Raw genomic sequence first — 72,089 nt, forward strand, 5'->3', positions numbered from 1 at the left:
CAATTCCACCTTAGCAGCTGCAACAAGCTTATCTACGTTGACATAGTACAAAGTTAATTTTGCTCTGCTGGAGCCAAAACACAATTTCTAGCATGGGGCAGAACGCAGGAGTTAATCAAAATGGCAGATAACTTTAAGATGGTGGCGTAGACAACTTATTGCAAGTTCATTTAAATGCGATTTACAGTACGATGCAAATGTGCTTCGGCCAATGTTCATTATCAGGCGGAATTATGCAAAACATGCTTTTACAAACCCTCCTTTTGGCCTAAGCCAAGAGCATTAAACATTAGCATCATCTGAAAACCATATCTCATCGTCTGAACATCATTCATACAACCATCAAATGTACCCATTTGTTGGGAACCTTCTCTTTGTATGCAGAATGGAATGGAGTTTGGACTATGGTTGAATGTATAGGAGGCAGGCATGGCATCCCTATTACCTAAAGGAGCCATTGTAAAAGTAATCAGTGATTGGAAAGGTCTAGAGAGTTGCCTGATAGAAGCAACATTCAGCGTGCTCCTATTCGCAAACAGAGAACATCCTAAAGGTGTTAAAACTCGTTTTTCAAATTCGTTAAGATTAGTTTCATCAAAATTCCCAGTGACACTATAGTTTCATCGGCCAAAGAATAATACCCTAAGCGAAGCATTACAAGCAGTAGCTAAAGGGAGACGATGTATATACCAGCTCAGTCCCTTTACCCCATGTTGCGGCAGATGTGAACATACCTAGCAATTGGTCTTATTTAAAATGGGTTGCATTCATAATCATTGAGAGGGTATTGTTATGATAACCCCCTCTATGTTGGAGGTCCTGAGGACGGACAGTGTGCAAATGCACATAAGCTGGAGACACAGTAGAGATACTTGCAGTTGGCAATAATACATCAAGCGGATGTGGATTTTCCAGATACCAAAACCCAAATGTAAATGCAATTGTAATACAAGCTGCTATTGTGACTAGTGTCCATTTGATCCTAGGGGATCATGACTCTCGATGAACGGATTCATTATCAACAAAACGATCAAGATCCTTTTTAGTACAAGTGGCCTCTAAAACAAGCATAGTTTCTCAGTGTCTGTTAAGAAGCATCCCTGTTAGGCTCTTTTAGTTCATCCATGGTGACACTTGATCACGTGGCCTATGTTGATTGAAGTTAACTTTGCCGGTCCCTGGACCGGATCGATCAACAGTGAAGAAGAAATTGAAGAAGAAGCAAGAATCTCCCCAGGTCCCACAGGCTCAGAAAGGACTTTCGAAAGAAGCAACAAGAATCTCCCCAGGCCCCACAGGCTCAGGAAGAACTTTCATGACACCCTCAGTGTCGATCAAAGCAGGCTTGTTGTGAGTGTCAGGATCATCAATTCCCTTCTCCTCCCCTTTGTCATAGGGCAGAGGAAAAGGAATCCTCTTCACGTGTGTCGTGTAGATCCAGTGCTTCTTTCCAGCCACTCGTTCGGCGGTTTGCATAGCCAAAAGGATCTGATGCAGTCCTCTCCAATAAGGTGCAAGGCAGGTGCCCCTCTCAAAATTCCTCAGAAGGACCCACTGGCCAGGTTGAAGTTGACCTGGATCCTCATATTTTACAGCGAGGGCTGTTCGTACCTGTTGATGAATCAAATGCATGTTTTGAGTCAACTGGTCTCAAGAATCAGACAAAAGCTGATACTCAACATCTTTCAACTGCTTGGGTTTTGGAACACTCCATATATTTACTGGTCTTCCCATTATAATTTCATAGGGGGACCAAAACTTCCCTTTGGTGTCGGTGTTCCTTTCCCAAGGTTATGTTGCAAGCATATCATGTAACTTTAGGCAAAGCGTTCAGCAGTTTCCTGAATATTAGTATTATACTAGAAAGGATCTAACTGTCTGCAAATCTTTTTGGCACATATGTGTGTTGGGCCATGGGCCATGGTAACCATATACGTGACATAGGCATTGGGTAGCATCAATCTTTGCTTTTCACTATCCACCCAACAACCCTCATAATCTAGATCCGCTGGACCCTCAGACCACTGTTTGATTTCTTCTGGAATAGCTTCAGCCTGAATTTTTTTTATACAGCTAATCCCTTCATCCATCAAACAAGTGTCAGTGAAACCTTTTGTTGGATCCAATACGTCAATTTTTGAGTGCAAATCAGTAGCAGTCTGGCTATTCTGTCAGCAAAGGTTTTTCCTTTTCCCACATCGTCCGTCAGTTTCTGGTGTGCAGCGCACTTCATTATTGCTAACTGTGTAGGAAGTGCAAGTGCTGAAAGCAACAGGACTATTAAAGTACCATGCTGAATTTTTGCTCCATGTGAGGTCAAGAATCCTCTCTCAGCCCATAGTCGGCCAAAGTTATGAACTACCCCGAAGACATATTGGCTGTCTGTATATATTTACACTAAGCCCATCAGAAATTTCACAAGCTCTGGTAATCAGGGTGTGTGCTCTATAAAAAATACTTATGTGACCTAATGGCACACTCCTTTATCTACTTTGGGGGGTCGGGGATATATATATGTTCAAGCCACATGATTTTGATGTGAGGAGAAAATAGCTGTGACATCAGTCACTTCCAAAGGTAATTTCTCCTAGCCCATATGAGGAGACGCTCACTGGGTTTGGGAGCCTCACAATTTTAAAAGCAGAGGGTCTGGGTTTCAAGATGGATTGGCACCTGCCTGTTTGAAGGAACAGATCACCCTCTATACCCCGGGTCGCTCTCTGAGGTCACAGCAGGGGCGTAGGAGACCCATAAAATCTGAGGGGGACAGGGGACACCTTGGGACTTTTCTTTTTTTATTTATTGTTTTTTAGTTAAAGAACTCGACTTTTCGCAAAATTCAAATAGCAGTATGTATTAAGTCACATATATCATCACTGCATAAAACAAGAGAGAAGAAAAAAGAAAACAGAAGAAAATTAAGGAAAAGAAAAGCAGTTCAGTGAGAGTACAAAATCCTTTTATTTGGCGTCTCACTTCAGAAGGCTCAGTTCACGTAAAAATGTTGCCACTTACTTCCCAGGTCAAAAGGCCTTCATGGCCTGCGAATACCTCGTCCCAAAAAGATTGGGTGTCCACCCACCATTCCTAGCTTGTCCACAAATCTCACAAACTGTACAACCCTCTTAACGGGGGCTTTCCTGCAGACACAAATCACAGAGTAAAATGATCTGTCAATTATTTTGTAGTGAGTGATGATCATGAGCATTTGTCCAAAAAAAAAACAAAGCTTTTTTTCCGACGTTCGATATGCATGATACATTGTTTTGCTATTGTTTGTATGTCAACCAGATCCATCATATCTTTGTATATATTGCACACACAAACATGATTGAGTCTTTTCTGAGCCATAGTTGTGCACAGACAGGTTTTCAGTCATTGTACACAGGTACATGGGCTGACTATTGCTTTGCCCAGTTAGAAACTGCTATTCTCCCACTCTGACTTTCTACGCTTCTGGTGTTCCTTGTGTTTTGGGATTGTGACATTTCACGTGCAGCACCTCGGACTAGAGACACTCTCCAGTGTACTGCTGCAACCCTAGGCGTTCTTGTGCCATCGGGGTAGGCGGTCCTTCCTGGAAATTCACAGCCTTGTTGTCTGGATTCTTTTGACTGTTCTAAACCTGCTCTTGAGTGGACATTCTTCCGGTAAGACTGGTGTTGGGTTATGAACCATGCTATTATTGTTTGACCACAATATCATGGAATATAAAGTGGGGTTGTCTCTCATCCCGATCCAGGTACCATCTTGGGCAAATTCCAGGAATGTCATGCATTCATCCATGCACCTATTCACTCCTTGCAGCCCCTCTGATTCATGAACCCCTACCCCGATTCCTCATTTCCCCATCCAGCAGCGGCATCTCGGTGTACGGTGTCACAGTCTCCCTTTGAAAGGAGGGTTGCTTACACGTTATTACCGGCATACATGGCGCCTATGGCTGCATTGGAGGTTGCGGTTTCCATGGGGAAGGAATGTAGTCATCGGTATGCATCACAGTAGTCAGGTGACGTGGCTTCATTCACATGACCGGGTCTTGTTTCAGTCATGTGACCACGCTACTTTAAAAGGAACCTTGCCCTGCAGTTCAGTGGTTATCAGCTGTTTTTCACAGTCTGCTACGCGCTACCTCGTTTGTGCTTTTTGAAACTTTGAAACCATGCTCACATCCCTGGATTGCTCTTGTTTTTGTCCTCTGGCTACGGCGACCTGGCTGAAGCTCGTGACTACGGTTCTGGAAACTGGGCTCACGCAATACGGATTGTTCTACGGATTGCTACTGTTCTTTCCTGGATTTTTATTTACCATTGCCGACCACGGACTGCTATACGGATTACTATTGCTCTTCCCTGGATTATGATTTAAGGCTGGGACACCCTCCACGTTCTGCCTTTTGTTTCTCTCTGGATATTGGCAGTTCATAGCCCCTTTACTGCTGGACTACTAGGCCTGCTCCTCTTCACATCTGCTCGCCGTCGCTGACCTGCAGCTGCTGGGTACGGCTCCCCTGTCACCTGGCATTTGACATCCCTTGGGGTTGAGCAGTCCTACACCTGGGTTTGAGGTCCCTCTTCTTCCAAGCTTTTCTTCAGCTGTCCCTTAGGTAGGTGCTCATTGTGTCTTGTTCTGAAACACTTGTTGCATGGTAATAGTACCCGACCCTGGTTTATTGTTGTTACTCCTTTGCAGCTACCCGGGGTCCAGCGTTCCTGTTCCAGCCACCTGTGGCCCCAATAACCGGTCAGCAAGTGTCTTTTCCTCTCTCTCTGACTGGTGCTTGGGGACGGAGGTTTCCATAGTCTACATGGATACAGATCCTTGACAGGGGCATCTAAAAAACATCACCCTCATAGTAACCACCTTCCTTCAAGTGCAAGCTCTTCCTATGAGAGGTGGGTCGGATCCAAGGCTTCTGTTTGGTTGGTTTCCGATTTGTGTTAACGGTTCTGACCTTGCTCTTGTCTCCCAGAGCAGGCGTGTCGTGAGCGGTGTCCTGTCTTCCAACTACTGGATCCCACTGCTCATCTGTTTGCACGACAGAGGGTGATACAGTTATGGGAAGAAGTCGTCAGCGACCAGATTCCAGTTCCATAACGAATCTGAGTACCTTGTGGGGTATTGGTCTTGATTCATGACACACACGGGGCTGTTGAAAGCGGGTGCTCCACTTATGGAAAACTCAGGCACATGGGATTCCTGGAATGCTGTGTTGACCCAGGGGGGCTGAGCCCCCAAGGTTCTAGAATCTCTGCTATCTAGTGGAGGCCCCAGGAGGAAGCTACTGCTTTACAAACATGCGATACATATATCACCATGTTACAGTGGCATGTTTTTAATTTGGCTTAAGGAACAAATGCATAAGGATTAACATCTTTGACATATTCACATGTTTTAATTCAGTTTAAGGAACGAATGCATAAGGATTAACATCTTTGACGTATTGACATGGGTGTAACACGGATGGGATAAATATATTTGCATGTTAACATCTTTAAAGTATTGGCCCGGGTGTAGCACTGATGAGGAAACAATTGTTACTGACCTTATGAAGGTCAATACATGAGATTGAGTAACACTCAGGTTATCTAGAATAGGCCGAAACACACTGTCTCAACGTTTTACCTTAAAAAACAATATCATTCTGTACATGTGTAATAGATTATTAATGTAAACGCAGATGCTGAAATCTGTACTACAAAATGAAATGTGTTCTTAATCAAGTCATAATAATGTGGCTTTTCTATTTGTATGTTTTCACCCCCGTGTACGGACTGTTTGTTAGAGTTTTTTAGTATTTGACACATATACATTTTGTAATAAGACCTTTATTGTGTTTGCCCTCGGTATAGTTTTGATTGGTTCAATTGTGGAAATACAAGCCAAATGTAAGCATTCAGTGGATTGAAATTAATTAATTATTTTCTCGCAGACTCTGACACTGTTTGGATATTGTAGCCTATGATTCCTGGGAAGTCAGGTGTAAAAGCCAAGCTCCTCATGTATGTATACATATTCAAGCATCAGGCAACACATCAGTTTGCGGTGTGCACTAAGTTAATAGTAATTTCAATATTGATGTGTTCTCTCCCAAATAGGCAAGATGGCTCCTTGGAGGGATAACGAGCCTGTGCTGGAAGGGAAACAGCCAAACTTAGTTGTGCAGCGTCAGCATTTCAGGGTGCACTATCCTTTATGAGCGCCATCCTTTATGCACCACTCAAAATGGCCAGGACAAGTCATGGAAAGCCTATGCAGAGCCACGAAGCCTTGTGCTCATGGAAACCTCGCAAATACCTGTTAGCACAACATTTGGCTATCAGTAGTGCATTTAAACGGAAGCTCATTATTGATTTATTAATGGCAATAGACCGTAATGTGTGGATCAAGGATTATTGTAATGCCCATTGTCTGTGACAGTTCATCATGGTAAGTGTGACTATTGAGGGATAAACACTGTCACACGGGCATTTGCACCTCAAAGCCCATACAGTTAGCTACCCGAATATGTACCATATCTCAAGTAAAGTGTAGTTCCAATCCCCCACACCCTTTAATCCGTCTAGCTTATTTCTTTGATGCTTTTTTGTGGAACTGCACATGTTCGTGAATTCATGCATAACAAACTGCAGTACTGAAATAATGACAAAAAAATCTAGTACAATTTTCACATTTTTGTTGTTGTTTGTTGTCCTAAAAGTGCATTTTCAAAACCTAGAGGAAATAGTTTAGGCTCGCATTTTATTGCATTCTGCTACTTATGATCTCCCATTCAGGATGAAGAAAATAAATCTGCACTCATACTGCTTTTGCTTTACGTCATTCTGTACAGATGTATATATTTGTCACTTTGCTGTATCATGTGATTTGTGTACTTTCCAAGCCATATCTATAAGGTGTAATGTTTTAGCTTTTGAAAGCCAAACATGAGCACATAATTGTGCATACAGGATCTGAGAAGATATGTTGGCAAGGGCCTAAACTGCAGACTGGGCTCAAGTCTTCTAAAGTGTAGAATCCCTCTAGACAAGTCATGTGTCTCACTCTCGTCTCTCTGAAATTTGGGAGTTCCTCGCAATCAGTCAGTTCATGGCACATGCTATTCAAAAAAGACCCAAACATTGTTTAGCAGACTATAGTGTTGCTGCATATACAATCATTATATTGACCACTCATGTATCACAGATCACAAAGTTCTGTCTCTTGGCATACTCATGACAACTTCTTGTAATATCACTTCCCTTGCTGCCCGCGAGCGTCCGACACAAATTCACTCCTTGTGATATTGTAGGATATCCCTTTTGGGGGTCTCAATGCATATGCAAATAAGGTGCCCTCAGACTTGTTTTGCCCCACAGGGCCTTGCAAATCCGATAATCTTCCCTGCCACTCACTCATACCCATTGGCCCATTTGAGGCAGCGTTTTAGCTGTTGTGATACAAGCACTTCGCAGCCGCCCAGCGACACGGCCCATCGGCCTTTCAGGCACTCTTGTTTAGAAACCCCTGCCATCAATTATGCAGGATGCCCATGTGCCCCTTAGTACTGCCCCTTTTAACTGGCAGTGGTGTGACCAGGCTACCGAGACATCTCACTCCCAGATCCCGGCAGACCGGAAATATAGCTCAGTGGGATAATGCATCTGTTGCAGGGATCTGTGTGCAAACTGAGGGTTCTCAGACTCGCACCACATCTGGGCCAATCTCCCTTTCAGTCTTTTTTGATCGATAGCACAGTTAGCAAAGTTTCATGTAGTATCACAGTGTTATTTATATCACTACGAAGCCGCAGGTCTTTGGTAGCATGCACTATATATGAAATAGAAGCTGCTAATTAAGGTGAAGCTCTGGTTGTGAGGTCCAATCGTCTTCCCTGGAAATGTTCGTCCGCTATCGGGGCTAAAAATACCCAGGCCGACATGCCAAGCAGAGGAGAGGTTCCCTTGTGAAGTGCCAGGGGAGATGAATGCCAGGGCGGGGGGCAATTTGCATCATTCTCGGGTGAACAGAATCATGAGGAGTCAATGCTTCATGTCAGATCATCTCTCTGCCTCCGCACCCGCGTCTCATTGTCATTAAAATCCACTCAGCGCAAATATGAGAGGCTGGAACAACTAAGAAAAAGCTCTGCCAAGTACCTCCACCCGAGGTCAGCTTCCAGTGGACTTTCCAAACTTGCTACCAAAGTAAAACATACATAAGATCAAGTCAAAAGAAACCCATTACATGTTTGCAGATTCCAGTACCACATTTTGCATTCACAATAATGCATTGATGCGGATTGACGAACACAGGGGTGAATAAGACTCTTACCTGGACCTTAGAGTTGGCGTAGCCCGTCCTCGTGTCTCTACACCACGTCCCACTCCGCAGTAGTCTCAGGACTCGCAGCAGGAGGCCCGGCCGAGGCAGAAGGGCGCAGCAGCAGTCACACACCGTCACCGCACTGGCGTAACAGGGGCCCCCGGAGCCCCCGCGGTGCGGGGGGCCCCGCAAGCACATGTCCTGGAGGGGCCTCCACTTTTCGAAAAAAAAAAGAACCATATTTTTAAAAAAAATACATTTTTCTTTTTGAATTTACTCTGCATTTATAAAGAAATTATTTCTGTAACAGAAATAATATCTTTATGAAGTCAGAGTGACTTCAAAAAGAAACGATGGGCCTCATTACGGGTTTGGTGGCAACTGTGCCATTGCTACCAGCAGGTTGCCACCAGACCCGTAATGATTTACCGGTGCCCGACTTCCCGGTAACACCAGGGGATTACAACCCCGGCGGTCTGGGAAGTCGGGCGCCGGCAAATGTTAAGTTCCTATTTCCATAAAGTCCTATCGGACTCTATGGGAATGGGGACCATAGAATAACGGTGCCGGTGCTTCTGTGAAAACTATGTGGGTGGGTGCCGTTCTGCCCGGCAGGTCTGACCTGCTGGGCAGGACGGCAACTGCCCGCAGAGCTGTAATACGCCGGCCCGGAAACAACGGTGCCGGTGAGCTTACCAGCACCGTTGTTTACAGTCCAGCATAGTTGTAATGAGGCCCAATTTCTTTTTTAAGTGTTAGGGCTCCCCACAATCCCATGATGTGTGCGTGTGTGAGTGTATTTTTGAAAGGGTTCACACTTAAATGTATAGGTGGCTGCTTCGGTGTGCCTGTATGGTGAAAGGGTGCACACTTAAATGTATAGGTGGCTGCCTGTGTGAGTGTATGGTGAAAGGGTGCACACTTAAATGTATGGGTGGGTGCCTGGGTGTGTGTGCCTGTATGTTGAAAGGGTGCACACGTAATTTTATGGGTGGCTGCCTGGGTGTGCCTGTTGGTGAAAGGGTGCACACTTAAATGTATGGATGGCTGCCTGGGTGTGCCAGTATGATGAAAGAATGCACACTTAAATGTATGGATGGCTGGGTGTGTGTATATGGTGAATGGTGTGTGTGCTTGCATCAGGAGCGCAACAAAACCTACATTTCAGGGGCTAACCCTTCAAATGTTGGGAGGCGTGCCAACTTCATGGGCGGTGGGGGAGGGGCAAACTTATTTGTCTGGGTCATCTAATTTCTTTATGCATTTTTAGGAGACTATTCTAGTGCAGCTTCAATGTTATAAGCAGTTAACTCTCTCCTTTAAGGTTTAAAGCACCCACTTATGGACTGCTGTGAGAATGAGTGGTCTCCTGTTCCCTCTCTACCCTTCCAATCACTCCCCTGGCATGCAAGTATTAAACCCACATCACGATTTCAATTGCCTAAAAAATTTGGCATTTGAATGCAGGTACTAACAGTGAATTGTTTTATGTTAGTAATTGGTGGGTTCTTGTTAACAGAGAAACCCAGGTGCTGTTTAACATCTGTGTCCTTTTCTGTCTGGCAACTGCTCTGAAGGTCAGCCAGGTCTAGTCAACATAGCCCAACATTTCAGGGGGGGGTAGTGCTGAATCCCAGTCAACTCAATGATGTTGCACCAATACTTGTGTTTAATGCCTGGATTACTTATTGGTAATCTTCATTACGCCTAGCCCTATTCTTTCTCGTCTCAGTGTGTATGAGACAGTACTTGTGTATAAAGCACTGTGCCTCATTCACAAGTACTGGGATGAGGTAGAGGTACATGGAGGTAATGCTTGATTTAGCTACCTGTAATTACTCCTAGTCCCACTCTTCCTCCTCCCAGTACTTACCTATGAGGCAAGGAGCCTCAACTGTAAACTCTGGGGCAGGGAAGAGGGACGTGGAGGTAATTCTGGGCCAAGGAGCTGATTTTGGAGGTTGGAGTGGGAGGGAGAGGGGATGTGTGGGGGGGGCAGGATTATACGACAAATTATAATGGCTATCCATGTCCAGGCTAAGCAGGCATGATATGTGGTATTAGTGGCTAGAGAGGCATTTTGGTGCAGCCAGTCTAGTCAATCTTCAGTTTGGTATGACTTTTTTTTAATGGGGCATTTATGATAAAGCAGTCCTGCTAAGTGAATTACCTGGCTAGACTGCCATTTGGGTGCGGCCAGTCAGCCGTTTCTTACTGTGGTATTGTATATTTTTCTGGGCATCTGTGATCAAATGATATGATATAAGTCATTTATAACGCACCTGCACACAATTGTTTCTAGGCGTGACAAGACAAGGGATGGAAGAAAGAGGGAGGACAAGACAAACGATCTTACTAGGCTTTGTGTCATTCAGATCGTGCAAATGCGATAACGAGAAGCGCTAGGGGAAAGGGACGGGGAAGTGCAAGGGAGAGGGGAGGGGAAAAACAGGGCAGCAATGCTCTGAGTAAGTGTTGTCAGGGCAGCACAGCTCTGGGTAGTGCAAGGAGAACACGGGACTGTAGGGTTACAGTTACAGCCCCTAAGTGCATGGCAGGACCAGAGGCAGTGCAAGGGTGACTGATCAAGAAAGAGTCTCGACTCAGTGAGACTCTGAAGGTAGCCATGCAACCAGTCGGTGCAGCAGACAGGTAGGTCAGGTAGGTCAGCAGGGGAAGGAGAGAGAGAAAGCAGAGGAGAAGAGGAAAGTTTTGAGCTGCTTCCAGAACTTCAGGTGGTCCGTAAAGCTTGAGAGGGGCAGGGAGGGTATTACACAGGGAGGCAGCTGTAGAGGAGAGAGATCTACCCCCCACTCTCTTCCTGGAGAAGCGTCTAACCCTTAGAGAGTTGTAGGTAGCTGAGCGAAGGGCTTGAGAAGGAAGATATTTTGGAAGAGAGCGTTGGATGTAGTGTGGGCGCCGGGCCCAGAAAGCCTTGTGGACAATGCAAAGGGTCTTGAACTTGATACTTGCAGCAACTGGGAGCCAGTGGAGAGATTTCAGGGCTGGAGAGATACGATCCCTGTGCTTGAGGCCAAGGATAAGTCTCGCAGTCCTGTTCTGGATTAGTTGCAGAAGCTGGATAGTAGAGGAAGGCAGATTGAGAAAGAGGCTGTTGCAGTAGTCCAGCCTAGAGAGAACCAGGGCTTTGGAGACAGTGAGCTTCTAGGAAAAAGTGAGAAAGGGAAGATTCCCATTGAGGAGGAGCAGCTGGTATTGGGACTTCTTGGCAACGTCTGAGATGTGAGGAGAGAAAGAGAGTGGAGTCAAAGATGACACCAGTGTTATTTGCCTCACAGGAAGGCAAAGGAAGAGGGCCCAAGCCGGGCGGCCAGAGTGAGAGAGGGAAACCAGGGGCAGGAGTCCAAATGAGAAGGATCTCCATCTCATTGACATTAAGGCAGAGATCGTTGGAGGCACACCAATCCTGAATCGCGGATAGACAGTCGGGAATGAGCGAGAGATGAGAGGATTCTCAGGGGCGCCTGAAGGAAAGCGGAGTGTCATCCGCATAACACTGAAAGTTAGAGGAGAATGTAGAGATCAGGTGGGTCAAAGGGGCCACATAGAGGTTGAAAAACCAGAGTGAGAGGATGGAGCAGGGAGAAAGGGACCAAGTTGGACCTGGGAGGGGCAGTCCAAGAGGAAGGAGGTCAGCCACTCAAAAGCCTGATCCGTGATGTCCAGGTTCTCATGGAGTCGATTGATCAGGATGGCATGGTTGACCGTGTCGAAAGCACAGGAAAGATCAAGGAGGATGAGGACAGAAGGAATGCTGGAATCAAGGTTAGAGAGCAGAACTTCACAGGTGTTCAGGACAGCAGTCTCCATGTCTCTGGCAGCTCTGAAGCCAGACTGATGGTCATGGAGACAACCAACAGATTCCGTGTGGAGAGTAAACTGGGAGATGGCCAGCTTTTCCAACAGTTTGCCCAGGAAAGGGGTGATGGAGATTGGGCGATAGTCTGCCGGGCAGGCAGGATCGGCAGAAAGCTTCTTGAGGAGTGGGTGCATAAGGGAGTGCTTAACGGGAGAGGGGAAAGAGTGATTACAGAAATCAGTCAAGGCTGGAGCGAGGGTGTCAATATGGTTCTTGATGGTTCTGGTGGAGCAGGAGAGCACCTGTTTGGATGACACTTTCATAGATCGGACTTGTCTAGAAACCTCGAGCAGGTGTTGTCAGAGAGAAAGAGGAGAAAGGAGGAAGAGAGGTAGAGATGGCCAAAAGGCGGCCGAGAGAGGAAGAGGGAGAGGAAGAAGAGAAGGAGGACAGGATGTCCTGAGTTTTAGCGTAGAAGTGAGATGACAGAGCCATACAGAGGGCCTGGGAGGGAACAGGAGACGTAAAGACCTCAACAGGAGTGACCAGATCTTTTCAGATTTTAAAGAGTTTGGCCGTGTTGTTAGAGACCACAGAGACACAGGCTTGAATGTGTGTTCTATTCTTGATGAGTGTTATTGCTTCGACTGCCATTTTGGTGCAACCAGTCTAGATATGTCTAAATGTGGCCTGGCAAGCTTTACTATATTGTTATTACATGTCTACACTGGTCTACCTTGTCCAGTCAGTTGGACATGTTGTCACTGTGGCATGGCATTTTTAATAGCAAAGCTTTAATGTTCCTGTACACTGTTGGTGACTTGCATCTATTGGATTGGTGTTACCCTACAAAACAATTGCAAACACTCTGGCTTTTTAGCCACTTTTTCTCAGACAGTGTGCTGTATGTTATATTAAAACACATATTTATATCTTTCTCCTAGTGCAGTGTGCGGCATACCCGTTCAGCAGCACGTTTGTGCATATTGCGCAAGTGTGATAATCTAGGCCAGCCCAGAGTGTGGCGCGACCCTTGATTTGTTGCTGAGTTAGGGGGCCCCCTCAGCATGGCTCACAGGGGGGCCCCCACATCTTGTGTTACGCCACTGCACCGACGAGTCAGGGCTGACAGGCTCACACATTCACTCTCTCGTCTCGGAACAAAGCAGCACACGCCTGCTTCTAGTGTGAAGGTGAGGACTGGAGGAGGAGGCTGGCAACTGCGCAGGTGCACTGCGCACTCCAGGCAGGGCTGGCAGCACGTGCAGTATTCCCCAGGATGGGGGAGGAGGGGAATGCTGCGCACGAGCAAGAGTTGTTGTTAACAACTCTTGCTTGTGGTCCTGCGTTGTTCTCCTCCACCTCCCCAACCCCTCGTTAAATCATGATGGAAAACAATTGCTGCGGCCCGCGGATTCGGATAGAATGAATCCACACGGCCATGCCTGCTGATGGCACATGCTGCTGCACCTCACAGCAGTGCAGACAGGGCAGCTCAGGAAACACAAACTGGGAGGGAACTGGGGGGATAAATGCCATTGCATCCCCCCCACTTAAGATTGTGGGGGGGTTGTCCCCCCCATTCCCCCATGTCCTACGTCCATGGATCAGAGGCACAGAGACAGATTGCATTTATCATTGCCAAAAGAGCTAATGGGTTAGGGCGATCTTTTCCCATAAATGCGGCTCAGACTTGGAATGGATTACCCATTAAACTAAGACAACAGGAAAACTACGTGATATTCGGGAAAAAACTGAAAACAAGTATTTTCAAATAAGCAAACAGTTAGGACCTGATTTAGCAATCTGATGTCCATTCAAACTGTTCATGTCCGTGTCGAAATGTGCACGCCCTGATGCCAGCGGGCTTTCAGCGCAATATGAATAAAAAATAAACTAAATAAATAAAAGATAAGGATGACTGTGATTGGATAGTGCTCATGCACAGATATCATGGAAATCATTGACCCTAAAACTTTAACCATGTCACCAGAGCTCAGATAAAATTTTTAGGTGGAAATACTCGCTACTTTTATGAAGTTGGGAGAAATATGATTTTTCAGGGCATAAAAAGTACTGCTCACTGTCAACTGAAAACTTCCTCTACATCCAACTCTCTCTCCCTAAGTACCTCCCCATTAGAGCCCTTCGGCCTTCTAGCTCCAACTCCCCGCAGATGAGACGCTTTTACAAGCAGAGAGTGGGGGTAGATCTCTCTCTTCCGCAGGAGCCTCCCTCTTGAATGGCCCCCCTGCCCCTCTCAGGCTTGATCCGGATCTCCTTAAGTTCCAGAAACTTCTCAAGACCCTCTTTTTCTCCCCCCTGCGAATGTTCCCCACTGCCACATTTGAGTGGCAGCCTGATTTCTTCTGAGTCATACAGGGACCAGGCCCCCCTCGCCCAGTCTACCCCAGCACCTGGGTTTCCCCTGAGCCCCACACATTCCTGCACTTGCCCTACCGGGCTCCCTCCCCCTGTACTAGCCTGACAGGGCCTGCACCCCTACTGAGCCTGGTTCAGCCCTGTTCCTCACACTTAGCATGTGGACCTTCATTCCCTGCACTCTCTGCATTCCCCTGGCATTGTCCACATGGCCTCCCCATAGCACTCGCCTTGCCCAGCACTTGTGTGCTCTACATTCCAACCTGTACTTCCTTCCCCTCCTTAGCATTAACACATCCCGCTCTGACCGGCACTTCCTCCACTCCCCTGCACTCCTTGTTGCTGCACTTGCACGCTCCGAATGACACAAGGCCTAGTGGGACTATTTTTTGTTATTCCCCCCCATCTTTTGTTTTGTTGCACCTTGAAACCCCATTTGCTGTAAAGAAGCATTATAAATACCCAATAAATAAATAAATAAATAAATGTTAAACTGGGTTATTTGTAAGCAAGTAAAAAACATTTTACATTTTGAACTTAAGTCATTTTGTTGTGAGATTTACCTTCCTTGTGCAGTTATTACCACAAATGAAAACATGTTTAATCTTACAGACCCTCTTTATTGATATATATAAAACAATAGGGGCCCCATTACGACTTTGGAGGTAGCCATGGCTGCCTCCAAAATCGTGTCTGGGTTCCCTGAATGGGGAAATACCGGGCCATTCCGAGTATGGAGGGCCCTGTATTTCCTCCTTCATGGAACCCAGGCCCAGTCCTTCCCCATTCCCATTTGAGCCCCCATAGGGTTCAATGGGAATGGGGAGGGAGCTAACAACGGGCCCATTACGAACGGGCCCGTTGTTAGCTCCCTGGTTCCAGAGTGGGTCCCGCGAGGGGACCTCGTAATAGTGCGGAGTAGGTTTAACATTTAAATAGTTAAGGTTACTGCCCCCTATAAAGGGTTAAACATTGGGTATGCCGAAGTTAACCTATTATTAAACATTAAACAAAATAAAAGCAACATTGTTGGGCCATAAAATAAATGAACGCTCTTCCATGTACTTTCAAAATGTGTGCAGGCTTTATATCAAAGAAGAAATAACAAAGTATAGAGTGCAATGGTCATCTAACGAGATGCTATTAGGACTAGAATGGGCCAACTAAAAACCGACCTTTTTTTAAAATGTTCAGGTCATCTGATCCGCAAAGGTGACTGGCACATTTCCCAGGGGCTCTGCTGCAGGGCATATCATGCACTGGCCCCCCTCTTTTTTTTTTTTCCAAAATTATTTTTATTGTTTTCAACATAACAAGTCATGTAGAGGTTAAGATCATTGCATGTATGTCAACTTGTTAGAACATATAGCTAGGAGAACATTACTTTGCATGCTTTAGTCTTAGCTAGTCTTGCGTTCTCTTCAATAATAAGGACAAAAGAAATAATAACAGTAGCAACTACAACAGGATGGGGGGGAAGAAAGGGGGGGCAAGAGACAAGGAGCAGTTTTCTCAGGGAGCTGTTTTCAAACAAGAACAGGTTACTGTCTATTTCGCCAAGGAGACTATTTCAAGGGTTCGAGGTGGGGCTTCGCTAGATTACGCCAGGGTGCTTTAGTGTCGGGTCTTCCAAGTCAGGGGAACTCGATTGGTCGTTCGTGGCACTTCGGAGAACTGGAGGAGCTCAGTTGCCTGTCTGGCTTGGAGCTGTGCTTTCTTTTTCAGTCTTGGGTTTCCATCCAGCGTAAGTTAGGTGGCTGCCTTGCCACCCCAGGGAATTGCCGCCCATAGTCCAGAAAGGGCGCCCATGTGCGTTCGAATTTGGGTTTATTGCCTGACCTGATGGCTGTGACTTTCTCCGCTGCGGCGATTTCCCAGCACTTAGACCACCACATCTGTGTGGATGGACCCTCCGGGTTTTTCCAGAGTCTGGTGATAGAGATCTTGGCGGCTATTAGGAGATGGGAACGTAGGTCCGCCAGATTGCCGGTTAGAGGGAATTGGCCATCTCCTGTCGACCCCAGTAGCGCAATCCCTGGGTCCCAGGGGATGTTGAGTCCGGTGATTGTCTTAATTTGTTCCAGGATGTTTTCCCAAAATAGGGTGGCTTTGGGGCATGACCACAAGAGGTGAAATAGAGTTCCGCGGTCCGGGCACCCCCTCCAGCATTGCGCTGGGATAGCCGGGTTGCATTTGTTGAGGAATGACGGGGTTCTGTACCATCTGTAGCAAACTTTAAACGCACTTTCTTTGTTCGTCACACATTTCGAGCTTTTCAGAGCACGGGACCAGATGTGCTGCCATTCCTCCAGCTCAATTGGTCTCCCTATGTCCTCTTCCCATTTCACCATATATGGTTCTTTTTTTTCCGGATCTGTTCTGTCTAGAATTTTGTACAGGGCTGATATTTTCCCCTTAGGGGGGGTTGTCAAGAGGGAGTGTTCCAATACTGTTAGCTCCCTGCTGCCTAGTTTCCTAACCTGAGGGTGCGACAGCCAGTGCCTCAGCTGGGAGTAGCGGAACCTTTCTGTTTCCTGGATCTTGAACTTTGCTTTACACTCTTCGAAGTTCAGGGGGAGGCCGTTTTCGAAGAAATCAGAGATAGTTTCTAAGCCGCCGGCTCGCCACTCCGTGAACTGGTTTGGTGTGATTCCGGGGGAGAAGTCGGGGTTGTTCCAAATTGGCGTGAGTGGACCCATTGTGCTCCTGCATTTCCACCGGCGTGCAGCCGCCCTCCAGCTGGCGACTGTGTTTCTTGTTGCTGATAGGGGGCCCAGGTCCCTGGCCCCCTTGGGCTCCCTGGAGTGGGGCAAGGATTCCAGTGGGGTCTGACACCAATCCTCCTCCAGAGTTAACCACCGGGGTCGGTTGGTTGGAAGCTTCCAGGCAAATGCCGGGGCTAGTTGGGCTGCAAGGCAGTACCTTGACACGTCTGGGACCCCTAGGCCGCCCAGGGCGGTGCTTCGGAGCATTATGCGCTTTGGGATGCGGGATTTCTTTCCTTCCCAGACTAGATTCAGCACCTCTCTTTGCAGTTTCTGCAGGGCCTTTTCCCGGATCGACACCGGCAGGGCTTGGGCGTGATATAGCAGCCGTGGCGTGAGATTCATTTTTATCGCAGTCGTTCGGCCAAACCAGGAGATTTCCTGTTTTTTCCAGCGGTTGATGTCCTTTCTCAGGTCTCTGAAGAGTGTCGGGAAGTTGGACTTGTACAGCTTCTCAGTTTTATTGGGTATCTGTACCCCCAGATAGTTGAAGCTGCTTCCGGCCCAAGGAATTTGGAACCCCTCTTCGAGATGAGCCTTGGTCTTTCTTGGGATGTTTATGCCCAGTGCGGTGGATTTGGAGATGTTTATTGTGAATCCCGATGCTGCTCGGAATTCTTCGAGCGTTTGCCATAGGGCTCTTATTGACTCTTCCGGGCTGGTGAGTGTGAGGAGCACATCGTCCGCGTAAAGCGCAATTTTGTAGGATTCTTTCTTGTGCGTTAGGCCTGATATTGATGCGTTTCGGCGGACCCTTTCAGCGAATGGTTCCATAGATAGGGCAAATATAAGTGGGGAAAGAGGACATCCCTGTCTCGTGCCTCTAGTTATGTTTATTCTGCTGGATTTAGTCCCGTTGAGGCGAAGGTTTGTAGAGGGTTTTTGGTAGATGGCCAGAACCCATTTTGCGAAGTTCGGGCCAAAGCCGAAGTGCTCTAGTATGTTCCTAATATAGCCCCAGTCAAGCATGTCGAAAGCTTTATGCGCATCTAAGGAGAGGACTGCCAGTTTTGTGCCCAGTCTGTTCGCCGATTCGATGATGTTGATGGTTCTGCGAATGTTGTCTTGGGTACCCCGGCCCAGGATGAATCCGGTCTGGTCCGGGTGAATGAGCTCCGGGAGGAAAGGGGATAGCCTATTTGCTAAGATTTTTGCAAATATTTTCGCGTCGTTGTTTAGGAGCGAAATGGGCCTGTACGGTGAACATTGTGTTTGGTCTTTTCCTGGTTTAGGGATCAGCACTGTTATAGACTCGTTCATGGAGGGGGACGTGAGGCCGGTGGACAGGAATGAGTTGAATAGATTTTCCAGCTGTGGGACTAGCAGGTGAGCGAATTTTTTGTAGAATTTTGCTGAAAACCCATCCGGGCCAGGTGTTGTGTTCTTCAGGTGGCGGATCGTCTCGCTAACTTCCTCCTCTGAGATAGGGCCCTCTAAGTTCACTAGGGATGGAGGTGGCTGTTTCTTTGGTACTGGGGTCAAGAATTGGGTGATGGCTGTGGTGGCTGTCGGGGGCCCTGCCATGATTTCCTCGTGGTGTTGCACCATTAACCCGAGTTTTTCGGGGTCCCGGTGGAGTAAGGTGCCGTTCCTGTCTTGCAGAGATTGGATATGGTTCCTGGTCTGAAGCTTTTTCAGTTTGTATGCTAAGAGTCTGTTCGCTTTGTTACTGTTCAGGTAATAGTATTGTTTGGTATAAGTTAATGCTTTGGCGGCTCGGTCCGCCAGGTGGATCTCGAGCTCTCTTTTCGTTTTTTTAAGTTCTTGGTGCGTTGTTTTCTTGTAACAGGCCTTGAGTTTGTCTTCCAGGGCTGTGAGTTTTTGCTCGAGCTTTTGTTGCTTGAGTAGGTTTTGGCGCTTGAGTCTGGCTGTTAGGTCCATGGCGACCCCTCGAATCACCGGTTTCATGGCATCCCACACCATGGCTGTTGAGGAGTCGGGGGTTGTGTTCTCAGAGAAGTAATTCCGAATTGCCTCAGCGAGGTCCGAGCTAGCCGATCTATCTGTCAGGATATAATCTTGCAGGTTCCATTGCCTCTGGGCAGGTTCCGGGGCCCCGTGGATAGACACCACCATCGTGACTGGAGCATGGTCCGATATTGCGATCGGTCCGATTTGAATCCTCTCCACGCAGGGGGCCAGGTTATTCGTGGCGAGCAAGAGGTCGATGCGTGAATAGCCTTTGTGCACGTGCGACTGGCCCCCCTCTTACATACGGTAGTGTCAGGAGAGTGCTGCTGACATTGAGACTGTTGCAACCGCATGTTACAGTGTCAGGCCCTGAAAGGGTCCATCATTGTGAAATGCAAAGAAAATGAACAATAAACATTGCTATCTCTGTTTGAGGGATAGAAATGAAAGTGGGAGATCAGAGTTTCATACCACCTGTGTTCTAGATAAAAGCATGCATCAAAGGATTGGCAATGACCCTGCCATGCATTGTAAATCTCTTAGTACTTTAAAATGCAAAGGAGTGCACCCTGATTTCTGCAGTTGTGCAAAGAGTGTGCGAAGGGCGTCTGAATGAGCGCAGCTATGACATTCAGATTCAGATACAGTTTGTGAATGCGGGGTCCAAATGTAGGTGTCCAAGTCAACTCATTTTTACAAACAGTAATCGTAACTTCGGTAACGGATAATGTAAAGGGTACTGAGTGAAGGCACACACTCACACACACTCACACACACACATGCGCACGAGCACACACACACATAGGATTTTATTATGATTCATGTTTTGTATAAAATGAATGTGTTCATTCATATGAATACAACCCTCCATATTATACGGGTATTCCAGCCATGATATTAAGCTGCTCGAAGCCAATGGCAGGAATTAACCAATAACATTGGGTGACCAATCCTTACATGTGCTTGCTGAAGAAGCTTATTGTCCTTGGTGGGTGTGTGGGGTTATGCTTATCAGCATTTATACAGCGCCCATCATCACCATAGTGGTATTATGGCACCTGACCTTGTCTGAGAGGTGGTGTATTGTGACCCCAACAGGGCTTTGCGAATAGGACAGAAGAAGTTTGTGGGAGCCGGGCAGGGTCAGACTGGGCAATAAACTGTCTCGGACACCAATGAAAAAGTGGCCCACAGTTGCAAATTGCAATACATTCATTTTGTGACACTGTTTGAATAGTACCCAAGAGAGAGTTCTTTGATAAAATGTGATGCAAATGTATTCAGCAACACTGGTCAAAACTATTAGCCACATAGTAAAGTAACTCATAAAACTGGCCCACATTGGCCAAGAAAGTGGCCCACATTATCCCAAAAAACTGCCACAAACCAACGTTTTGCATTTTTGCTTCGGCCATGGGTCTATTGTCCAATTGGTCTGTCCGAGCCTGGGGTCAGGTGATAAGAAAGGGAGACTAGATCATAGACGCGGCAATGGAGGGGGGAACATCCCTTTGCATAAGGGAAGGGAAAGTGGTTGTGTTAGTATGGGGTCAGATGAAATTGTGATTTTGTACAGCATAATCTGCCAAAGAAAACAGCAGGTTCAGCACGCGCGTAAGAGTTCAAAGTAGGGATTTTTGAGTTAGCATTGGGGATATTTGGATCCACTTGAGATATATGCCTCCCCCAAGCTAGGCATTAGGTTGGGCAGGCGATACCTGGCAAGCAAAAAGTGAAGGAGGAAGCCTCGAAAACAGACACTTAAGTGGCAAAGGATGGTCGGTCCTCCTTAAAGAAGAGAGCTTTGCACGTTTGGCTAGGATACATGGCACGGCTCATAGACAGTGGGGGTGCTGGTGACATGTTGTTATGGTAATACATGCACAGGTCTCCTTAGAACCTTGTGCATGTAGATTCCATTTGATAGTGCCTCGCCAGTTGATGCTTCCACTGCAGCTACCTGGGGGCCTCAAATAAAGCTCTTCTCTTCTCCCATATTTTTTGCCTCTTTATTTCATATGGCGACGAGGCACTGTACCCCGAGGCCCCCGGGAGCGTATTAGGTCACCTGATTGGGCGCAGCCCCTCCCCTTTTTTCGCTGGCGCCGACTTCTGCTGCCAGCGCCTGCAGCGGCCTGCCTGTCAGCTGTGGACAGCCAAGAGAGGCCTCGACATCACCTTTCAGTTCTCCACTGTAAAGGGTGCCGCTCCTCCCCGCTGGGAGTTTAGAGCGGCGCACATTGCACTCCTGCCCTACTCCAAAAGTGTTTCAGACAGCAGGAGCTGTCCATCTATCAGGTCAGAGGAGGGGGGAGGACGAAGTGAAACTTACACTTTCCTTTCATTTGGCATTTTATGTGTAAAACGGACAAAATGAAACGTCCGCTTTCCTTTTATTGGCATTTTTTTTGTGTAAAACCCTCACTGCTGCCCTGAGCAGAACCCTCATCATTTTCAAAAGCTGCTAGCTGTTGCCCAGCAACACACACACAGCATTAGCAGTCTTCATTCTCTCAATGGCTACTCTGACTTTCCGGGACTAATCACTCACTATCTTGGTCCATTGTGACATCACAACTGAACATTCCATCAGGTCTTCCCTGAACCAGCCAACCTGTGCTCCCAGCCCATTGTGAGGTCACAATCTGTACTAAGGACCATCCATACACTGAAGCCTAAAGACTCTGCAGTACAGATACACCTGGGCATTCTCTGAATCGGGTCCCACCCTGCCATGCAAGCAATTCTATAAAGACTGCATCTCAGCGCCTCCTTGCTAACTGCCAACAGTACTGAAAACCTCTGCCTACACTACAGCAACTGGTGCCACTCAACGCCATTCCTCACCACTTACAACCTAGAATCAGGCACACCACCATGCAGGGCGTTCCGCCTCCCACCAAGTTTCTTCCATGCCCTGGGTGCCCAACCTGCCCATGGGAACAATGGATCGATGGATTCCACGTCTACCTCAGAGCCATTGGGGGCAGCAAATTCAATGATGACCTCAAGGAGGCGACCCTCTTGAACTGTATAGGGGCAGAAGCACTGAGACTTTTCAGGACCTTTCCCGAACCCGGCAACATAGGAGGAGATGGCAACCGCAAGTTTGACATAGCATTGGCCAAACTCACCAGTCATTTTGGCAACAAGACCAACGTAGTACTGGAAAGATACAGGTTCTTTTCCAGAAAGCAGCTCAAAGGCGAGTCTATTGATTCATACATAGCGTCCCTCAGGGCGCTTATGTCAACCTGCAGTTTCACAGGTGTCTGTGATGAGTATTTGAGAGACCAATTGGTGCTGAATGTGGCTGATCCACGCATCCAACAAAAATTGTGGCAAACCAAAAATCCCACCCTGGACCAAGCCACGGAGATAGCAAGGAGCATGGAATTGGGAGATGGATGCATGAGGGAAAGACGTGACCACACGACCAGTGTGGAAATCAAATGTGTCAGCCCTGAGTCCGAGCCTTACGAGCCTCTAGTAGCAGCAGTAAGAAATCCAGAATCCAGCACGCTGTCAGAGGTGCGGATGGTACAAGCATGCAAATCCTGACAAAGAATGCCCTGCCATCGCTGTGGAGTGTTATAAGTGCAGCCAGATTGGACACTTTGCCAAAGTCTGCAAGAACACACGGGGAAAGATAACCAGATATGGCAATCTCACCAGGCGACCTTTCATCAGACCATCCTCTATGAGAGTAATCGAAAGCAACCAAGAGCACAATGACATGTTATCTATCAGTCCAATGCAACAAAAGGTACAAATACTCACTGTAACATCCCAACAACAGAGCAACGGTCCCTGGGTCAAAATGCAAATCAACGGCATATCATTACCTGTAATGGTAGACACTGGCTCCCCCTACACCATCGTGGATCTCAAGACCTTTTTGAGTGTACTCTCTGGCAAGATACATGACCTGCGAAGCACTTGTGTAAGAGCTACTGGTTATGGAAAAACGCCCATCGAGATAATGGGATATGTGTGGGTGAACCTCAAGTTCCATGACAGAGAAACATATTGCAAACTCTTTGTAGCCAAAGATGGCTCCTCCGTTGTGGGATGGGAAGAACAAGCCGCTCTTCGAGTAAGAATACACCCTGGAGAAGAAATCCCCGTGCTGAGTGTGCTCAATAATGATATGGACATCAAATCTAATTTAGCAAAACAATTCCCCAAGGTGTTCTGCGACAAGATTGGACTCCTAAAAGGTTTCCAACACAGAATAATCCTCAAAAGAGGTGCTGTCCCAGTGGCCCACCGAGTCCGCAGTATTCCCTTTGGAACAAAAGAGGCGTTGAAGAAAGAACTTAAGCGCCTCTGCGGTGAAAATATCATACAGCCCATCGAAAGTTCAGAATGGCTTGCCCCAATTGTCTTAGTAAAAAGAACGGACGATTCCATAAGAATGTGCGTCGACTTGAGAGACCTAAACAAAAACATATGGGTTGACAGACACCCACTTCCCAATATATCTGAACTCCTATCGACCATGAAACCTGCAAAATACTTTACAACTCTGGACCTCTCCTCAGCCTATCATCAGATTGCTTTGGAAGAGAGCTCAAAGAACCTAACATCTTTTGTCACACCTCTCGGTGCATTCATGTTTAACAGAATGCCATTCGGACTCGCTTCAGCCGCAGCAGTCTTTCAGAGACTCATGTCACATCTATTTGGAGGACTTGATGGCATACACTGCTTCCAAGATGATATCCTCATATCAGCCAGTGCAGAAGAAGAGCACAGCGCAAAACTTGTGGGTGTCCTACAGGTCATACAAAAAAGTGGGCTCACACTCAAATTAGAGAAATGCAACATAAAGTGCGACCGAGTTTCATACCTGGGCCATTCCATTGACGCCAACGGCATCAGCCCCAAGAGGAAACTCATGGACACCATAATGAATATCGCCGAGCCTCAAAATAAAGACCAATTAAGGAGTTTCCTCGGGATGACAGAATACTACTCCAAGTTTATAAGCAACTATGCTGATAAGACCAAAAACATGAGAAACATCTTAAAGAAGGCAACCAAATTCATATGGTCCACTGAATGCAAGAACGAATTCGAAGAAATCAAATTTCAAATTAACCAAGCCCCAGCCTTAGGAATGTTCGATTGTAAAGCTAAAACCATCATATCCGTAGATGCACGTAAAACCGGACTGGGTGGTGTCCTGGAACAGCAACAAGATAAGGACATCGTGACGATCGCATTCGCATCAAGAGTACTGAGGGGAGCCGAACTAAACTATTCCACCATTGAGAGAGAAGCTCTGGGTCTGAGGTGGATTCTTCAGCATTTCAGGAACCTAATTTGGGGCTTACCCGTCATACTGAAAACAGACCATAAACCTCTAGTAAATGTCCTTCAGTCCAAAACTCCTCACCTTATATCACCGAGAATAAGACGTTGGTTCCTCGACATCATGCAATACAACCTCCAACTATGCTATATTCCTGGTCCACAAAACCAAGTAGCAGATTGTCTTTCCAGATTATCGACCAACATCGACACTGAGATTGCGTCTCCAGATGAGGACATCATAGCTGTCGTAAACCCTGCCATCTCGAGAGATGAATGGAAAATTAATGCCAATACTGATCCGGAACAGCGAGAAATCAGGGAAGCGATAGCTAATGACTGGGTGGAAACGGGAGAGGCTTTAACAACCTTCATTCCCTTCAAGGAAGAATTATCGATGGACGATGAGCATATCTTCAGAGGCGATCGAGTAATCCCACCCACCCAACTCAGAAAAAAAGTACTCCAACTGGCACACGAAGGTCACCTAGGAAGAAGCTTGACGAAAAACAAGTTGAGAAACAACTATTGGTGGCCAGGAATGTGGAAAGAAGCAGAAGAACTGGTCAAAAATTGCTCCACGTGTGCCATGAGTGACAAGTCCAAGATCTTAAGAAAGACCCCCTTACAGCCTATTGAACCTCCCAAACATGCGTGGTCTAAACTGGCAATCAACATCATGGGTCCATTCGAGAACCTCAAAACAGTCAAAGTATATATCATAGTACTTGTCGATTACACCTCTAAATGGACAGAATGGGGAATAGCTGAGGACAATGTGACCTCAAAGAAAGTCATAGATTTCCTGACAGAGATCTTCAGCAGGGAGGGAGACCCCAAGGAATTGGTTTCGGACAACGGGTCTCAGTTCATATCTATGGAATTTGCTGATTTCCTCAAGAAAAGGTCCATCAGCCACATAACAACATCTTTGTCCCATCCAATTTCCAACGGACTTGTGGAACGCATGAACAGGCTCATGAAGAGCGTAGTCCAACTGGCCACGGCCAACAACCTCCCGTGGAGAGAAACCCTCAAAGAAGCTTTGCATGCGTATAGAACTACCCCACACACCACCACGAACATAGAGCCCTTCACCCTCATGCGAGGTAGGGTTGCAACTAACCGATTTAGACCGGCGTGGATGTTCTTATACACGGGAGAAGCAAGGGTGAACATGGATCTACTTCAAAAGACAGTAAGAGAAAAACAAGCAAAATACAAAAGACAATACGACTCCAGACATGGAGTAAAAGAGATGATGGTTCGTGAAGGTGACTGGGTACGTGTCGAAGAACCGAAGAAAACTCTCAAGGGTGAATCCATCTTCAGACCTCCACAGAGAGTTGTGAGTTGTCATGGGAAGTCTGTCATCCTCGATGATGGAAAGAGATGGTCTGGAGATTATCTCATAAAAGTAACAAAAGACATCCAAGAGGCCAGCATATCCAAGGACAACAGTCCTGACAAACCTTCACAACACACCTCACATTCCCCAAGAGAATCCCTCTGTGAACATGTGGACAATGACAGACCTCACTCCATGCATCAAGGAGTCCCCACTGGAAGAATGTCCAGAAGGAACCGCAAAATCATCCAAAACTTCTACAATGACTATGTTTATTACTAATGTACCCCAGTTTACCCATCTTCCCTCTGCCTCTCCCACTTGACACCCTTTTTTTTCCCTTTCACTTTCCCGCTCTTCCCCCACCTGTTTTTCCTTTTTCTTTTGCCTCACGTGGGGGAGATGTTATGGTAATACATGCACAGGTCTCCTTAGAACCTTGTGCATGTAGATTCCATTTGAGAGTGCCTCGCCAGTTGATGCTTCCACTGCAGCTACCTGGGGGCCTCAAAACAAAATCTTCTCTTCTCCCATATTTTGTGCCTCTTTATTTCACATGTCTGGCACCTGATAGTGACATACTCATGGCTCTAGAGCAAAGCACTATTTGAGAGACTGTTCCCCGTTTTTTCTCTGTGGAAATTCCAACCAATCGGTCACAAATTGATTTTATTGGATCCGTTTGGTAACGTGGGGTTTTCAGATCTTCTGCACTACCATGGAGACACCGACTTGATTCCAATACCACCTAAAAACTAGGTATTGGTGTTAAACGGTGTGTTCACTGATTAACATGTGCGCGTAACTAATAGCCTGCTCGTTGATTAATGGATTGAACATGACTTTCTTTTCTCGTATTTGCAGTTATCAAAGGAAACAAAATCAGGTTCCTCCCTCCATAAAGTCTGCGGTTGGTGGCGCTGCAGCACCGTTGGACCAGAGCAGGACATTTAAAGGGATCTCAACACATTTTTGCCCTCGGTCGTCGCCAAACCCGTGACCGAAATGGAGGCAAACCTCCAGAAGTTGTAATCCCGGCAGAGACATCTCACCCCTTTCACCCTTCAGTGGAAGATGAACTGAGTACTATTAAGCTGGGCCTCTCGGGTTTGTTCATGAGCGTGAAGGTTACGTGGACTTGTCTCCTTTCCGTGCACATTCCCTCCTCGGATATTTATTTCGGCCGCAAGGTGGCGCTCGGGGTCAAGCCGACATTGCTCTTTTTCGTGAACATCCTTTGGCCGCAACAGTCCCTTTCGTGAGGCGGAATTGCTATGCCAACGGTCTGGTGAATTGTATGATTTGCTGCATGTTATGCTATGGCGTGTGGTATTGTATATATGGCTTCTTAGTGAATGGGTTTATATAGTATGGTGCATGATGTGACATGTTGTTTGATATTAATGATGTATAGTATGGTGGCTTGTATATTGCATGGAATGAAACTTCTCGGATGCAGCGCTCGCGGCTTTCTTCGTGAACCCCGAGAGGAGCATCTGAGTAGTTTCATTCCATCTGGAGATATTCACTGTAACGTGGTCAGGTTACTGCTACAGAGTAGAGAAGTGAATATATTACCTACCACTTTTCGATAGGAGGGAGAGTCACACCTGCACGCCTATTGCAGAGCCTAGTGGGCCTTATAATGATGCCGCTTCTATAATGATGTCCTTGGCGTTCGGTATTAAGACACCCCCGCACGTCCTGTATTGACGATCCAGAACTCTAAATTGGGGTTTCCACTGCAGAATTAAGTCCACGTCCTGATGAGGCCCGATTAACAACCCACGCGAGCGCTAAATGGCAAAGCGCGGCGCGCGCTCAGGGCCTAAACACGCGTCCACTATAACGAGACTGTAGTGAACGTCTTCGTTTTTTCCCACCTTCAAGTATTGAGGATGGACCTTCAGCATAACGGCTACCGAAATGTGTTTATTGTATTAACGAACCTAAACACCAGGGTTGTGATGACATTGAATGTCAGAGATGTGATGAAAAGGTCACCGACTACTAACCCTCAGTCACAATGTTGAACAAATGTGTAGAGTGTGTAGCTTGTCTTATTTGATCCGATATTCTTTTTTTGTGTAATTGTTTGTCTATATGTGAAAATGGAATAAATAGTTTTTCACATACAATTATTGTGTCACTCTTCGTGTTTTTGATGTTGACCAAGTAGTTAGGCCAACTAGAGGTCATCGGTAGAGCGCTCGCTTTGACATCCGTGCAGAGCCTGCTAACGCAGGTTCGAATCCCGGCGGGGCCAATCTCAGCCTTTCATCCTTCCGAGGTCGATAAATGAGCACCACACACCGTGGGTAATAATAAGCAGCGCTCAGATACCTGAGGGTTTGTAGCGCTATATAAAAGCCTAATTATTATTATTATTATCGGTGTACAGACACGTAGGTGTTTTGTGCAAAGAGAGGGGTAACCAGTTTCCTATATTTTTTTGATGTTCAGTCCTCTTCCCATTGTGAAACAGGTCCCCCTTAACAAGTTCTTTGGGAAGTACCCGTTATTAGATACACCATAAACACACAGCCATTTGAAAGAAAACGGAACCTTCAGATTACTGAGATAATGCCCTGGTGTTGCTAACTAGAGGCCGGTATTCGCGCACGGTTGGCCGCACTGCACACAAAGTTGAATACCTGTGTCAAGGTAAAGTAAAGGGTGGATCTACACAACAGAAAGCACGCTAACATCCTGTATACATTTCAAGCAGCCACGACGGACCCAAAGTTGTGCAACCTTTTAACGACCAGTGAACAGAGGAATTGGGGCACAAGTGCAGGTAGCGGCTGTGTAGCGCACTCTGCAGAAGAGTCAGAATAGACGACAAATTTAAAGTTTCGTGCAGCGAGCAGTTATAAGCAGGAGGCCGGTCTGTTTTTGCAAGGCCGATCAAGAGTGCCTAGAAAAAAATCAAGACAGGCATTAAACTAAATGAGGCTGCCTTGTAACGAGCAGAAATGCTGAGGGTGAATAAGCAGCCCTAGCGTGTATAAGGAAAAGGGGATTACCCGCTCTAACTGCTGTGAGAGGGTTGAGGTGTAAGGATTGCATGACTCCTAGCAGCATAGTGGAGAGCGTATTTTTCACCAGAGTACTTAGAAATGGATGTAAATGTTCAGAAGGAGTATTGGCCCCTGAAGAAGTTCTAGGGATTGACTCCAATCATTAAAGAACGAAACATGTTGGGCAGATGAAGTCTAAATAGATCTATAATGGGGTCTAGGAAATATTTGCCATTTTACACAGTTGGTAATTGATATTCAACACAGGGACATGCGAGCGCATTGCACTTTAAGACTGGTTTTATCATATGTGTTTTAATGTTGTGATGGATTTTATGGTGGTGGTTGCATGTAATGTTTCCTTTATGCTGAACCAAATGGTGAAAAAGTTTTGTATGAATTGATGATTTAATTGTTTCTTTAAATACATCCTTACGAGTGAAACACGTGGTTACCTCGCCCTATATTAGCAGTCCAGGCAGGTTTCAAGTGTTTAGGACTCTTAGGGCCTCATTACACGGATGGCGGAGAACCATGGCGCTATTAGCGCCATGGTTCAAGCCGGTAAAATACCGGCACGCCTTGGTGGAAAGGGGAATTACCGCCCCATTCCAAGGTTGGCTGGGCGGTAATCCCCCCTTCCGCCATTGCCCTTCCCCATTCCCATTTTTGCCCCATAGGGCTTAATGGGAATAGGGAAGGCGCTAATTACGGTACCGCAAATTGCGGTACCGTAATTAGCTCCCTGGGTCCCTTTGCGGGTTGGTTTTTAACGCCTGCAAAAAGCAGGCGTTAAATCCCGCAACCCGCAAAGGGACCTCGTAGTAAGGCGGTAAGGATTTACCGGTACCGGTATTTTACCGGTACCGGTAAATCCTTACCGCCATCCGTGTAATGAGGCCCTTAGTTACCAGTGATAACCTGTTTGCTCCGTGAACAAATGACCCTGGAATCTCCAAGAGTGTGTTGAAATGCCCTGATGAAGGACTATGTGAAATTCCGAAATGCATTGGCTCATCGCGAATCTGCACAACTAGTTAACTGAATAAATTGAGTTCTTTCACAAAAGGAGGTATTGAGAATTTAATTGGACAATCCATTACTACTGTCAAACATGAGCAGAGATCTCTAAAAAGTGTTCAGCAAAACCACGGAGTGGTCTTCAGGGAGTGCAGCCCTCAGCGACGGCTAGATAGCCTTGGTTCATTTCTTTCACAGCTTTATCTTTGCGCCCAGTACAGAAGCACTAGTCAGAGGGTGTGCACCCCACTCACAAATGTTTTAATCCAAATGAAGACATTTTCGAACACTGCTCTTGTAGCGTAAATAGAAGAACTCAGCTATCGTACTATCACACACATATATCTGAACAAGATATCAAATTGTTTGATTCCTTTTTAACCGAACGGCAGCAACAGGTTCATTTCAGACCCTCTTTCGCAGAACTGCAGAGCCTCCCAGGGATCCTCACTGCCCCCCCTTCTTTTCAATTCATACCTGAGCCCTCTGATGGGAAATCGGAGGAGACACGAGGTGGACTTCCACTCCTAGGCAGATGGCACTGAGGTGTTCATCAAAAAAGGTCATGTGGATGAGTCATTTCTGAGGGTCAAACAGTGTGTGGATGAAGTTAGTGGCCGAAAATCTTCCAACTGGCTTCCACTTACTGCTAGTAAGACCCCAGTAGCACTGTTTAGGCCCAAACATCTGCTTAACTCTAAGAGGCGCCCTCATCCAACTTGTTTTTTATGATCCCGAAGTACTGTTTACCATTAAATAAAAACCCTAGGCTGCACTTGGCTGGGGAATCTGAGCAGTGTAGCTCATGTGGGCGCCAACGTACAGTCTGCGTTTCACACTCTGCATCTCACGGGGCATGCACTTCCATTTGTTCCAGTGGATTACCATGCAGTGGCGGTGGGGGTTTTGGTGAACTCCCACCTCAACTACTGCAATGGCCTACTTTCAGGTATTCCATCTAAACAATGTCAACGGCTGCAAAGAGCACACCATGCCATGGTTAGACTGATCTTTGGAGTGAGGAAGTACACCCCTATCTCAGGTGTTTGGCGATCCGTACATTGGCTTGCCATAAAGGACAGAATTGATTTAAAGGCTCTTTGCCTAATCTTTAAATGTTTAAATCACCTTGCTCCATTATACCTGTCCAATAAAATCTGTAGATATCAACCTACTAGTCAGTTGGTCAGGGGATAAATTGCTGTTGGCAGTTCCTCCTTCTAACTGTGCTTTTAGGGGTGAACAGAGATTTGGAGTCTATGGCCCAAATTGTGGAACAGCCTTCCGATGGCGATCTGTGCTCTGGAAACCCTCTTTCAATTCTGCAAAGCCCTACAAACGTACCTGTACAAGTGACCCACAGGCGGTTCCATTAGGGCCTGATTTTCTGGTTTTATCAACGGCCTCCCAGTCCCATTTCCCCTCCTTTCTATTATTTAGTGCTTTCCATCTGTGCCTAGATACGGTTTAGTTCGTTTTGAGCGCTGTACACATATCTCAAAATCAAATCAAAACTAAGCTCTATCCAGGGTATGTTTTGGCTGCCTGCCTGGGTAACCTCAAGAAAGTAATCCGGTCACAGGGAAAAGTGAACCTCATTATAAATGACTCCTTGTTAGTTACTGTAATGCATTTCACCCACGCCCTCTTCAAGCCTTACATTTTTCTCAGTGGGTGCCTCAAGCCCCAGGTAGTTCGTCAGACATCCTACAAAATGTGGGTGCCTGGGGTGGGCACGCACTGGGGTGCAGTGGCGCGACTGGGACAAATCACGTGAACTGCCTCAAGATGAAGCTTGCTGAAATGTGTCTCACGAGCACGTAGATGCAAAGTGGTATAGCTCAGGGGGTTCTGCGCCTGCTCTGTGTGTAATTTAACGTTCATAAGGATGAATCCGGGCAGAACAGAGTCAACCTTTCCTTCTTTTGAGTTAAATGAGGACCATTCATTGGATACCAGTGGAGTCAACTATTTATTTCCAATATTTAAACAATCCAGCTTGTTGTTTGCGCCAAACAAATTGTCGGTATTATAATAAGGGTAGAAAATACCTGCAGTCGCTGGTAAGCAGGGCATCTCGGGACCAAATCCCCAGTCAACAAAAAGGAGCATTGACCAATGGCACTGTCCGCCTAAGAGGGGAGGAAAGTGGAGGCAGAGGCATGAATGGAGATTGGTATATTACAGTTGGAAAAGCATTGGGTCAGCAGGTGTAGCAAAACAGGTATGTTTTCCAATTTCACCGGAGATGGGCATGGAGAGGTTCGTTCCAGAGGACTAGAGCCTGCGCTGCAAATCCACGACCTCTGAGGTGTTCCGGCTGTTGAAACCTTGCTGCGGCTCACTGTAGGAACCTGGAGTACTGCAGAGTTCTTGCAGGCTGGCATCTCTTCAATCATGCTCGAATGACAGAGGGGTCTCGAATGACAAGGGTCTCCCCCAGATACTAGAAAGCATGCACCTCCACTCATTATAGAGGCCCTTGGGACCACGTTTCCCAGAGTGCAGTTTGATGCATTTATTATAGGCATCATCATGAGAATAGATGTCCACACTACATTCTGCGTAACCTGGTGCAATAACCTCCAAAACACAACCAAATTCCGTAATGCACTGTGCTTCAATCAGAAACAAACATCCGTAAGACTACATTTCCCTGAATGCATTCTGCCCACTATTACATCTGGTCACACCCCTCTTTCTAACTATGTTTTCTCCCCATGGTTTCCTTTTCACATCATTCATTTGGTGTCAATATGTCTCCTCTTTACAGATATGTACAATGCACAGTCTAGCAGAGGTGGTGCAGTGAGGTGTCCCGGCAATATTTATTTGGATTAGGGGTAAATTAACCTTCTGTTTTCCCACATGGGGTGGTCCGGATAAGTGTGCATTCTGCGGTTCTGCCAGTGAACTCTCCTTCAAGCACTTCATTAATTGGCTATTTTGAGCTTAGTTTGCATGATTGAAGAGCAGGGACGTCATTTCACCAAAATGCCAGGGGTAGCGGAAGTGACATCACCCGACCCTTGACCCCCTGATGACATCACAGGAAGTGATGTCATTAGACCCCGCCCCAAAGTGATATAGCGGGTAGCGATGGAACACGACATTTCACCCGTTGACAAAACAGGAAGTGGCATCACATAGCATTGTACACTATGAAAAATATAGTTATGATATCACTATATGGTGTACATTCATACAAGAATGGATCGCCATATGTATCATTAAGTTCAGTGTTTATTGGCCCGTATTACCAAATGACTGTGTATGCAAGCAGACGTCCAGGACCAAATGATAAGCGTAAGTGCTATATAATAACACATCATTAAGCGCTTTATATAGAAAAAATATACACCCAATATCACCCAACCTGTGTTGGTACTCATTTATCGACCTCAGAAGGATGAACGGCTTAGTGAGGCGTTTAAGAACAGACTAAATCAGTGACTCACCCCATGAAGTGTGCCTGAAATAAACATTTAATGAGGCCAGCAATTAGTGTATAGAATTCCAGAAAGACACATTATTTGGTATTCCTATTCTTTCTTATTTAGGGTCAGTGCTGAAAGTGTTATAAGAAAAATAAGAACAGGAGTGCCTCAAGCCTTTTTTTTAAGGGGCCTCAACAAGAAAGCCAGCCACCCCAGAAGTAAAGAGCCACAGCCCAGGAGCTTGCATAACTTAAAAAAAAAAATAAAAAAATAAATTAAAAAAAAAATGTTTTTTTTTTTTAGTAGAGGTCGCAAGGGACACCACAGAGGTCGCAAGGGACACTACAGAGGTCGCAGTTGCGACCCCTGGCGACCCCCAAATGACGTCCCTGTTGAAGAGCCTGATTCGAGCTTCAATACAAAGACTCAGACAGGTAATTTTGGGGAGGCAACAATTGTTTTGTCGTTCCCCATTTGTGAAGCTTACCAGACTTTTTCCAATGTTTTCAATTCATTTGCACATTAACAGGCCGATTCATGGAATAAATGTGCGCCGAAAATCCCGGCGCAGAGGGGCCAATACGTGCGCTGCGCCGAAAATTAGCGAAAAGCGCAGGGAAACCAGCGCACGTCGATTCATGGAAGTCCGTGCGCAAGAAAAGCAGAGGACGTGCGCTGAAAAAGCGCGCGGCGCAGGCCGGCGCACAGGTCAACCAACGTCGTGCGCCACGGCCACTGCGCTATCACTCCGAGCGCAGCGCACAGCTCTAAAGTAGGCGGAACACAGGGCGGGACACTCGGAATGGGGAATAAAATGGGGCACAACACTCGGAATGGGGAAGAATGTGGGCGGCACGGGGAAAGTTTAGGAGGCAAGTGCGCGGAACGCCCACACGCTCGCATACAACACGTATTCATGGAATAGAATAGGGCAAAAAAGCGCACGCTCAAAGCAGCGCACAGGCACAAACAGGCACAAACACGACCGCCACAAGAAAGCAGGCGGTAGCGTCTCTGCGCCTGCAAGAAATGTGCGCTAAAAGGTGCGCCAACAAATAGCACCTATATACAGACATGATCAATGTCCAATACTGTGGCCCTCCAGGACAAATGACCTACAAAGGGGTACCCACAAACACAGACACGCGCTGAGAGAAAAAATAAACGTGTGCGTGTATACCGGGGTGCGCGGGAAGTTGCACACGCGATATGGCCGGGTACGTGGATTTCAGGGGTGCGCAGGAAGTTCCACACGCGATTAGTCAGGGTACGTGGATTGCAGGGGTGCGCGGGAAGTTGCACACGCGATATGTCCGGGTACGTGGATTTCAGGGGTGCGCGGGAAGTTCCACACGCGATTAGTCAGGGTACGTGGATTGCAGGGGTGCGCGGGAAGTCCCACACGCGATATGTCCGGGTACGTGGATTTCAGGGGTGCGCGGGAAGTTCCACACGCGATTAGTCAGGGTACGTGGATTGCAGGGGTGCGCGGGAAGTTCCACACGCGATATGGCCGGGTACGTGGATTACAGGGGTGCGCGGGAAGTTCCACACGCGATTAGTCAGGGTACGTGGATTGCAGGGGTGCGCGGGAAGTTCCACACGCGATATGTCCGGGTACGTGGATTTCAGGGGTGCGCGGGAAGTTCCACACGCGATTAGTCAGGGTACGTGGATTGCAGGGGTGCGCGGGAAGTTCCACACGCGATATGGCCGGGTACGTGGATTTCAGGGGTGCGCGGGAAGTTCCACACGCGATATGGCCGGCTACGTGGATTTCAGGGGTGCGCGGGAAGTTCCACACGCGATATGGCCGGCTACGTGGATTTCAGGGGTGCGCGGGAAGTTCCACACGCGATATGGCCGGCTACATGGATTTCAGGGGTGCGCGGGAAGTTCCACACGCGATATGGCCGGCTACGTGGATTTCAGGGGTGCGCGGGAAGTTCCACACGCGATTAGTCAGGGTACGTGGATTGCAGGGGTGCGCGGGAAGTTGCACACGCGATATGGCCGGGTACGTGGATTTCAGGGGTGCGCGGGAAGTTCCACACGCGATATGGCCGGGTACGTGGATTTCAGGGGTGCACGGGAAGTTCCACACGCGATATGGCCGGCTACGTGGATTTCAGGGGTGCGCGGGAAGTTCCACACGCGATATGGCCGGCTACGTGGATTTCAGGGGTGCGCGGGAAGTTCCACACGCGATATGGCCGGCGACGTGGATTTCAGGGGTGCGCGGGAAGTTCCACACGCGATATGGCCGGCTACGTGGATTTCAGGGGTGCGCGGGAAGTTCCACACGCGATTAGTCAGGGTACGTGGATTGCAGGGGTGCGCGGGAAGTTGCACACGCGATATGGCCGGGTACGTGGATTTCAGGGGTGCGCGGGAAGTTCCACACGCGATATGGCCGGGTACGTGGATTTCAGGGGTGCGCGGGAAGTTCCACACGCGATATGGCCGGCTACGTGGATTTCAGGGGTGCGCGGGAAGTTCCACACGCGATATGGCCGGCGACGTGGATTTCAGGGGTGCGCGGGAAGTTCCACACGCGATATGGCAGGGTACGTGGATTTCAGGGGTGCGCGGGAAGTTCCACACGCGATATGGCCGGGTACGTGGATTTCAGGGGTGCGCGGGAAGTTCCACACGCGAATTGGCTGTGTGCTCCCAGGCATTACCTGTACACCCTCCACGGCCCCTGCAGGCAGCACACACCACAGGGAACTACCCTGCACACCTGCTCATGTCTCCCACCACCCCCACCCCCCATCCACCAGGGACACCCTCCACCAGGCCCCCACCCATGTCTCCCACCACCCCCACCCCCCATCCACCAGGGACACCCTCCACCAGGCCCCCACCCATGTCTCCCACCACCCCCACCCCCAGCACTGTGGGGAACCTGCCAGCAGGCCCCCACCCATGTCCAACCCATGTCTCCCACCACCCCCACCCCCCATCCACCAGGGACACCCTCCACCAGGCCCCCACCCATGTCTCCCACCACCCGCACCCCCAGCACTGTGGGGAACCTGCCAGCAGGCCCCCACCCATGTCCAACCCATGTCTCCCACCACCCCCACCCCCCATCCACCAGGGACACCCTCCACCAGGCCCCCACCCATGTCTCCTACCACCCCCACCCCCCACCCCCCAGGGACACCCTCCACCAGGCCCCCACCCATGTCTCCCACCACCCCCACCCCCCATCCACCAGGGACACCCTCCACCAGGCCCCCACCCATGTCTCCCACCACCCCCACCCCCAGCACTGTGGGGAACCTGCCAGCAGGCCCCCACCCATGTCCAACCCATGTCTCCCACCACCCCCACCCCCCATCCACCAGGGACACCCTCCACCAGGCCCCCACCCATGTCTCCCACCACCCCCACCCCCCACCCCCCAGGGACACCCTCCACCAGGCCCCCACCCATGTCTCCCACCACCCCCACCCCCCATCCACCAGGGACACCCTCCACCAGGCCCCACCCATGTCTCCCACCACCCCCACCCCCAGCACTGTGGGGAACCTGCCAGCAGGCCCCCACCCATGTCCAACCCATGTCTCCCACCACCCCCACCCCCCATCCACCAGGGACACCCTCCACCAGGCCCCCACCCATGTCTCCCACCACCCCCACCCCCCACCCCCCAGGGACACCCTCCACCAGGCCCCCACCCATGTCTCCCACCACCCCCACCCCCCATCCACCAGGGACACCCTCCACCAGGCCCCCACCCATGTCTCCCACCACCCCCACCCCCATCCACCAGGGACACCCTCCACCAGGCCCCCACCCATGTCTCCCACCACCCCCAGCACTGTGGGGAACCTGCCAGCAGGCCCCCACCCATGTCCCCCTGGCCCCAGGTCCTGACGATACACAATCATGGCAGTAATGGCCAGCATACCCAGCACAAACACCCAGGCAAGGATTGCATGCACCCACATAGTGAATGCAATCACATGACACAACCCCAAAGGCAAGTATGCAAAAGAACACATGTCCGTCACACACACATACACAATGGGTGCAAGTGAATGTCAAAACCCATATCATGACATGTAAGAAACCAAAGAGAAAATAACACAAGTGTAAGATAATATAAAAATGTATTAAAAACAAAAATTAAGTAAACCAATAAAACATACAACTATGTGGCAAAGTAAATAAAAGGTCCATGTCCGAGAACAAAAATGATAAACCAAAAAACAAAGGATTAAAAAATCAATAGAATTTGTCCAAAGCAAAACCATGTAGTAGGAAATCAAAGAAAAACCATTACGTCATGGTGTAAACAATAAGAAAATAAAAAAATGTATCTCCCAAAAAATAACAATATATACAGGAATGTTCCAGGGTCCATGAGCCCAACACCACAAATGAAACCTAATACTAACTAATAAAAAAAATATGTACAAAAAAGTGGCCATTGTCCGAGCGGTCCAAAATAATTAAAATAAATAAAGGAAACCTAGCACTAACTAACTAAAAAACTATATACAAAGGCAGCGGGCTAGTCCTGCGGCTCACTTGGTGATGCTGGCCAGGGCATCCTCGAACTCCATGTCAATATCCTGGAGGCGGGACTCTGTCCTGGCCCCGAGGTCTCGCAGGGACAACCCCATGTGCTCACCAAAATCCCTGCGAGCCTCCTCGAGGCACTCAGCCCGCCTCAATGCCCGACGCATGGAGATCTCCGCCCTGGCCATGGCGAGCCGCTCCTCTTCCGCCCGCTGCCGCTCCGCACCTATCCGCTGGCCAAACTCCTCCCACACGGAACACACCGCCATGCCAGGGTTGCCCTGCCCTCCGGCCGATGCCTGCCCCTCTGATCTTGATGGCCCTGAGCCATGATGCCTCCCACGTCGAGCCCGCTGCTGCCTCCGACGCCACTGCCTCTGCCAGCACGACGGCATCCAGGCTGATGGTAACCACCGACGCCGTCGTGCACGTGCCCTGCCCGATGATGCCGGCACATCTTCCATCTGCTGGGGTCCACTTGCTGTGTTGTCCACCCCTGCTGGACCTCCGACTCCCAACTGTGGCAGGGATGGGATCCCCACCGAGCTGGCTGCATTGGTCGGGGCAGGTCCACAGGGGGCCATGGTGGCATCTGGGCCGGAAGACGGCAAGGAGAACGACCGGTGGATAGCCTGCACAGAGGAGGAGAGGGCCGTCAGATTGGCCAACACATGCAGGAACCCCCCGAACATGGCCGATCCCAATTGGGCCACGTCGGCACGGTGCACTTCGTGATGACGTGCGTGCTCCTCCCGGGAAGCACGCACGGCATCACGAATCACAGCCGTGCGCATCGCGACCCCAATCAGGACCTGCTCCACGCGGCCAGGGGTTCCCACGGCCGCAGGTGGAGGGGAGTCAGTTGACATGGACATCCCCTCTACCTGCGGACGGGCCTGGGACGGGGCATCCCTGCTGGTGCATGGTGGTGCACTCACAGGGTCAGGGACAGCGACATGCACAGGCACCTCCACGGTGACCTGTGCTGCCTCCTGCCCCTGGCCCTGGACTGCACCACTTGCACCAGCAGGGATGCTCCCACCAGGCCCCATGTGTGCACCAGTGTCGGCCTCCTCCTCCTCTGTGCAAACCACCAACCTGGATGGCTCCTCACCGTCTTCCGCCGTAGCAGGCCCCTGTGGGGGCTCACCCACCCCTTCCGCTGCAGCCGTGGGGGCATCCCCGCCGCCTTGCTCCACAGCGCCGTCTCCGCCCTCTTCTTCACTAGCCGCTGCGTAGAGGGAGACAAAGGACACAAGCATCAGGCTACTGTAAAATGGTCCCCTAGACAGGAAGCAATAGCAGATGAGCACCCCTGTCAAAGTACACTTCCATCATGTCCCTCCACAACACATGGGTCAGTCCAGGCAAAACACACACAGTAACAGGCATGGTGCATGCCATGCACATTTCCATGCATGTCCAATTGACTCTTGAAACATTCAATGATATGTAACTCACATGCATCATGGCTCATGCATATCACATGCACACACTTCACCTCAGTTACATCCATTTGGCCCCAAACACTACGAACACAGGTGAAACAAGGGTAAGTTGGGTGCGTCACTGAATCTGTGCATTGTCACACACATGTGTCATGCATCCATGGCATGCACAAGTCACAGACACGCAGGTCAGGCACACAGACATGGCTACCATATATGTACCTGGCATCAGCACCCATCCTTCACCCCCATCCATGTCCAGGTACAGAGACTGGCATGCTCTCATGTCCTAAATCTGCATAGGGCTCCCCATGCCGCATTTCAACACATGCAACAACCATGTGGGTCACACATCACTGGTCGCACATGCATTACCATGATGTCCCTGCACACATACATGCATACATGGCCCATGGCACACATACAGGCAAGTATCATAGAACCAGCACACCGCAACATGCCCTGTCTCACACAGTAATGCTTGCACACTTACCGCTCAACTCCAGACGGGCCTCCCTCTCAAGGACCTGGGCGTGGAGCGCTGGGCGTACGCGTTCCAGGACCCTCTTCTGGATGGAACTCATGCGGCCCCGGCCCCCCTCCACGAGGCGCCGGGCCTTCACAAGGGTCCTGGACCTCAAGTCCTCCCAGCGCTTCTTGATCTTCTGGACGTTGTGGGTTGCCACCCCCTCCGCGTTGATGGCAACCACACAGTCGGCCCAGATCCTCTCCCGTCCTTCCTTGCTGGCGCGGGACGATCCAAAGAGGGCATCATACTGCCCCAGGACATGCTCCACCAGGACACCAACTTCGGTGGCAGTGAAGCTGGTGCCCCTCTGCCCCTCTGGCCTGGGGTTGCCACTGGTGCCAGATGTGGAAGTGCCCGACATGGCAACCCCAGAGGCAGGTGTGGGTGGGCAACTGGGTCCTGGGGCTGGGCTGTGGAGCGATGTAATCCCAGTTGGGAGTCTTCAGTTCCAGCAGGGGTGGACACAGCAACTGGACCCCTGCAGATGGCTGATGTGCAGGCACCAAATGGCAGGGCACGGTGGCAGCAGGCAGGCAGGCAGGCAGGCAGCAGCAGATAGCACGTGGGAGGCTGCTCAGGGCACTGGGGGGGCAGTAACTCGGCCTTCTGGGCAGGAGCGTGGTGTTCCGTGTGTTTTCGGGTGGCCAGCTTGATACGGAGTGATTTGGCACGTGAAATTCCTGCACGTCAGCGTGAAATCCGAGGAAAGGCCCTTAGCGCGTAAGTGCGTCAGCACGCATACGCGATTCTATTGGACCAGAGTCCCTCACCGCGTAAGCGCGTCTGACGTGATCCGCACGGGCGTTCCCCACTCAGCACGTGATGACGGAGCACACGTGGAAATACTGCACGTCAGAGTGTCATCGCGTGTAATTGGCCAAAAGTGCGCGTACACGCGATTGGCCTATGTACGTGTATTACATCGCGTGTAATTGGCCAAAAGTGCGCGTACACGCGATTGGCCTATGTACGTGTATTTCATCGCGTGTAATTGGCCGAAAGTGCGCGTACACGCCATTGGCCTATGTACGTGTATTTCAGGGGTGCGCGGGCACTTACACACGCAAGTACGTCAGCGCACCTGTATGCCTGCTGCGTGGGAATTTCCACACGCTATTGGAGTGGGAACTAGATTCCAGGGGTGCGAGGGTCACACGCTCACCTAGAACACGCGCAAGGCATTAATTTGCGCACTTATCAATAAACAAGCCAGATGCCAGGATGAACATACCGTTCCTAGCAGCAGTGGCAGTGGGCTACCAAAGGAGGAGGAGGAGAGTCAGGGCCAGAATATTCACACCCAGAACCAGCCTATTCGGGATGCCTGATGACCAGGTGTATGGGAGGTACAGGTTTCCAGCACACATACTGGACCTGGTCAGTGAGTGGGAGGATGACCTCACATCACCCACCCTGTGCTCCCAAGCACTCAGCCCCCTGCAGAAGGTCCTGAATGTACTGCACTTCTTGGCCACTGGATCCTTTCAGCGGACAAGTGCCATAGTGGGTGGTGTGTCACAGGCCACGCAGTCACGCTGCCTACACCAGGTCTTGAACATCATCACTGCACGGCCATCAGTCCGCAGGCACATATATCTCCCCAGGACTCATGCAGAAAGGCGGACGTGCATCCAGGAATTCTATGGTGTGGCTCAATTCCCCAAAGTGCTTGGTGCAATTGACTGCACACATGTGGCTCTACGTCCACCCAGGGCAACAGAGCACATCTATAGAAACCGCAAGCACTGGCATTCCATCAACGTGCAAGTTGTATGCAATGCCAAGGGAATAATCACATCAGTATATGCCAACTATCCCGGGTCCACCCACGACAGCTTCATCTACAGAATGTCTACCCTATGCCGGGACCTAGAGGCTGGCCAGCATGGAGATACATGGCTGCTTGGTGAGCATGAATGCCACTGCACATGCATGCATGTCAGATACTGGGTGATGACACAACACCACTAATGATACCCATCACCACCTCCGCAGGGGACAGTGCCTACCCTATCAGCCCCCACATGATGACCCCAATCCGGAACCCCACCACGCCACCCGAGGTAAGGTACAACACAGCCCACATTGCAACACGGGGCATAGTGGAGCGCACATTCGGAGTGCTGAAGTCACGCTTTCGCTCCCTTGACCGTTCTGGCGGGCAGCTGTTATATGCTCCCCGAATAGTGTGCAGGATCATAGTGGCAGCATGTGTCCTGCACAACGTTGCAACACGCCGGGGCCTGCCCGTGGACATGGTGGTGCCCCCACATCCACAACCACATGCACGCCCGCTGCGCATGGGAGGGGAAAGGGCACGGGGGGTGGCAGCCCGTACGCAACTGGTGGCCAACTTCTTCACCTAGGAATCACAGTGCTGGCTAGTGCACACTGCTCTGGCACATACCATCTGACAATCAATGATGACACTACCTGACAATGTCACAAAATTACTTGACAATAAACTGTCAGATACACATCAGCCTGAGATTGTTAACATGGAAGTGTCACTATGTGTGCACCCCTACCTACACATACACCAGCAATGCATCACAACGAAAAGACACAACTCCATCAATCAAATATGCATTGCCACAGGCGATTCACTACATGACAACATTGCCATGTCACCCATTCCCTTCACAGTCCCGCCACTGAGGACACCATGTCATGGTATGTGAGAGCAAACAAACTGGCCATCACAACATGACACCGGTGTCACAAATAGCAGTGCCCCAAATGGAACATAGCCGCACTTGAACAGCTAACCGCGCTGGAGCCACTACTACACACCTGTGTAATAGTAATTTCAATCAAATTACACACCAACCCACCCTGAAGCCCACCCAAACAAGACACAATGCATGTAATCAATGGTAGTCTCATTACCTGATTCTGCTGGTATGTCCTCACCGTCCAGATGTACAGTGATGGCGCCACGCAAAAGTGTCAGTGCACATCTACCGACATGTAGTCTGACTCCAGAGAGTATGCCCGTGTGAAGAACTGTGTGAAATACCTGCAAAACATGAGCAACATATGTAAGTAGAGGCACATATCAAACCATCATGCATAGTTAGGTGCAACAACAATGTACACTATGAATGTCTACACAGTATTGACTATGGACTGGCCAACAGCTCATGGGAGTCCAATGTCACCGTGTAATTTGCTGTCACTTGGGCACACCCTTTGCAAGCCCATGGAAACGGAAGCAGGAGGGGTGTGGATGTCTGCTACCCAAGCATCGAAACCAAACTCAGGACAAGCCTGCATGTGCCCAGCCACAATACAGTGTATGCCCAGGTACCCACACAAGGCAACACTCTTGGAAAAGAAAAAAGAAAATTGAGAAAAAATGGCCATGAAAGGGCCGGCGGGGGGGGGGGCACCTATGAGGTCCGAGGACAGGATGCACGCCACAATCCACCTGTGTGGATCATGGGAAACTAAAACACCCCATAGGCTCGTGGCCCACACGGCTACTCTGTTGTGGGAGATGAGTCGCTATCGCTCTGGCCAGACCCTGCAGCTGACTCAGGAGGTGGGGGAGCTGCCTCAGAAGATGGTGTGACAATGGGAGGCAGCCCACGCAAAGCACGAGTTTGCTCCTCCATGGCTGCAAGCAGGCGGGTCTGGTAGTTCTGGTTCTGGGTTATAATCATGCGGAGGTCCCCATGCAGTAACTTCCGGGATGACCTGACCTCCGCACGAGTTGCCTGCATCTCGGCCGAGAGCGTCCGTGTCAGACGCTCCAGCTGCTCCTCTGTCCTTCTATGGGATGAAGCCTCAAGCTCTAACAGGGTCGACCTGAGGTGATGGAATTCTTCCCTCAGGCCTTCCCTGTGGCGCTGGGACTCCATGGAAAGTGATTCCCGCAGAGTCGCCAGTGCCGCCCGCCTGTCCTTGTTGGACGCCAACATATCCTCCCTGTGTGCCTGGCAGATGGACTCTGTAGCCTGCTCCAGTCGCTCCATCAGCCTTTCTGGGGGGACAATGGAAGTGGCCACCCTATCCATGGCCTGTGCAATCATCTCGGATGATGCTGCCTGTTGGTTGGCCATACCGTAGATGGATTGCTCCCAAGCGGTATTGCCAGGTGGCATACGGCCACCACGTTGACAGGCACCACACCTGCCTGGGGCAAGGCGGACTGCGCCTTGCTGTGCCGGCAAGGCCTCAGGCTGCAGGACTGCATTCCCTCTCTGATCTGCAGCCCCAGGAACAGGATCAGAGATTGTGTGGTGTGGCCCTGCATCCGTAACCACCGGAGGCTGAGCTGCCGACACTGACATCCCCATTGAGGGCAATGGCCCGGCTGCAGGTGGGTCGGACAGAGGAGATTCTCTCCCAAGAACACTCACCTGCGACTGCACATAGGTGTCATCCTCCGAGTCTACACCTGAATACTGCTCGGGGGAGGAACCCCCAGAGACATCCCTCGACAGCACGACCTGCAGCACTTGTGGGTTTTCACCCACAAACACACCACGTCCCTCACTTGTGGAAGGTCGGCCCGGGTTGCCCTCCTGGGACGGCTCAACCACCACATCCCCAGCATCAACAAGTGCTTCGTCCCCTGCAAAGACATGAAAGAGAAAAATGGAAACAGGCATTAGCACCATGGCATGCAACAAGGGCTGATGAACAACAGAGGCAGTAGTTCTACGACACATGTCCCACATGACTGGGAGACCTCCTATGCATTCACCATCACTGGGTCTGTAGGGGAGGCTCAGGGCATACAATGTACAGATTGGAGAGCAACGCCTGCTCACCATGCTGCCTAGCACTGCCATCACACATTGGCCGGTGATTGCCATGTCAAAGGCACATGCCATCACACACATGGCATGTGACATAGCCACCAAGTGAAGAGGGAGAGGAGGGCAACTTTTTTGGATTTCAACCACTCTGGTCCTGACATTGCATCATCACATCAATAAGTTAACATGTTGTACATGGATCTGCTAGTCCAAATTGGCCACGATGCACAGTGCCTTGTCTACATCAACAAAATGCAGTAAACAATGAGATTCCACCTCCCCATCACCTGTAAAGGAATCATATAGCATTCGTGAAGCACCGGTCCAGAAATGTATGAAGGTACAGCGGAGCACTGAGGGGTGGTGGGGCAGTAGGGGATGCCAGTCAACAATCCTACTGGTGCTGGTGTCATTCATGTCACGCAAGTGCAGGGGTGGGTGGCACAATGAAGTGCAAGGGGAAGTGGCGGCTGGAAGTGCTGTACAAGGTAAGTAGGACTTAACGTCAAGGGCAGATGGTGTTAGGCGCAGACAAGTGCTGGGGGGGTGGCCTATAGGGGTACAGAGACAATCATGCAGTGCTGTGGGCTCGGAGGGGACAGGGGAGGTACACACTGCATCTGGCTCGGCAAGGTCCTTGCAGATTTCTATGTGTCCTGCAGAGTTGTCACATGCCGCAGATATGTGCCCTAGGATTGGGGATCTCATCTTGGTGAAAAGGGTGAGGCGCTATTGCCTTTGGAGCATGTGGCAGGCCAGTTTGCCAGAGGATGAGCATGATGCAGGACATTCCCTCTCTGCCACCCGGCACCTGTGGTCTGGGTTCACAAGATCCGAGTCATGCCAGGACTCTGCATTGGCATGGGGCTTCAGACAGGTGGTCATGACCGTGGCAAAGACATCCAGTGTACCTGACATAGAGTGGAGCATGGAGTGGGCCCTGTCAGGATGGGAGTGAGCCTAAGGGGGAGCTGGATGGGGGGGAGATTTTGGCAGCATGAGCCTCGACTGACACACACTTCATGGGTTGGAATACCAAGAAGGTGTGTGACAGTGGTGAGGGTGGCTTTGCCTGTGGGGTGGTGAGGGTGAGCTGGGAGGAGAGGAGAATGTGATCACTCCAGGAGAGAGGAGTGCAGAGATGGACGGAGAGGGGAAAGTCAGATGAGATCAGAGCATCAAGAGTGTGCCCTGCAGAATGAGTAGGGACAGACGGGAGTCTAGAGGGTGAGAGGGAGTTGCTGAGGTCACAGAAAGGTCACGTGGGGGGGTCAACAAGCATGCAGGTGGATGCGTACAGCACCAAGGAAGAGGATTTCTGTGTCTGGGGACATGAGTGAGGAGGAGAGGTGAGGACACTCAGAAAGGAAGTAGTACATTTGACCAGTTTTCCCAGACACAGTACGCACAGTTTGTGAATGTCAAGGTGTGGTAGAGAGAGACGTCACACAAGCCATTCCAGAGTGGAGTAGGTCTAAGTAGGAGTGACAGTGGCAGGAATACCCTCAGGGAAGCCAAGGGCACACCCCCCCTGCACAGTAGTGGCGGGCCAAGGAGAGGGTCTCCTGAACATCAGGTAGGAGTGTGTGAAGGATGCAGACAGAGCTGGCCGTCAGACATGTTTCCATGAGACCAAGGATGTCAAGGTGCATAACCTCATGTAAGTGACAGATATCGGAGGAATGCCTGATGCAGCCGCAGTGAAAGGAGTGTAATTGTGGAGGAGGTTGACAGCCTTGGAGGACTTACGGGGAGTGCTAGAGATCAGAGGTGCAGCATGTGTAGGAGTTGGAGTGGGAGGCGGAGAAGGATCATGGGAGGGTGCAGGGAGGCAGTGCAGGATTGATGAGGAGAGAGGAGGGGGGACAGCAGGAGAGGAAAGGAAGTTGATGAGATGTGGGTAGCATTTCTCAAGGAGAATGAGGTTGGCCTAAGGGCCTTGGACTGAGATGCTCCCATTACCATGCACATCAATTGTGGCCTCTGAGGATTGGAAGGAGGCCAGGAGTACACCCCAACGGGTCCCACCATTGATGGTGGAAGAGGAGCAAGGAGAGAGGACAGGGACCATGTGAAGGGTCTATGGGACAGGCAAAGGCATGTATGAGCAGATGTCAGTGAGAGTTGGCTTTGAGTAGGCTCAGATGCACTTGTCAGCAATAGGGTGGGTCGCATTGGAGGGCAGGGTGCCCTCATTTGACTGTTAGCAAGCAGGTGTCGTGAGTAGGGCACGATGGTCTGAACTGTAGAAGTCAGGGAAGATAGACCATGAAGAGCAGCATGGAGTGTGAGGGAATGGGGCTCGAAACCAGACGGTACCAAAGCACACAGGTAGGAGGTGGATGTCAAGGCAACATCCACAGTATGACAGCATGTTGGTTGGCATTTATATACAGAGGACGCATTAGCATGTGGTATCATTGCATGTCAGGCATGTGAAGATGAAACTTGATTGGCTGGGGGAAAGTATAGGAATGGTATGTAAGACATCAGATGAATAGACAGGGGAGTATGAGCAACAATGTAGTGACAAAATGACAATTCAAGGGCAACTTCCATGGTGTAGGGCCATATGTGCACTGTTGCCAGTTGGGATAGTGCTGTGGGCAGATGGTGTTGCACTGAACATACTGGATGAGGCACATGGGTGCCACTATCAACTCTGCCACACACCCCCTTGACAGGCACCCAACATGAATGCTTCACACACACACCATGCACATGGATAATACACACATGCATGTGCACTCACCGGATGATGCCTCGTAATCAGGGAGATCTCCCACACCTTGGAGTTGTCCCTCGGTGACGTAGGATCCAGCTACGGACTTGTGTGGTGTGAGTTCTATTTCCTGTGCTGGGGACCCACCTCCAGTCACCAAGGTTGCGGCATGACTTGAGGCCAGCTTATCCTTTGCCCTGCGCTTAAGGTCATTCCAGCGCTTCTGGCAATCACTAGCTGTGCGCCTCACTACTCCAAGGGCACTTATTCTGTCAGCAATGGTCTGCCAGTGTGCCTGGCGTCTGGCATGTGTGGTCTTGGACCCTGCAACGATGACCATTTCCCTATCATGATCTGACACATACTGAACAAGTGCATTCAGTTCGGCGTCTGTGAAGCTTGGCTTCCTTGATGGGCCGGACTGTGCAGCCGTGCCTGGGGCATCAGCCTGTGCCGGACGTGCACTCTTCCTCTTGCGCTTGGAAGGGGGTGGGGATCCAGAGTGTCCTACGCCGCTGTGGACACTAGGGGCAGGAGCCGTGGTGGACTCAGTACTGGGTGTGTGGGATTGCACACTCAGCATGGGAGTAGGTGCAGGCATTGGGGGTAGTGGGATGGGGTCAGGCCTGATCTGAGGTGCATGAACTAGGACCGACACAGTCTTGGCAGGGTGTATGAGAGGTGGGGTGGATGGAGCCACACCCTGGCTACGGGGGCCAGCAGATGACCTATCTGGCATAGATGCGCGTGCCCTGATGACACCAATGTGCACCGGTGCACGTGCAGTGGACCTGCTGACCTGGATGTCAGCGATGGGATCACCCTCGGACAGGTCTGCTGCCACAATGGGCTGGTCCGACAAGGGCTGATCAGGGTTGGTATCAGCCACATGACCCGCAACTGGGGTGGGGGGGGGCATGGGTGTCCCTGACTGGTCCTCCAGACTGGGGGGGACAGGGGCACCCTGCAAGTCACAACCACGTCCCCTAGTGGATCCTCCACGGCCACCACGTGTGGCTCGGCCACCTTTGCCACCCTTACGGCTTGCACGCCTCCCAACCATGGCACTGATGTTATTGTGCGTATGGGAGTCGGTGTGCACAATTGTCCTGGGCAATTGAGTGTCAAAGGGGTTGGGTACCAGATGGTATTCGTACCCTAGTGCAGTGGCAAGGCTATATGACACCCCTGGGGAAAGATGACGGGTCACGCAACGCACAGGCACCCCAGAAAAGTTAAGGAACGTGCACAATACCCCTCCTAGACCACGTGTGCTGATGGAAAACCCTGCACTACGCTGTGGCATCCAGTAACACAATGAACGTATGCGTGTCACACGCAGCCTAGAATGACCTCTGAAGGGGTAGGCTACACACGGGGCAAGCACAGAAGTTAGATACGTGCGTGACTCACCGTCTGCCAGGTAAAAGAGCGTGAAAAATGAGCGCGTTTGGTTGGCAACACCCCCGCCAAAAGAAGATGTGTACGCTGTCTGAGGAGACAGGACAACAGTAGAAGGGGACACTGTTTGAGGGAACAGGCCCAGGTAAACCAGTACAAGAGGAAAAAGAGAAAAAGCTGTCAGAGGTAACAGGGAGTACGAACTGGAAACGCCGTGAAGTAAATCGCGTGTGAAACGACAAGAAGTACAGAATTCACCCACTCGCTCTCCACGAAAAGCATGTACAAGGAAATGGTGTTCTACACTACCTCATATACAGGCCCACACGTACAGCGTCACTTACGGCGTGTACGTGCTTGGCCCATGTTCACCAATCACACGCTTTGTCACTTCTGCGTGTGGATCCTTTTTCACCAATCACACGCTTTGACACTCCTGCGTGTAGCTCACTTTTCACCAATCACACGCTTTGTCACTCCTGCGTGTAGATCCATTTTCACCAATCACACGCTTTGACACTGCACGTGCAGGTAACTATAGACGCACATATGCTGGTGACGGGTTTTCGCGCGATTCGCTGAGTGTGGGGTTTTCACGTGCAAAATCACTCCCTATCAGGCTGTCCACGCGTTCAAACACGAAAGACCACGCTCCTGGCCAGGAGGCCAAATTACAGTCCCCCAGAGCCCTGAGCACGCTCCCACCTGCCATCTGCTGCTGCCTGACTGCCTGCTGGCCACGTGCCCCACAGTGCTGGTGGGTGGGGGTGGTGGGAGACATGGGTGGGGGCCTGGTGGAGGGTGCCCCTGGTGGATGGGGGGTGGGGGTGGTGGGAGACATGGGTGGGGGCCTGCTGGCAGGTGCCCCTGCACTGCTGGGGGGTGGGGGTGGTGGGAGACATGGGTGGGGGCCTGGTGGAGGGTGCCCCTGGTGGATGGGGGTGCAGGGGGACATGATCAGGTGTGCAGGGTAGTCCCCTGTTTTGTGGGCTGCCTGCAGGGGCCGTGGAGGGTGTACAGGGTACACCTGTGAGGGCCCACCCAGCCTATTCGCGTGTGATTATTCCCACGCACCCCTGTAATACACGTACCCTGGCCAATCGCGTGTTGAACTTCCCGCTACCCCTGTAATACACGCACCCTGGCTGTTTGCGTGTGATAATTCCCGCGTACCCCTGTGATACACGTTCCCTGGCCTATCGCGTGTTCTACTTCACGCGTACCCCTGTAATACACGTTCCCTGGCCAATCGCGTGTTGAACTTCCCGCTACCCCTGTAATACACGCACCCTGGCTGTTCGCGTGTGATAATTCCCGCGTACCCCTGTAATACACGTTCCCTGGCCTATCGCGTGTTCTACTTCACGCGTACCCCTGTAATACACGTACCCTGGCCAATCGCGTGTTGAACTTCCCGCTACCCCTGTAATACACGCACCCTGGCTGTTCGCGTGTGATAATTCCCGCGTACCCCTGTAATACACGTTCCCTGGCCTATCGCGTGTTCTACTTCACGCGTACCCCTGTAATACACGTTCCCTGGCCTATCGCGTGTTCTACTTCACGCGGACCCCTGTAATACGTGTTCCCTGGCTGTTCGCGTGTGATAATTCCCGCGTACCCCTGTAATTCACGTTCCCTGCCTAGTCGCGTGTAGAACTTCCCGCGTACTCCTGATTTGAAGATTGCCCGCTTTGCTTTCCTTGTTTGCCTGCCCTGTGAAGTGGTCCAGGGTTAGCGCAGCCCTTAGCGATGATTTGGCGATTTTGATGGCTTTTCCTTGCGCGAGGGCGTTCTTGGGGGCGTTACTGGCGCTGCTGCAGGCTCGCTGCGATTCTCTGCGCCACGGCTGGTTTGGGAGCATGAAATCCATGAATACGCTGTGCGCGGAAATCAGTTTTAGCGCACGTGCCTGGCGCAGACTATCGCAGGCGCACGCTGTGCGCCAGCCGCGTGCGCTACTTGTGCGCTGGATTCTATGAATTACCCTCTGAATCTTTCTGTGCCTGTTTGTAGATTAACATCGTTTCAGAAATTCGACTGCTGAGATTTCTGGCGCGCCACCCGGGAGACTGACGTACCGCTACCACACCAATTCCGCTCTAGACTTTGTACACCAGGGATGGATTGGATCACGCCTCCCGATTTATGCAACTACATTTACTTGGTGTGCCTGTGCAAATTGGGAGTTATGCCATCCAATTTGGTTAGGAATTGGTAGTTGGATTACCAGGGAATTCTCCTCGTAGGTTTCCCGCACGCGCTTTAGCCTGTACTATTATGACTTACAGATAGAGGCTGGCGACGGGGAGTTATGCCCTCCGGCTCTCCAGGTGCCGGTAACTGTATAAGTATTAGTACTCCACCATGGGTATTCACAATGGGTCAATGAGTTTGGCTCACTGGATGGTAGGTTTACCAACATGTTTTAGTATAGACGAGCAGCTAGGGTGTAGTAGTAAATGCTTCAGAGGCCCATGCATGCACGCTGAGTCACCCTCCCACAGTGTCAACTCTTCCTTTATCAGCAAGTGTCTTCCTTGACTTGCTATCTGTGTGCTAGCCAGGTGGTTGCAAATGTGAGAGATTGAGGTTCCGGTGAGGGGCTATAGCGACCCTTTACATTTCTAAAATATGTGTTCAAACACAATATGAGTGGCTTTGTTTGTGTTACTATTGACATTGTATCCCAACTGGACAAATAATGATAAACTGGAGGATGTCTAAAAGTAGTTATTAATGATTTTTTTCTTTCTCTCCTACTCTCCCCCTCCTTCTTCCCTCCCACTCCTTCTTCTTTTCTCTATGCTGTCAATCTAGACACTCAGTATGTCAAATTGGTAACACACACCAATGTGATCACAAATGAGGTCTCTCTATGTCCTGAAGATGGCTTTGGTATGAACATTATTTAGATTATCAAGCCGAAACGCGAGTCGACACCTTTTTGTCACAAGCTCCACCGGACAACAAAATCTGGATAGCCCACATGACTCTCGTGGAGAATATTTTGTATCTGAATTAGACAATTGATACATGCCAGCAATTTTATTATTTTCTGCACCTAATGTTAAAACAGCACTTTGTACTTTGGGTCGAATTGGAAGACCTATTGTCTTTACAAATTGTTTACCTTGCGTTTTTTGCACTCTATGAATGGATTATGTATGAGAATGAATGTGGTTGGTTTGTATGAGCTACAGAGTTGGTCACATGTGGTTGTGTGTGTTTTTTCTAATTGAAGTAATTGGTAAATCAGATTTAGTCATGTATTTTTATCGAATGAAAACGTTTTTATAGTTTTTTTCACTTTCTCTCCATGTATTATATAAAATAAAGAATATTTTGACAACAATTAAAAGTTTGTTTCCATGTTAAGAGATTGCTTACGAAAAGAAACATCACCAAGATTACGCACATTTATATGCACGTTGTGTAGTTCCACTATTACAGGTAGCCATTCTTACATGTTCCAAGTTATGCTCTTCCTTCTGGTGCCTCAGCTGAAAGTTTGTTTTCTGTCTCTTTTGCATTTGCAGTATTAGCTTTCTCGTGATGGCTCATGTCAAGCATGAGCTGCTGGTCCATGCCTGGATTTATTTGCATACTGGTACTTGTAGTTTTAATTTTCCCACTCCAGATACAGGACTGGAAGTCCTAGAATGCACAGAGAAAAAATTTAAAATGGGTGAGTTACTTGTATTTTTTTATTTCATTATCGTGTTTTGTTTTACACAAACCTTTCACAAAATATAACATGAGGCATACAGAATCTTCATGGTTATTACCACACATATACACCACATATAATTACCATTAACTCCTGTATATTTAAAAAAAAGGTTCCTACTTCATTTCTAAAATATCCCATATTTACTCCAGTGCTGCTATACATATTGAGATCTAATTCCAGCTCCTTATACAGCTCCAAATCCCTGAGAAAGACTTATTTTTAAAGAGTTTCAGCAAACCTTGAAAAGTGCAAAGTGCGTTTATGATGCAAATGGGGACAAATCATAGAGAGATGTACTATTGTTTATCGTACTGTCTCCTCTTTACAATAAGTACATGCATTACCTGCGTTGGGTGAATTATCACAAATACTAATTTTTCCTTGAGTAGTTAATGCATTAACCCTAAGCCTTAAACAATTAAACATCCCCTGTCTACTTGGGGATTTTGTAAGATATGTGGCACATAAACTGATTCCTTTTCAATAATGTCTAAGAATCTAAATAATGTATAGTTTGTAATTGTAGCTCTCGTATGGAACCAGCCCCTCAGCTGAAGCTTCTTTTTAACTCGCAATAAGGATCTCTTCAACTCGTTTTCACCTGCATCTAAATTTACCAATACATTCTGCATGTCTATCCTCCAATTATTTTAAACGTGAAATGTCTCACTCCTCATTACGTCTTGTAATTTAGTATATAAAGAGCCAAGAGGGGGCACAGGCACTTGTAGTACATAAGTAGCAATTTACACTGACTATAAGCTTCCAATGACTTTAGGCTGAGCTCAACGTGAATGGTGGAGCTAGAGACTCCATTTGGCAAGTTTAAAACAAATCTCCGTATCTTGTCTTCCAGTTTGTCTCACCTTTTTTTTTAGCCGATTTAGATACGACCCCATAAGATAGACAGGCCACAATTTTACCTTTGCAAAACTTGATCATGGGCGAAATTGCAAATTTTCCAAATTGTTTATCTATTGTTTTCATCTGCGTTGCATATAGGGAAGCTTTATTCTGTAGCTCTTTAAACAGATATGCAGATGAGATGTGTTGCTCATAGTTATTCCCAAGCTATCGCCAGCTCATTACCTGATGTAATTGAATATTGTTTTATATACACCAGGCACATTTATTTTTGGATTGAAAATTAAAATTTTCGTTTTTGAAGCATTTATTTCTAAGTCTAGATCACTCATATACTTAAAGATGGAGTTCAGCATTCCCTAGAGACCAATAGGTGTTTGATCCATTGATATAATATCATCAGCATAAGACAGATGGTGAATATGCATTGGCCCCTATTTAGATGGAAAGGTATTTCTGGATTGCAAAACCATTCCTAAGTCGGCAATGTATCGATTGAATAATGTGTGGGCCAACATGCACCCTTGCCACAATCCACGAGAGGAACCAAGGGCTTCTGGCAAAGCGCCATTGGAGTCCAGTTGAACTTTACGTACAGTTTTGTTATGTAAATGTATCAAGATATTAATCATGGATAATGGGCAACCCATGTCTTGTAATTTACTCCATAACTCGGCCAGATTGACTCTATCAAAAGCTTTCGTCAGGTCATGGAAGTCACAAATGTAGGTTTTTTGAAATCCGTGGATTGTTGCTGGACTTGGGAAAGAATATGTGTATTTAGAGCCGTGTCTATGCCCTGTCAGTAGCTTGATTGGTTTTCATCCAATATTTCACCCTGTTTGATTCAGTTTCTATGTTCTTTAGCAGAATACCTGAAAATGTCTTACTCAGCATGTCAAGAAGTGCTATGGGTCTGTAATCAGAAGGGATACCCCCCTCTCCCTTCTTAAAAATAGGTACCAAGATTGACTCTTTCCATGACTCCAGTGTTTTTTTTCAATATTTTGTGATTAACAATTCAAAAATAATCTTAGACCAGAAAAATTGATTTTCCTTAAATATCAACATGGGGATTCCATCTGATCCAGCCGCTCAAGAGGGGTTAGTCTTCCGTATTAACTGGTGTATGTCATCTATGTCAAAGATTAGTGACCAAATGGAGTCTTCCCATCAACAAGTCCCCTTTCCTGGCACAGTTGGAATTGCATAAATCTCAGAAAAATATGTTTCCCAAGTGCTTTCCCCTATAGAATTTCCTTGAGAGAAGCTCTGAAAGGATTCACCCCCATTAATTATGTGCCAACAAACTCTTTGTCTTTTATGGATTGAAAGCCCTAACCATCTCTTCCTTATCGCTTAGATATATTATCATTTTGTTCGATTTTAAACAATTTTTATAATATTGTTTGAAATGTTTTTGTAATGTTAATGACTCCAAATTGTTTTTATGCTGACATTGATAAACAATTAATTCTTTTTGATGGCAACAGCCTCATCAAAATTGTGGCAGCTATATTGAGACAATGAGATAGGGCAACCAAAATCCCTGAGAAAGGAATTCAGATGCAGATCTAAATTGTACAATAATAATGGAGTAAACCTATTATTTATAACATTATAATTGTTCTGCACTATACATCTAATCCCAGAATTAAATGTCGTGATCATGCCGGGAACATGCGATTTTTGTTTTTTGGGTATTAACCGTGTAATTGATAATTAGAAGTAATGATCTTTATTTGAATGTGGAGCAACGCATGATCACTGACCAAAGATGGGCATACCTCCAACATTTCAGAATTCTCGAAAAACATACTGGATAAAAAAGTTATAATTAATGATGTAACTGCTTTTACCTCTATTCCAGGTATAATGAACTGGAATATATTTCCCTAATTACCCGTTGGTTATGCGTCTGCCCCACACATTCTTCAATTCTATGATATGTTTTCCCCTCCTTTTAGTCTCCAAAATATGCAGACCTTCATTAGGGGCACCTGGAGATATGCAATTAGAATTAAAATCACCCGCTCTTAAAATCTGCCCTGTTGATACTTCATCCCATCAGCCCAAAAACAATAACTAGTTCAATGGGAGCTTTGGGATTTTTCTTGATAGCATCAAACTTAGCCCCTTGAGTAAGTGGCTGACACGCCTCTATTCCTTCACTCAAATGTTTCTCCTGGGACCCCTTCTAGAATCTCTTTTTGTTTTGTTATTTTGCTGGGTGTATACTTGATTTGCTTCAAACAAGGAGTGCCTTAATCTACAGAGAAACCTCCTCAATTCCATATTATTACTAACCGGAATTATTTTATATTATTCTTTTTTTCAGGGGTTTTCTTTGCGGCATTGAGCAAGATCCTTCTGCACGTTTGTTTGAGCACCCGTCTTCTTTTTAGGTAGATTATGATGCTTTTTCACATATCACATACAATCAAGTAAAATGCAATCATAGGTTATTAGCTGAATGCTTAAAACAATTACATCTATTTCTAAGAGCAAACACAAATAAAACATGTCATTGAATTCATAGAATTACATTTCCAAGTATTGTTCCCTCACCAACCGCCACTTTCCATAGATTGTACAGAGCAATCATTAGAGACACATTGCATGAGTTAAGATACTTCCCAAAATCCTCTTCACTTATTGCCTGCACCATATGGACAAATCGTGCCAACACTTTTAAATATGTAAACTTCAAGTTTTCGCAGGAAGTTAATATATGTTGTGATGTCTCCATTGTCTCTGGTTTTGAGCAAAGTGGGCAGGTGCGTAGATCCCTAGGGATACCCAATCGAGGACCCGACGTGGTCATAGTTGGCAAATGGTCTAATCTTTACAAAAAGTAAAATCTCCGAAGTGACACTGCAGGGCATTTCAACAGATAATGATGTCCAGACAAAAATGTATAACATAGCAAGCAGTGATTATGATATCTTTTGTGGGATTCCAGATGAGAGAAAATGGCAACCCAGTCCCATGTCCTAATTTTGCTCACAACTCCTCTTTTAATTTAAAGAAGTCCACTGACCAATTAGGAGTCCAATTCAATAGTTCGGACAGGTATTGTGACAACTTTGACCATTTGTAGAATCTATTCCTGTAAACATCATTGCACATTGCATGACCCATTAACCTAAACAATTGGCAATTAGGATCAGTCCATGCCTTTCTGAGCAATATTCCTCTCCTACTTAAGACCTGAGAACAAAGGGAAGACAGCCTAAACTCAAGTCGAATCAACTCGATTGGAATAGATCAGGGCAGGCTCTGTAAGGATCTACAACCGCCTTGCCCCTGATCCTTTTTAAACAACTCTAATCAATCATACTGACAGCTTCACGCTCGTATAGTACAGCAAAGGCAAAAGCTTTGTTTGTAGAGTTCTAAAATGCCGGCATAGCTGTAACCCACCAAATAATCGGCACATTTTTTAATGAGTATAGTCTGTCAAGTTGCCATTCCAATCTACTCAGCCTTCAGTCCCTCATGTCTTCACTTGGCCATCTCAAGATCCATGTACCTATAAGAGGAAACCATTTCAATTATGCGATCGGGCACAGTCAAAGGCGAACTCCTACGACCGCTACCTTATGCAGACCAATGTAAGTATGATCAGACAATACAATATCATCTGCATAGAACAGCCAGCAGGCATGCACAACCTCCAATTTTGGTGGACAGCAGTTCACCTTACCTAGATGGTCCGACAGATCGGTCATGTATAAATTAAACAGAAGAGGGGCAAGCACACAACCCTGTTTCACCCCTCAATTGGTAAGCACAGGGTGGTTGCTAGCCCCTCCACTGTCCCACTGCACGTGCACATAGGTCTGATCATGCAACTGTCTGATCACCTCCAAAGCCAGTATGGACCTCCAAAACTGCCAAGAATTAGCCATAATTTTGCTCGGTCCATTGTATGAAAAGCGACCCGTAGGTCCACATACAGCACATAAAGAGGAGAGGCCCCGTACCCCGGGCATTAAAAAATGAGAGTGTCGACCAAGAGCAGGTTATGAGCGGTTGAGGATCTACCCCTAAATCCATTCTGAAAGGTCTCAATATTTGCCTTGTGTCTACCCATTATTGCAGGACTTTCAATTATAATGTAGCAAGCATCTTGCCCCTGAAACAGGGGTGTTGCTCGGTCTGGAAAAGATCCGGTGCTATGCTAATTTTGGGACCGGCAGGACTGGGGGCTAGCTAGCCTTTATGGTTGGAACCCCTGAGCTTCTATCCGGGCTACAACCAAAAGACCCAGGGCTATACCCCCCTCACCTCCCCTACCTGATCTCCAACATGGACAGGAGATTGATTTTGTTACTTTTTTGTGATTGGAGGCTTAAGATCCATGTCTCTCATTGGAGAGTTTACATTGGTTAAGTGGCAGGTCAGCAGTTTGCCGCTTTGTAGGGTGGAAGCCGACGCCAACAAGAGTTTACTACGTAAGGCCTACATATCCACCTCTGCTGTATATACAGTGCCCCAACCTAGTTAAACTCACAACATTAATAGGATAAATAGACCCACGTGGCCGTCTGTCCAAACTCCTAAAGGTCTTTCACAGATTCAACCCAGTCTGACCTAGACCACCAAGATTGTACTCCTCAAGTAACCTGCGCGGCACTTTGCGCCCGCTACAAGGAATTAAAAGATAGGTACTGCAATCATTAGCATCCGTGCAGAAACAGCAATGGACTACTACAGGACCCCCAAGACAATTATCCACACGTACGCCGCGGATGAGTTAATCACAATAAACATGGGACAACTCAAGAGCTCTTCTGTTCTTTTATTCTGCATTTATAACAGTAGTCCCTGGAGTGCTACTGAGGTGGTTAATAATAAGGGCTGTCTTTTAGAGCACTACCTTACCAGTAGAGTCGTCAGCCACTCATAGTTTTGCATTTGCATTCTGGTACTGGTCGTTTCGCTTTTACTGTATCACTGCCATCCTAGGACATGAGTAATAATCAGACAGCGAGACCCAGCAGCTCAATGAATATATCATATGATTGGTTATTTATAACACACTTAATACCCAGAGGTATCTAAGCGCGGACCCGGGGATCGAACCTGGGTTGCGCCGTGTCATCTTGCTTCCAAGGCGAGCACGTTGCCCCTGAGCTATCCTCCCGAAATGGAAAGCACCTCTCCTTGTGTCTTGAGAGTTGAAACGCAGCCTCCAAGAGTAGATTTAAAACATTTTAGAAGGCAGACGTCAGCAAATACAGATTTCAGAAAAGAACACTGCCTGAAGCAGGTTCACAAAAAAAAAAAAAAAACACACTTAGTCCTAAAGTTGCTGGGGCGAGGAATCAAAGGTAGCAGGAAACGTTTGGAAATTAAGGGTATGATATAATATGATATGATATGGCATTTATAATGCGCCTATCTATACACAAGTGTTTCAAGGCGAGGCAAGGGAGGGGAACAGAGGGAAGACAGAGACTACGATCCTACTAGGCCAGGTGCCATTGACATTGCACAAGTGCAGGGGAGGGGCAGATGAAATGACCATTCTTTTGGGGATCACCTCTGGATGAGCCATGCCGGCAGCAAGCTGGGAGCTCTTGCATTAGAGCTCTCTCCTCCTATTAAGTTAATTGTGCACTGGAAGAGTTTGGACTTCCAGGATCAATCTCCATGAGTCCCAGTAGCTCAGCGGGTGGCATCTTGGGAGATGTAGTTTCAGGATTCACGCGATCCAGCATAACAGCATCATGGAGGTTGAGAAATGTTTATTGAGATCAGAGGCGTTGCTAGGATAGCGCTGTGGGGGGGGGCGGGGAGTTAATGCCCCGGGTCTTTTGGTTGTAGCCCTGGATAGCAGCTCAGGGGTTACAACCAAAAGGCTAGCTAGCCCCCAATACCGACAGTCCCGACATTAGCATAGCCACGGATCTTTTCCAGACCTAGCAACAGCCCTGATTGGGATCCCATGCCTTCCTGTGGATCAGTGGAGTGCAACATGTGGGAAGTAGTTCTGGTTGCATGGTAGCCAACATCACTACACCAGGAAGGGTCATAACTGCATATCCAGGTTCCCGGTCTTCCATGATGATGAACTGGCCATGAAACGGGGACCTTTTCAATCCTGCACATCGTAACCATAAACCCCCTACCCAGAATCCCATTGGCTAAGGAGCGAGGAGTGGGCTTAGGGCATGGAAGGCGGGAGGTGGCTCATCTGGAGAAGGCTGGAGGGTGTGGCAAGCCGCTGGGGAAGGACTGGTTTGCTTTTCCCCATGACTTCCTACCTTGTCCCAGGGAATCCTCGTGGTAGGCGCGCACACTGAGAAATAAAGACTAGGGCATGTGGTGCTCACATCGTGTAACTGCTTTTTGGCAAATCTGTGCCTTTTTCCGTTTAGTTTTTCTTGTTCTTTTCTAATACAATAACACTGGCTGACTGCAGAAGGGGAGAACTGGGGGGAACGCAAAGCGTTTCCCCCCGGGGAGGTTTTTGGCGCTGCACACGGCCAGCGAGTGGCCGTGGGGGGGCAGAGCGCCGCCCAGGGGTATTTAAGGGTCCAGGGAAGGTTCAGGAGGCAGGCGACGGTTGGACTTGGCGATTGTCAAGTCCTGTTGCCTGCTCCCGAGCCTTCCCTGGTATTAGCGGGGCCTTCAGGCGTGCGAGTTAGCCAGGTGAGACAGCGGAGGGTTGGTAGAGTGGTCGCTTAGGTAGTGGTTAGTTTAAAAAAAAAAAAATTACAGAGACAGTTATTATTGGAACGGGTAGTAGGGGTGCCGTAGATAAGACACCCCTTGTCGGCTTACCGACAGGTTCCGTGTTTTCTGGTGAGAAGGGGGTGCACGGGGTTAGCGGCTTCCTTTTGCTGCTCCTCAGTAGGTTTTCCCCTTGTTAGTTAGTTAGGCTGAAGTGAAGGGGGTGTAGGTGCGTCTTTTCACACAGGCAGCAGCGTCTTGCAGCTCGTAGCTGCGTTGGGCAGGGACATGGTAGCTTCTTTCGGTCAGGGGGAGGCAGTGCGGTCCATTTAAAGGGACCGGATTGTTTTTCCTGCACCCTGCGGTGTGGTCCTACTCGCTGCGTTCATTTAGGTGGAGCAGCAGATTTCCTGCAGGGAAGGGGCCCGGGGGTCTGTTGTTGTGCAGTAGTTAGGACTTTTTCATTTTATTAGGGCACTCTAAGTCAGGTCGCCCGTATACGCGGTAGCGCTAAACAGGGGATAGAGGGCACTGCAGTTCCCTTAAAGGGACAGCGTTTAGTTTTCCTGGGCCAGTGCGGTGTGGCTTCTCTTCTGTGCCGCCAGGGGGCAGTGTTCTACTGTCTTTCTGGGCCCCAATTTGTTTTTTTTCTTTTCTTTTTTTTTTTGGGATCTGGTTGGGCTGTTTTCTCGTTGTAAGTTAGGGTTTGGGGAAGGGGTTCTTTAGGGCAAGGGTTTATAAAAGGGGGGGTATAAAATAAAATAAAAAAAAAAACTTTTTCCAGAATAATAAGGTGCTATATTTTCTATTTTGGAAATATAGATTGTGTAAACCTTGTGGGCATCAGTGGGTTTTTATATCCCAATTTTTCTCTTGTGGTTTTTCCCAGGCTAGGGTAGTGCTCCACGGGTAGGTATCTGGCTCGGGGGCTTAGTTAGGTAGTTTTCTTTCAAAGGCTTATATTTTAGTGCTCACCCAGATTAGGGGTGCACAATGGTGGCTCAGGGAGCTAACGAGAAGGGGCTGGTTGATGCTAGGGCTCTGAGGGAGGCCCAGGAGATTATCAGCAGGGCGTCCAAGGCCCAGCTGGAAGGGGCGGTGGTGGAGGTCACAGGTGAGGCGGAGCTAGGTGGGGGCAGGCCGCAGCAGAGAGCTGCGGCTGACGGGGCTCTTGCGGCAGTGGTGGCTTGCGCCCCTGTGGCGGGCAGAGGGGAGGTTTGGGAAGCCAGGGGCAGGAAGCTGAGGAGGGAGATAGATAGGAGGGCGTCCGGAGGAAAAAGGTTTTCGGGTGGGGAACTAAGGAGGGAGGGAGTGAATGATAGCCCTGGGGAAGCTAGGAGTGTTCAAAAAGAGGTGGGGCAAGGGAACCACGGTGGGGGTGGGGATGGGGCGCAGAAAGGGGTGACAGGGCAGAGAGGTAGAGGGGGTAAATACCTGCAGAAGAGTGCAGGTGGGAGAGGTCCCCATCAATTGAGGAGGATAGAGGGGGGTGCGGAACGGCCCCCCTGGGCAGAAGGAGTGAGGGCGGAGGGTGCGGCGCAGCCCCTGCTGTTCAGGTGGAGGTGGAGGGTTTTAGAACGACCCCTCCTCAGTCAGCACAAGGAGAGCCTAGAGGGTGCAGCACGGCCCCTAGCGATGAGGATTCCAGGGCAGAGGTCAGCACGCCTCGCCCGAGAGAAGAGGACCAGGCAGGGGTTTCTGTGGCCCCTCCGAGAAGACGTCAAAGGAGTGGCGGGGCGGACGCACCGGGCTCGCACGAAGAAGATCAACTCAACTCGGGCAGGAGCTTGCATCCACAATGGTATTGAAGGGGTGATGAAGTTGGATTGGAGGATTATGTGGGGCAGTTGGAGGTAGAGGGTTGTAGGGCAGTAAGGGAAAGGGGGGAGGAGGAAAGAATTTGGAGGGGGGATCTTGAAAGACAGGTGCAGGGTGGTCGGGGGGCAAGAGGTCAGGGGAATTTCTGGCTGGGTGAGTCTGCTGACATGTTTTGTCCCCGCAGTAGGAGCCCTCTAAGAAAAGAGATGAGGTGCATCGGTGTGGACGCCAGACCGCAGACGGCCTGCATGGAAACAGGTGAGCGGGAGAGGGATTGGTCATCTGCTTGGCAGAGAGGGGTCACAAAAAGGGGGGCGGGAAATGAAGGGTCTGGGCTGCAAGGGGTAAGGAAGGAAGTGGGTGTACAGGCCATTGGGGCCTCGGGGGCGGAGAAGAGCATTTGCTCAGCGGAGGTCCAAACGGACAAGGTGGTAGAGCCATTGGTGCTCAAGGTGCAAGCTGGAAAGGAAAGGGAGGTGGAGGTAAAAAGCAAGGAGAAAAAACTGCCATACATGGGGATAACAAAACCGTTGGGGGCGCACTTGATGGCAGCAACCAGGGAGAAGATTCAGGCGGGGGAATTTGTAGATGTTTTTAAATTGCTCCATAGGGAAGTGAGAGCAAAGGAGGGGTCTAAAGAAGCAGAGAGGGAGCTGGCTTCGCGCCCAAGGGTCCCGGTGAATATTGAGAATTGGACGTCGGCATTTATCATTTATGCCAGTGTTTATTGTGAAAAATTCCCAGAGAGGTGCGTGGCCCTGCTTAAATATATGGACGTAATTAGGAAGGCCTTCACGGGTTTTGGGGGTTTTGCCTGGGTAAGGTATGACGAGGAATTCAACGCGAGAATGGCGGATGACAGAGAGGCGGTTCTGGGGGAGATAGACATGGATCTTTGGCTGCAATGGATGGCACCAACGAGGCCTGCCCTGACGGTGCACACAGCAAGTGGGCTGCCTGTGCCTTTCCGGCCCTTTCTTGGTCGCCCCGCCCAGGATGGGGCGGGGGGAGGAGGCAGAGGGCTGTCCTCAGCAGCGTGCTGGGCGTTTAATGAGGACGGCTGCACAAGGACCCTGTTTAGGTTCAGGCACGAGTGTAGCAAGTGTGGAGGAGAACACCCTCTCACTCAGTGTTTCCAACAGGGGGACAGGGCTAGGGGGAGAGGTGCAGGTAGAGGGGTTGTGGGGAAAAGCTTTTACTCCAATTAAAGTGGGGGTGCTGCAAAAATGGTTGCAATTTTATCCGGACAGGGAAGGGGCTAAGATCTTGGGGGAGGGGTTTTGTCAAAGTTTCAGATTGGGGTACCAGGGCCCAAGGGTGCGTCGGTGGGCTGAAAATTTGAAGTCAGCCAAAGAAAATGTTGAGGTGGTAAGACAAAAATTGAGCAAAGAGATAGCGGCGGGTAGGATAGTAGGGCCGTTTGAGGACTTGCCGGGTGACTTGGTTATATCCCCACTGGGGGTGGTGCCCAAGAAAGCTCCGGGGGAGTTCAGATTGATACACCATTTGTCATGGCTGGAGGGCATGTCGGTCAATGATTTCATTGCCCCGGAAGAATGTGGGGTTGTGTATGCAAGTGTGGACCAGGCAGTGGAGCTGGTAAGGAAAGAAGGGCGAGGGGCCTTCATGGCCAAGTGCGACATTAAGGCGGCCTTCAGGTTATTGCCGGTGCACCTGGAGGACTTTTGGTTGTTAGGCTTGCAGTTCGAGGGCCACATATACATAGACAAAGCCTTGCCCATGGGGTGCGCAATTTCCTGTGCTTTGTTTGAACAGTTCAGCTCTTTCTTGCAGTGGGTTTTCTCATTTAATTCGGGTGGGGAGAGTGTGCTGCACTATCTGGATGATTTTCTGTTCATTAGCGGGGCAGAAAGAGAGGGGGAGTGCAAGGAAATGCTAAAGTTGTTTCAGGAGCTGATGGAGGAGTTGGGGGTGCCTTTAGCTGAAGACAAAACAGAAGGGCCGGAAGTGGTGTTGACATTTCTAGGAATTGAACTGGATTCAGTGGCCATGACCTCACGCTTGCCGTACGACAAGGTGAGCAAACTGGTGGCACTGCTGGAGAAAACGGTATGGGCAAAGAAAATGATGTTGGTGGAGATGCAGAGATTGGTAGGGCATCTGAATTTCGCATGCAAGGTGGTGGCCACAGGGAGGACGTTTTGTAGGAACATGGCGAGGGCTATGGCGGGAGCAAAGTGCCCACATCATCGGATAAGAGTATCGGGGGCAGTGAGGGAGGATTGCACAATTTGGCTGCGTTTTTTGGAGAAATTCAACATGGTATCAATGTGGTTGCAGGGAGATCCGGTGACATGGGAAGTACAGATATTTTCTGTTGCAGCAGGAGCAGGAGGTTTCGCAGTCTTTTGGGGGGGGAAGTGGTGTGCGGAGAAGAGGCCAGCTCGGTGGTTGAAGGAGGGAAGGAGTATAGCATTTCTTGAATTTTTTCCCCTTGCTGGTGGCATTGGAGTTGTGGAGGAAGGATTTGCAGAATAAGAAAGTGAATTTCAATGTTGATAATGAATGTGTGGTCCATGTGGTAAACAGGCAGTCAGCAAGGGATCAGAGGGTGGCAAGACTGATGAGAGAGTTTGTTCTGCGCTGCATGGAATGGAATGTGGTGTTTAAGGCAACACATGTGCCAGGGAAGGATAATGGCATCGCTGATGCATTATCTCGTTTTCAATGGCAGAGATTCCGTGGATTGGCTCCAGATGCGGATCAGGAGGGGCAGCAGATTCCGGAGGAGCTGTGGAAGATAGGAAGCTGAGAGCGCTTGCTTTGGTGGAGGGTTCATTGGCCGGGGCATCTAAGGAGTCATACAGGAGGGCTGGGAGGATTTTATTGGGGGCGGAGCTTGTAGTTGGAAGGGTAGATGGGATGCGGAAGAGCGGAGGAGGGACGATGTCATGAACTTCCTCCTGAGGTGCATGGACAGGGGCTGGTCAAGAGCAACTATAGCAGGGAAGTTAGCCGGGATTGCTTTCTACCGGAAATGGTTTTGGGGTTTTCAGCCGAGTGGGGGGGAAATGGCAAGTAGGATGTTGGAAGGATGGGCAAGGGAGAGTAAGAGGGACAAGGATAAGAGGAGGCCGATATTGGCGGAATTGCTGCAGAGGTTGATTAAGGCGGTGGGGGGAGTTTGCTGGTCGGTATGGGAAGGGGAGCTGTTTGCGACTTGTTTTACGTGGTTATTCTTTTGGGATTTTCGGGTTTCGGAGTTGGTGGGGGGAAAAGGGGGTTTGGGGGGACGGGGGGACTGCAGTGGGAGGAGGTGCAAATTACAGAATTGGGTTTGGACATCAGGATTAAGAGGTCTAAGACGGACCAAAAGGGAAAGGGTCATTGGGTTTTGTTGGGTAAGGGGAGCAAGGACTTATGCCCAGTTCAGACAGACAGGTTGTGGAAGGAGCGTTGTGGGGGTAAGACAGGATTAGTGTTTAAGCATGAGGATGGGACGCCGGTTTCAGCGGCACAAGTCCTGGGGGTATTGCGTAAGGCGGTGGTAGCGGTAGGAGAAAGGGCGGGGGATTTTGGTACACATTCATTTAGGATGGGTGCAGCATCTGAAGGTAATAGGCTGGGTTTTTCGGAGGATAAGGTGAAAAGCCTGGGGCATTGGAGGTCCGGAAGATACAAGGGGTATGTCAGGGAGTTTGATAAAGGGGAATTTTGAAGGAGGGTGGCAGAGGACCTGGTTGACAGCGTTGGTAGAATGTATAGATTTGTAGTGATTTTTGTAATTTCTTTTTCAGATGCTGTGCGAAAGGAGGGGGAGTTGGCGCAAGTGTGGATTGTCGGCCATTCAATTGTTAAGTGGGATGGGAAAGAGGCAGAGAAGAGGGTTCTTGGTAGGCAACTGGGGTGCAGCTATAAGGATGTGGTGATAAGATGGCACGGTCTAGGGGGCCTGCGCTGGGACCAGTTGCTTCCGATGTTGGCTGGGCTGAGGGAACGATATGGGGCTCCAGAGGTAGTGATTATTCATGCCGGGGAGAATGACCTGGTAAGGGATACAGGGGTGGCTCTGCTAAGGAAAATGAAAAGGGATTTAGTCTGGGTGCGTGAAATGTGGCTGCAAGCAGCTGTAGGGTGGACTAAGCTGTTGCCGCGGAGAATGTGGAGGGGGGCGAGGAGTGAGGGAGCGATAGAGCGGGCTAGGAAAGGGATCAACAGAGAGATGGTTAAGTTTTGTGCCTCGGTGGCGGTACAGGTTATGGAACATAAAGAAATAGTGTATGAAGTTTTCATGATCTTTAGAGAGGATGGTGTACACTTGTCGATTTATGGGAATAATCATTACCTGGCGGACCTGGGCTCTTGGCTGGGAGATTGGTTAAAGAGTTGGAGGTAAAGAAAATGGGGGGGGCCGAAAGAACTCCTCGGGGGAGGGTTTTTCTGGTGCCGGGGGCATGGCCCCTTTTGATGTGGGGGGAGGGAAGCACAATGGGGGAATGACACGGGAAAGGATGGGGTGGTGCTGTTTGCACAAGCGGGCCACCCCGGGGGAACAGGTATTGAGCCTGGAGGGGCATGGCCCCGGGGAGAATGCGGGACGCCTGGAAAAGGGGTAAGGAGACGGTAGGGTCCAAGGGACAGTTAGGGAGGAAATGGCTTTATTTAATTATTTAATTGTTGGGGGAAAATGAAAATGTTTAATTAGTTAATTGGTTGTTTAAATATGTCTTTAGTTTGTAAGGCCATGGAACCAGGTAAGCGTTTAATTGTAAGCTTTGGCCTGTCACACTAAAGCGACCTTTTCCACTTTTTAAATGAGTCTGGGTTTTTGTGCAGTAAGCCAAAAAGAGCTAAAATGGCCTTAGATAGACTAACGGGTGCAATGATACAGTGAGAGCAAAGGCAGAGCTGGAGACTAAGGTCCTAATTCACAGAAGCATTTTATAATGGCAAAACTCCATGGGAAAACGCTCTGTGAATAAGGGCCTAGGTAATTATCTATAGTGTTGCAGCAGGTGAAGGCAGAATAAATGGGCTTGTTGGTCATCATCTGCCTTAAAAATCTACCTATAGATGTAGATGGTGGAGTTGTAGTGTGAGAGCAAAGACAGGAGCAGAGACTATGCAGGGTAACCCGCGTAAAAACACTGAGACGGCAGGGGGTAGGTAAACTACCTGTGCCGATGTGCCCGTAACTCTCAATACCTCCTCTATAGGTTTCTAATGTAAACATTTTGTAGTCGGAAAAACAGTGCTGGAGACTGTGTTTGACAGGGGGCACGGCAAATGGGCAGGGTATACCGTGGACTCAGCTGTCCTCATATATGCCTGGGTGGAGTGCACGCTTGCTCTCAGTGCCAGCCTTAGTGGCAGCAGCGCTCCGGGCAGAAAAATGACAATTTGGCACCCCTTACCGCTGTGCCCCTGTTCAATTGGGGGGGGGCGCCAAAAGTTTATTTTTGTGGTGGGAGAACTTGTGTCATTTTAAAATTAATGCGCTCGCAGGAGCCTGCGCATTTAACAACAATAGGGTGCTGCGGCACCCTGTTAACATGATTATCGCCCCACTCCCGCACTGGAGCAGGGTGGTAATTATCGCAATAGGGGGCCAGCACCCTATTGTTGTTAAATGCACCTGCACTCATTTCAAAATTACACTTCTCCCACCACGCTAGCTCAGGGTAGCCCTTGAAATGCTCCCCCGAGCTGGCCTGGGGGTCTTCTGCCACGGTTTGGGTAGCATGTAGCTGAAAGAACAAGAACTCCTCGTCGGCTTCCTCGGGGAGCCCGGTGCCTGGCCCTCGGCTCTGGAGAGTCCACGTAGGACCAGTCCAGAAGAGGGCGTTATTTCCTCTTCTCTGTCTGTTTTTACAGCTTGCTGCCTGCGGGACTCATGGGCAGGACCGACTTCTCGACCCACCTAAGACCGCAGACTCTGTGGGCTAAATATAGAAGTCGCGGGTACCACAAAAAGGCTCCGTAGAAAACTGGGACCTGTCCAAATCTGTCCATCTGGCGGTGATCGGAGCTTCCATCTGACCTGCCACTGGGGAGCGAACGGGCCGGTGTGTAATGAACGAGATGGCGCAGAGGGAGAGGGAAGGAAAGGGAGAGTGGGTGGGAGGCATGGGAAGCAGTGAGAGAAGTCAAGGAAGAGAAGGAAAGTGTGAACCGGTGGGTGCGTCAGAGCTAGAAAGAAAGAGACTGAAGCGTGAGGAAAAGGAAGACGATGGTGTGTGAGGGAGAAGGGAGAGACAGGCGTAAGCATGAGGGAAAGGAAGCCTTGATGGTGTGTGAGAGAGAAGGGGAGAGACAGGAAGAGGCATGAGGGAAAGGAAGACCTGATGGTGTGTGAGGGAGAAGGGGAGAGACAGGAGGAGGCATGAGGTAAAGGAAGATGGTGGTGTGTGAGGGAGAAGGGGAGAGACAGGAGGAGGCATGAGGGAAAGGGAGACCTGATGGTGTGTGAGAGAGAAGGGGAGAGACAGGAGGAGGCATGAGGTAAAGGAAGATGATGGTGTGTGAGGGAGAAGGGGAGAGACAGGAGGAGGCATGAGGAAAAGGAAGACGATGGTGTGTGAGGGAGAAGGGGAGAGACAGGAGGAGGCATGAGGAAAAGGAAGACGATGGTGTGTGAGAGAGAAGGGGAGAGAAAGGCGGAGGAATGAGGGAAAGGAAGACGATGGTGTGTGAGGGAGAAGGGGAGAGACAGGCGGAGGAATGAGGGAAAGGAAGACCTGGTGTGCACGTGTGTTAGGCAGACAGAAAGTTCCCGAATTTCGAAATACACATTTCCCTGCAATTATATGTATGTGTATGTGTGTGTGGGATGGGGGGGGGGGTTGTAGCGTAATAAGCAATATAAGGCGACTGGTGGGGGGGAGGGGGCGGTTTCACAGTGTTTCCCCTCTGCATATAATTGCAGGGAATTTTGAGATGGAAAAAAAATCTGTATTTTAGTTTTCGAATGTATAGATCCGTGTGAGCCATAGCAGAGCCATCCCCTACTATGCCCCCCCGCTAACTCCCCCCCGAATCCTAGACATGGATGCAATGATTACCATTCCAATTATAATAACCACAGAAACAATGTATATTTTTGGGAAACAAAAGATCACAGTTATTGGAGTCAAGCAAACAAATTGGGGCAATGTCCTACAGCACCTTCTGTGTTAGCCAATTAGATTTTCCCAAGCTTGCAACAAGATTTATTGTCCACGGGTGACACGTGTTACTTCCGGTTTGCAGTAGCAGACGTCCGCCTATGGTTAGCAACTGCCAGGCAGTAATAGACCCGAGGCCACTGCATTCATTTAACGAGAAGTTTCAACTGCCAATAAGGGAGTCAGTTCCCGACGCCCGAACCAGGCTCTAGTGTGGCCATCGAGTACCGCTCGTGGCTGAAACCGCAGTGTCGAAGCTCCTCCCAGGCTACGACTGTCACGTAACTCTGCCACGCTTTGGGGGTAGCTCCCCCGCTGCCCTCAATGCCTGCAAAACACAAAGTTATACTCACCAAGGAAACTGTCTGCACCCTGCCCTTCTTACTGACACATGTATTGCTGTGATGAAGACGTCCATCCCCTTGTCGGATACATGCACACCAATGGCCTCAAAAGGGTATGGGAGTGAATTCAAACAACAATGCCTAATAAATCCCAAGCCCTCGGATTTAGAAAATTTGTCTATGCTCCTTTTTAATCTCCTTCTAGAACTGCTGCTGGGGCGTAATTTTAAACCTAAATGTGTCTGTGCCTGGTAACTCTTGTGCCAAGAGCCGAAGTGCCAACTGTATCTGAGTCAACAAGTGACCCCTTCCCAATGTGGCACGGTCCTTCCCACCCAAGTGCAAGACAATGAATCAGGGCACTGGCCTCCAATGCAGCTCCCTGCACACTGCGGGCAACAAGGAATGCCATCTCATGCCCGACGTGCCCAGCCAAACCAGTTTCATCTTGTGGAATCCCAAGTTGGGACTAATACTCCATTGCTCTGCTTTCTTCTCAGCCCAAACTATAAATGAATGCCCCATAATCCATACTGTGTCATCTGTCGATACAAGAAAATTGTGTCACAAAATGTCAAACAAGGGATAACAACTAGCAAGTCAATTCCTCCTGTGCTGAAGCACAGGTCGTCAGTTTAAGTTCAAAATGATTTACAATTTCGGCTGATCCTCCCTCTGTTCCTTTTTACAAGGGACAATAGGGTTGCCTTTTGGCCTCACATATAGTTGGTAGAGGTTGGAATCCTATCTGCCTATTCTCTTAATTGCTGGTGCGGTCATCCCTTGCAGAAAGACTGTTAGGGCATCCCCTATCAGAAAATGGTGTGAAAACAAGCCATTGCCGTCTATTCCCACTACCCCAAGGAGGCTTGCAAGATTTTCCGGAATTGGTAAATGGGCAAGGGGGCTCCACTGGCATGCATTAGTAGCCCCCACACCACAGGAAAAACCTCAATAGCTGGACAGGGCAGCTGTCCTTGCAGGGGGACCCGTACATATCGACCCACTTTCCTTTTCCCTCCCGATAGGTCTTACATTTTCACAACCTGATCCTTAATCCCTCTACCGTGCCTTTGGGGACAAAGGCAACATCCCCCACGGAGAGGGCCTTTCCTGACTGATCCTCTTTGCTGGCTGCGACTAATTCGCTGACCCGGAAACCCCCAAAAAATGTCAGTGCAAACGTAACCCTAAACAGTGCTACATCATAGGCATCGGAGCATAGATCAGGCAAGGCTTAAAGTAGTTTTTGCAATAACTCAAAATCAATTGGTTTGCGCACATCTTTCCTGGGCCCTTCTACCCGGCTCCATCCTTTTAACGCTGTGCATACTATAAAACTGTGCTCTGGCACTTTGAAGCGTCTTCTCTGCGCTATATGGAATTAGCAGTAAATATCTTAGAGTAAATAACCGGACAGACATAAGGGAAATGGTAAATACTGCTTTAAGCTCAATGTAAGAAAGCAGGCTGATGTAACAGCTATCAAAATAGATGCATGCACTCGATCTTGTTTGTATAGAGTATATATATTTCTACATACATCATTTATGACGTCATTCTACGTGGCATTTGCAAAACCTATTAACGGGAGGGATTGGATGAGGGGAACATGTCTACTTATAGAAATTTGTATGGGTTAATTTCTCATTGGCTGCCCCTTGTCTGTAGGACACGCCCTGAGCTACTTCTACACATGTAATATACTGATTATAGCAGAGAATATGGCAGCGGGTTTGTAAATGCAGCATTCTATAAATTCATAAATTGCGTGGCAGGCTTTATGATTGATTGGCAACCCCATCCAACCTTGGACTTTTGGCTTGTTTAGCAGCACGCAAGTGAAAATGAAACCTAGGTGCTCCAGATGCGTCAATTCATTCCTTGTTTTCCCAATAAGTCTATCGTATGGCATCAACCTGTTCCTTAGCCAAGGCCTTCTGTTGTAGTAGACCTCGTAGTCTGCTCCATGTTCTGGAACATTTAAGGGAGTATGGGCAGACTCTTATTTACTACTATTTGATTTTATTAAACAGGGTGCCATTACCCTTTCTGGCCTATAGAGACTTGCTCACTCCAACTCACTCGTTATTGTTCAACACTTGGCACGTGCAGGTGTCCTTGTCTCTCCTAATCCTAGCAGAAATATGTCTTATGCACATGGTCTGTTCATTCGTCTCCCTTTGTTCCGTGCACTCATCTCTCGAAGAAACCTCCTTGATCGCAGGCCAAGGTACTCCCATACTATGCACCTGAAAACAGCTTCTTCATCAGTTTCTTCAATTGGCAATCCTAGGCTCGTTTTTTGAGGTAGCAGGGTCAATTCTTAAAACAGGCCATCATCCATTTTCTTCCAATGGTCGTCATAAACGTTATGTATATTCCTCTTTTAAGCAAGCTTCTATGCACTTTGTCTACCTGGCATTACAGCGTATTTACAGTTATTGTTCAGCACGTTACTTCATCTTCAAGTATTCATGATTACTTCATTTTTAGGTACATGTTTCTCTTAGTGCTTCAGTTATGTTGTCAGTATTTTCATATTGTTTCGGCATAGGTTCATAAATCTTCTTCATGACATCATTCCGCTGTTATCAGACTTTAATTAGAGTTCATACATATTACCCATTGCCGCATTCTGGCATCTTAATAGTGGACATCCTTCCTGGTAGCCTCCGTCTTCTGCCTCTATGTGGGGGTATATTCTGAATGGCTGCCTGAGTGCCTATCGTCTTTCATACACTCAACGCGGTATAGGAATGTTGCATGGATTCATGCATGAGTTCCCAATCGTAGATCTTCA

Source organism: Ambystoma mexicanum, chromosome 3q (genome assembly GCF_040938575.1).
Source record: "Ambystoma mexicanum isolate Mex_15411 chromosome 3q, UKY_AmexF1_1, whole genome shotgun sequence".
In the NCBI taxonomy this organism is placed as follows: domain Eukaryota; kingdom Metazoa; phylum Chordata; class Amphibia; order Caudata; family Ambystomatidae; genus Ambystoma; species Ambystoma mexicanum.